We start from the raw sequence: 72,089 nt of genomic DNA on the forward strand, positions 1-72,089 counted from the left end.
ATAATAAAATAGGAGTTTGCTTTTAAGTTTTAAGAACCCTTTGAATAATGTATTAGTTTGGTTTTGGATTTAGTAGCGAACCGGATTGGTCAGGTGTTTCCGCCACCTTGACCCTTTTATCAGTATCGTACTCTGATATTTACTTTATATAAGGTTTTTCCTTTATTTTATAATCCGGGTTGTTACAGTTGGTATCAAAGCGAACACGCTCCCAACTCTCGCTTAGTTGATGACTAAAATAAATGACCTAGTTAATGAGTGAGAGTAAATGGGGTAAAAACCAATAGGATTCGTTGGTTTTATTATGTTTGAAAAGTGTATGAGTAGTTGTTTGGAGTGGTACTTAGGTTCTACCACTTATAACGAGATTTCGTTCTTGCAGATGGTGCGCAACGGAAATGGTGAGTCGGATGCAGATCGCATTAGGAAACTTGAGGCCGCTCTGGCATCTATGGCCGAAGATTTCACTAATCACCTCAACAACAACAACAACAACAACAACAACAACAACAACAACAACAACAACAACAACAACAACAACAACAACAACAACAACAACAACAACAACAACAACAACAACAACAACAACAACCACCATCCGCAACCGATTGTGTTTGATCGCTTAGCTCGTCACCGTCCTCCGACTTATGATGGTGCAAATGATCCTACTGCCTTGGAGGCTTGGATTCGAGAGATCGAGAAGTTGTTCCTCGCTACTGGATGTCTCGAGGATCAGATGGTGGATATCGCCACCTATTATCTAAAGGACGAGGCCAACAACTGGTGGGCTCTTGCTAGAGCTGGTCTGGAAGTTCAACCAGGATATGGTTGGGCTGTTTTCTCTGAGGCGCTGAAGAAAAGGTTTTATCCTGAAGAGATGCGCTGGCAGAAGGAGCAGGAGTTCCTTCGTCTACAGCAAGGTTCCATGACCATCGAGGAGTACACCAACAAGTTCGTGAAGCTTTCACGTTTCGTTACTTCTGTAGCTATGGACGAGGTTTCGAGGACTCGTCGCTATGAGAAGAATCTAACTCCTAAATTCCGGACTGCCATGTCTGGTATTCCTTCAACTTTTTTTCAGCAGGCTTATGATCGTGCTCTTAGCATTTATGATTCAGTTCTTCCTACCGAGGCTGAGGAGAATGCGAAGAGTAAGTTCGTGAAGAGGCCTTACATTGCTCCCAGTGCTTCCCAGAAGAAGCAGAAGTTCGAGGCTCGTCCTTATGCTCCCCGTGATCAGGATCAGTCCCGAAAGAACATCTGGTGTTTTCGTTGCGGGAAGGCATACCACCCGGGTACGTCTTGTGTTACTGGTGCTCCGCTTACATGTTATACCTGTAAGGCTCCGGGACACAAGTCTTTTGATTGTCCCCAGAAACCAAAGACGGAAGAGCCGAAGGTTGATGCTCTGAAGACTGGTCGAGTGTTCGTTATGAGTCGTGTTGAGGCTGATGCTAATCCAGATGTGGTTACGGGTACCTTTCTCGTTTATTCTTTATCTGCTTTTGTTCTTTTTGATACGGGTGCATCGATGTCTTTCGTATCCGAATCCTTTTCCGTCCGTGCTGGACTCTCTTCTTCTTCTTCATCCGTTCGTACCTCCATATCCCTTCCTACGGGTGAGATTGTTCCTTGCTCCGTTCTTTTCAAAGACGTACCTGTCAGTATTGCAGGGGCGATCCTTCCTGCCGATCTCGTCCAATTCAAACTCGGAGAGTTTGATGTGATTTTGGGTATGGATTGGTTATCTCGCTATGACGCTAGGTTCCTATGTCGTGATCAGAAGATCGTTCTTAAGAGTCCTACAGGTTCGAGGGTTTCTTATCAGGGTGTTAAGGTTACACCTACGGCAAGTGGGTTTCTGCTATGAAGATGGTTAACTTGGGTAGAAAGGGTCATCAGATCTATCTGTGCTGTGTTCAGGGTGTTTCTGCTGAGCCTAAGTTAGAGGATATCCCTATGGTTTAGGAGTTTCCCGATGTCTTTCCTGAGGATCTACCTGGTATTCCTCCTGAGCGAGATGTAGAGTTCTCGATTGAGTTGCTACCTGGAACTGGTCCCATTTCGAAAGCTCCATATCGTATGGCACCAGCTGAGTTGCAAGAACTCAAGAAGCAACTTGAGGAGATGATCGATAAGGGCTTTATCCGACCGAGTGCTTCGCTGTGGGGTGCTCTTGTTTTGTTCGTCAAGAAGAAGGATGGTAGTATGCATTTGTGCATTGAATACCGTGAGCTGAACAAGGTTACTATCAAGAATAAGTATCCTTTGCCGAGGATCGAGGATCTGTTTGATCAGCTCCGTGGTGCGAGTGTGTTCTCGAAGATCGATCTGAGATATGGTTACCATCAGATTCCAGTTAGGAATGAGGATATTCCTAAGACTGCTTTTCGTTCGAGGTATGGCCACTATGAGTTCGTGGTGATGACGTTTGGTTTGACGAATGCACCTGCCGTTTTCATGGATCAGATGAATCGCACTTTCAGCGAGTATTTGGACAAGTGTGTCGTGGTGTTCATAGACGATATACTAATTTACTCGAGAGATGAGGCTGAACACGAGGGTCATCTTCGTGTTATCATGGAGATTCTGCGTAAGCAGAAGTGGTATGCTAAGTTCTCGAAGTGCGAGTTTTGGTTAAAGGAAGTTACCTTCTTGGGCCATGTGATATCTGGCGATGGAGTTATGGTTGATCCGTCGAAGATTCGAGCCGTGGTCGATTGGGAGAGCCCAAAGAATGTGAACGAAGTTCAGAGTTTCCTTGGACTAGCTAGGTATTATCGTCGGTTTGTACATGATTTCTCTAAGATCGCGAGACCGATGACTCAGTTAATGAAGAAGGAATCCAAGTTCATTTGGACTGAGGCTTGTGAAGCCGCCTTTCAGGAGTTGAAGAAAAGGTTAACTACCGCTCCTGTGTTGACTCTACCAGAAGAGGGTGTTGAGTTCGATGTTTTCTGCGATGCGTCAAAGTTTGGGTTGGATTGTGTCTTGATGCAGAAGGGTAAAGTTGTGGCTTATGCTTCCCGTTAGTTGAAAGTTCACGAGATGAACTACCCGACTCACGATCTTGAGTTAGCAGCAGTGGTGTTTGAACTTAAGCTGTGGCGACACTACTTGTATGGAGTCTCTTGCAACTTTTATACGGATCATAAGAGCTTGAAGTATATCTTCACTCAGAGAGATCTTAACATGAGGCAGAGACGTTGGTTGGAGCTGCTTAACGACTACAAGATTGAACTGCAGTATCATGAGGGTAAGGCAAACGTGGTTGCCGATGCTTTAAGTCGCAAGGTGTGTCATGCTATGAGATCTGTGTTGGTGTTACCTGATGACTTGAGTCAAGAGTTCCAAAAGATGAGCCTTGAGGTAGTTCTTCCTGGTACTTTAGATTTGAGTGCGATGGTTGCTGAACCTGAGATCCTTCATGAGATCCGAGTTAAGCAAAGAGAGGATGAATACTTAGAAGGAGTTCGAGTCGCCATAAGCGAAGGACGTTCCAAAGACTTCGACGTTGGACCTGATGATGGTCTACGATTCCAAGGTCGTTGGTGTGTGCCTAGCTGTAAGGTCTTAAAATTTAAGATTCTCAAAGAGGCTCATAGTACTCCCTATTCGGTTCATCCTGGTGGTGATAAGATGTACAAGGATCTGAAGCTAAAGTTTTGGTGGCCGGGTATGAAGAAAGAGATCGCCGAGTTTGTGAGTCGTTGCTTGGTTTGTCAGAAGGTCAAGTTCGAACATCAGAGACCTGGTGGTCTACTGCAACCTTTGGAGATTCCCACATGGAAATGGGATTCGATTTCGATGGACTTCGTCATGGGTCTGCCGAGGTCGCCGAGAGGGATGAATGCGATTTGGGTCGTGGTTGATCGTTTGACTTAGGTCGCGCATTTCATTCCAATGAAGGAGACTTGGAGTCTCGAGGAACTAGGGAACGCTTATCAGCGTGAGATCATTCGTCTTCATGGGGTTCCTAAGGATATCATCTCCGACCGTGATCCGAGGTTTTGTTCTCAATTTTGGAAGAAGCTTCAGTTGGCTTTGGGTAGTGAGCTTAAGATGAGTACAGCTTTTCACGCTGCAACTGATGGTCAGACTGAGCGTACGATTCAGACGGTTGAGGATATGTTGCGAGCTTGTGCTTTGGAGTTCCAAGTTAGTTGGGAGAAGAGTTTACCGCTTGTGGAGTTCTCCTACAACAACAATTACCAAGCTAGTATTCAGATGGCTCCGTTTGAGGCACTTTATGGAAGGAAGTGTCGTAGTCCTTTGTGTTGGGACGATTCTAGTGAGGCTGTTGTTCTTGGCCCAGAGTTGGTCCAAGAATCGATTGAGCAAGTAGGTTGATCCGTGAGAAGCTTAAGGCAGCCCAGGATCGACAGAAGACGTATGCAGACTTGCGGCGTAGGCCGATTGAGTTTGAGGTTGGCGATAAGGTTTTTCTTAAGGTTTCGCCGATGAAAGGTGTTAAGAGGTTTGGGCTTAAGGGAAAGCTTAGTCCTAAGTACATTGGACCGTATGAGGTGCTCGAGAGAGTTGGCGAGGTAGCCTATAGGTTGGCGTTACCCCCGAATCTGTCGAAGGTTCACGATGTGTTCCATGTATCGCAGTTGCGTCGTTATCGCAGTGATCCTTCTCATGTTCTACAGGCTGATGTTATCGAGGTTGAGCGTAACCTGACTTATGAGGAACGACCTGTTCGCATTTTAGAACGTCGGGAGAAGAGGTTAAGGAATAAGGTTGTACCTTTGGTTCGGGTTCTGTGGAGGAGTCAGAAGTTTGAGCAAGAGACTCGGGAAACCGAAGCGTCTATGCGAGAGAAGCATCCACATCTTTTCGAGTGAGGTAGTTCTCTTATCAAGTTTCGAGGACGAAACTTCTTTTTAGGCGGTTGGATTGTAACACCACTAATTTCCTTAATATAATTCTATAATTTTATTTTCCCATATTTCATATTTTATTTTCTGGGAAAATATCCGTCTCTTGTCTTTTGGGCTTGTTGGGCTCGAAAACGGTGTAGACCCGCTCCTTCCTTGGGTCTCACGTGATTTTGGTGTAGATGGGTAAGTTTTGGGCCTAAGCTTAGAATAAACCCATGAGCTTCTCTATAAATAAGAAGGGAAATCAAACCCTTGCTTCTCTTTTCTCACAAAACTCTAAACCTAAATTCTCTCCTCCTCTCTTCCTCTATTGTGCCGCGCGCCCCTCGCCTAGGGTTTCGTGCCGTTCTTCCTCTTCCTCCTTCCTTCATCATCTTTCGTGCTTAGATCGATCCTACTTCTTGGATTTATCTATCTTCTTCGTAAGTTTTATGTTTTCACATAGTTTTATAGTTTTTATAGTTTATATATATAGTTAGTATATTTATAAGATTCGCTATCTTTGGCACGTGGATGATTCAATGAAGGCGTGGAAGTTGCTCCTGGAGAGGACGTTTATATCGTTGAAGACGATCTTTAGGATTATTTGCTTAATAAGGTAACTAGGTGTTTTCTTTTAATTGTGTTTATGCCAATTGATGTAATTAATATGATTTAATGATTGTCTTGTATGATTGGTACGTGTTAGATTGTTCATTATCATGTTAATTATGTTTTCGCATGTTTGTATATGTTTTAATGTATTAATTATATGTCGTATGTTGTTTATGTGTTTATTATGGGTGCCATGAGCGTAATTAGGGTTTACGAGTGAACCCTAGTGGCGGCATGATAGGCGGCCAAGGGTGCTCTCCAAAGTTATAGCTAAAGCTAGTATAACCTTGATGATGATTCAAGTGCTATAGCTGAAGTTAGTACAACTTTGGGTTGTTACTCAAGTTATGTCTGTTTGAGGTATAACCTTGGAAATATGAATTCAAGGTTATAGCTAAACCTACTATAACATTGAGGTGCGAGTCAAGGTTATAGCTGTAACTAATGTAACCCTGAGATTATGGCTCAAGGTTATAGCTGTAACTAATGTAACCCTGAGATTATGGCTCAAGGTTATGGTTAATGCTAGTATAACTTTGAGTTTCGTGTCAAGGTTATAGTTGAGGTAAGTATAACTTCAAGTTATACATACTGAAGTTATAGTCGAGGTTACTATAACCTCGCATCTAGAGTTCATGTTATGGTTAAGGTTACTACAACATTAAATGGTTAATGTTGAAGTTATAGCTGGAGTACTATAACATTGAATGGTTGATATTTGTTTCGCATGTTATGTGGTGTTGAGTTATATTGTATGTCAATATATGTGCATGATTCGTTGATTATTTTTGTTCATATGATAAGTAGGGTAGTCAGTTATACTATCCTATGAGATGAGTCGTGACGTTGTTCATGCATGTTGGTGCAGTCAGTTATACTGTGCATTTGTTGGTTGGCTGGTGTATAGATGACGATAGTATCAGTTATATACTATCGGAATGAACCAAGGCTACCCTTCGGGGATTTGTTATGGTCTATGTTCGGGATTGGTCAGAGGCAGTTCGTTAATCGCTCTGGTCCCCGTTTGTCGTTCGGTGTACAGTTATTGCACCGAGAGGTCTGGCCAGGTCTTAGGCATATAGGCAGTGGTTATACGCTATACATAGTATGGATGCAGTTCGTTGATCGGTCCACTGTGGGTGCAGTTCATTAATCGGCCCATACCATTGAATGGAGGCAGTTCGTTAATCGCTCCATTAGTTAGAGGCAGTTCGTTAATCGCTCTAACGGCGTTCATTCTATACATTGTGCTTTGTTGTTTGGTCTGTTCTTGTATGTCGTGGTTATGATGGTTCTATGTTTCGCACAATGTCGTAATATGGTTTATGTCTTTATGCGTTATCACATGTTGTTTAACTTGGGGTATTCATTTCATATGTTTGTCCTTGTCATTGTTCAATGGTAAGTTGGTGTCGAGTTTTCATGAGTATAGATGGTCTCACATGTTTACTGGTTTTGCATTTCAATTGTTATTGATTGTTAGTTATATTCAATTGTTGTAAACATGACTGGGAGAGCATCTAGTTACTCCCGACTGAATTGTCGACCCCCTTCTCAGGTTGATCGGGTGTTACAGCTTAATGGTGTTCGTTGGGATGCAGCGAGAGGCGAGATTTAATAATAAAATAGGAGTTTGCTTTTAAGTTTTATGAACCCTTTGAATAATATATTAGTTTGGTTTTGGATTTAGTAGCGAACCGGATTGGTCAGGTGTTTCCGCCACCTTGACCCTTTTATCAGTATCGTACTCTGATATTTACTTTATATAAGGTTTTTCGTTTATTTTATAATCCGGATTGTTACACCCTGAAATCTCGAAAATCGTGTATTATACAATTCATTTTGAGCCGTTCGGGCGGTCGTACCGGACGTCGTTTCTTTTACTCCCCGTTTTTCAACCACGTGTCTGAGGTCATTGCATGAGTAAACCTATTCGATTTCCACCCCAAATAACGAGTCTTAATTAATTTTTCACGATTATCCGAGTTTCGACGAATGCTGCTTAATCGCTTACCGGTACCCCCAAATGTCCTCCGTTGCTCCTCAAATTTTGTGTGGCCACTTTATTTGACCCGAGAAACGTTTTGTGTGATTTTCAGAGAATTTTGTTCCGGGACTCTCGAATATCGAAAACCGTGTATACACTTCGTTTTGAGTCGTTCGGGAGGTCATACCGGACCACGTTTCTTTTTCTCCCCGTTTTTCAACCATTTGTCCGAGGTCATTGCTGGAGTAAAACTATTCAATTTCCGCCCCAAATAACGAGTCTTAATTCATTTTTCACGATTATCCAAGGTTCGACGAATGCTGGTTTATCTCATAACGGTACCTCTAAATATCCTTTATTGCTCCTCAAATTTTGTGTGGCCGCTTTATTTAACGCGAGAAACCTTTTGTGTGATTTTCAAAGAATTTTGTTCTAGGATCCAAAAATCTCGAAAACCGTATATTATACACTTCCTTTGAGCCGTTCTCGGGAGGTCGTACCGCACCACGTTTTTTTTCTTCCCGATTTTTCAACCACGTGTTTGAGGTTATTGCAGGAGTAAACCTATTCGATTCCAACGAGTAATAATTCATTCTTCTCGATTTCCGAGGTTCGACGAATGCTGGTTAATCGCATACTAGCACCCCCAAATGTCCTCCGTTGCTCCTCAAATTTTGTGTGGCCGCTTTATGTGACCCGAGAAAACTTTTGTTTGATTTCCAGAGAAAAAAATTCTGAGACCCTGAAATCTCGAAAACCGTGTATTATACACTTCATTTTGAGCCGTTCGGGAGGTGGTTTGACTCGGGATATGAACTTGGTGCGCGTAGCAAGGCCTGAAAGATAGATTTGCGAGAGTTTTAGAAGCGGATTACCAGCTGACTTGGTCTATAGACTGACCTACATGGTCTATAGACTGTCATATAGACTGTCAGAATGCTGAACAGTTGACTGCAGGAAGAGCAGTCAGTCTATCGACTGAGGTCCATGGTCGATATGGTCGATTGACCACATGAGCTGACGTGCAAGTTTTATTTTAAGTCAGAAGCTTCTGATATTCTCGACCTTTAGTCGATCGACTGGTTGATATGGTCGATCGACCACTTATGCAATCTGACGAGAATTAAAAGATTTTAACCTAAGCCCATTTGTACTTAGGTTGGGAGAAGGGTTTTACGTGACACTTCTATATAACGTAACTCCTTCCTACTGCTTGATAGACATGGATTTTGAGAGAGATTTAGATACACATACCTAGTTTGTTCTACAGTTTTCATTAATTTTTCAATAAAGTTCTACTTTTGCATCCGGATTCGTTTTTCTTGCCTTCTTTATTTCTGGTAATTCTTGTTCTAAATTTTAGTTTACTTCTATTCCTTCTTTATAGATTAGAATTGATTAGTTAGAATCCCTAATACCTAATTCTTTCTTTTATGCGGTTTTATTGTTCATTTAATTTAATTATGAATTCTGTTGTTTTCATCTTTATTTTCGTTTCCGTTATTAATTCCGGTATGAGTAGCTAAATCTCCCGCGCTAAGATGTGAGGGGATCCGCCCTAAATAACGAGTCTTAATTCATTTTTCACGATTATCGGAGGTTCGACGAATGCTGGTTTATCGCATAGCGGTACCCCTAAATGTCCTTCGTTGCTCCTCAAATTTTGTGTGGCCGCTTTATTTGACCCGAGAAACCTTTTGTGTGTTTTTCAGAGAATTTTGTTCCGGGGCCCTGGAATCTCGAAAACCATGTATTATACACTTCGTTTAAAGCCGTTCAGGAGGTCGTACCGGACCACGTTTCTTTTTCTCCCCGTTTATGAACCACGTATCCGAAGTCATTGCAGGAGTAAAACTATTCAATTTCCGCCTCAAATAACGAGTCTAATTCATTTTTCACGATTATCAAAGGTTCGATGAATGCTGGTTTATCGCATATCGGTATCCCTAAATATCCTTCGTTGTTTCACAAATTTTGTGTGGCCGTTTTATATGACCCGAGAAACCTTTTGTTTGATTTCCAGAGAATTTTGTTTCGGGACCCTGGAATCGCGAAAACGATGTATTATACATTTCATTTTGAGCCGTTCGCGAGGTCGTACCAGACCATGTTTCTTTTCCTCCCAGTTTTTCAACCACGTGTCCGAGGTCATTGCAGGAGTAAAACTATTCAATTTCCGCTCCCAAATAACGAGTCTTAATTCATTTTTCACGATTATCCGAGGTTTGACGAATGCAGGTTTATCGAATACCAGCACCCCAAATGTCCTCCTTTGCCCCTCAAATTTTATGTGATCGCTTTATCTGAACCGAAAAACCTTTTGTGTGATTTTCAAAGAATTTTGTTCCGGGACCCTGAAATATCGATACTCGTTAAGAGTATACGAAAGCTACATTAGACAACTATAACAGCTATAAAAGTCACTTAGAAAAATAGTCAATATATCTGCAACGACCGCATCGAGAATGACTCCAAGATACTGTTATCGTGAAACTGCGAAAGCCAACGGTACCACAACTCTGAGTGGTGTATGTGACGTGAGATTTATCTCACTGTGATTCAACCGGCTTATCTCGGTTATTTGCTGAGAAATTGGTATATCTTGTCCTGCCCTGCCCCATGAATAGGGAAACGTTCCCTACAATTTAGTACCAGCAAATTATTAGTTCCGAACATTTGTAGGTTTATTTGACCCGAGAAACCTTTTGTGTGATATCCAGAGAATTTTTTTCCATGACCCAGAGATCTCAAAAATCGTGCATTATACATTTCATTTTGAGCCATTCGGAAGGTCGTACCGGACCACGTTTCTTTTTCTCCCCGGTTTCATCCACGTGTCCGAGGTCATTGCAGGAGTAAAACTATTCAATTTCCGCCCCAAATAACGAGTCTTAATTTATTTTTCACAATTATCCGAGGTTCGACGAATGCTGGTTTATCGCATACCGGTACCCCTAAATGTCCTCCGTTGCTCCTCAAATTTTGTGGGACCGCTTTATTTGACCCAAGAAACCTTTTGTGTGATTTCCAGAAAAAAAAATTCCGAGACCCTGAGATCTCGAAAACCATGCATTATACACTTCATTTTGAGCCGTCCGGGAGGTCGTACCGGACCACGTTTCTTTTTCTTCCCGTTTTTCAACCACATGTACGAGGTCATTGCAGGAGTAAAACTATTCAATTTCCGCCCCCAAATAACGAGTCTTAATTCATTTTTCACGATTATCCGAGGTTTGACGAATGCAGGTTTATCGAATACCAGCACCCCAAATGTCCTCCTTTGCCCCTCAAATTTTATGTGATTGCTTTATCTGAACCGAAAAACCTTTTGTGTGATTTTCAAAGAATTTTGTTCCGGGACCCTGAAATCTCGATACTCGTTAACAGTATACGAAAGCTACATTAGACAACTGTAACAGCTATAAAAGTCACTTAGAAAAATAGTCAATATATCTGCAACGACCGCATCGAGTATGACTCCGAGATACCGTTATCGTGAAACTGCGAAAGCCAACGGTACCACAACTCTGAGTGGTGTATGTGACGTGAGATTTGTCTCACTGTGATTCAACCGGCTTATCTCGGTTATTTGCTGAGAAAATGGTATATCTTGTCCTGCCCTGCCCCATGAAGAGGGAAACAATCCCTACAATTTAGTACCAGCAAATTATTAGTTCCGAACATTTGTAGGTTTATTTGACCCGAGAAACCATTTGTGTGATTTCCAGAGAATTTTTTTCCGTGACCCAGAGATCTCAAAAACCGTGCATTATATAAATACAGTTCATTTTGAGCCATTCGGGAGGTCGTACCGGACCACGTTTCTTTTTCTCCCCGGTTTCAACCACGTGTCCGAGGTCATTGCAGGAGTAAAACTATTCAATTTCCGCCCCAAATAACGAGTCTTAATTTATTTTTCACAATTATCCGAGGTACGACGAATGCTGGTTTATCGCATACCGGTACCCCTAAATGTCCTCCGTTGCTCATCAAATTTTGTGTGACCGCTTTATTTGACCCAAGAAACCTTTTGTGTGATTTCCAGAGATTTTTTTCCGAGACCCTGAGATCTCGAAAACCGTGCATTATACACTTCATTTTGAGCCGTTCTGGAGGTCGTACCGGACCACGTTTCTTTTTCTTCCAGTTTTTCAACCACATGTACGCGGTCATTGCAGGAGTAAAACTATTCAATTTCCGCCCCCAAAAAATGAGTCTTAATTCATTTTTCACGATTATCCGAGGTTCGACGAATGTAGGTTTATCGCATACCGGTACCCCTAAATGTCCTTCGTTGCTCCTCAAATTTTGTGTGGCCGCTTTATTTGACCCGAGAAACCTTTTGTGTGATTTTCAAAGAATTTTTTCCGGGACCCTGGAATCTCGAAAAACGTATATTATCCACGTCGTTTTGAGCCGTTCGGAAGGTCGTACCGCACCATGTTTCTTTTCCTCCCAGTTTTTCAACCACGTGTCCGAGGTCATTGCCGGAGGAAAACTATTCAATTCCAGCCCTAAATAACGAGTCTTAATTTATTTTTCACAATTATCCGAGGTTCGACGAATGATGGTTTATCGCATACCGGTACCCCAAATGTCCTCCGTTGCTACTCAAATTTTGTGTGACCGCTTTATGTGACCCGAGAAATCTTTTTTGTGATTTCCTGAGAATTTTTTTTCGAGACCTTGAGATCTCGAAAACCCTATATTATACACTTCATTTTGAGCCGTTCGTGAGGTCGTACCGGACCACGTTTCTTTATCTCCCCGTTTTTCAACCATGTGTCCGAGGTCGTTGCAGGAGTAAAACAATTCAATTTCCGCCCCAAATAACGAGTCTTAATTTATTTTTCACAATTATCCGTGGTTCGACGAATGCTGGTTTATCGCATACCGGTACCCATAAATGTCCTCCGTTGCTCCTCAAATTTTGTGTGACCGTTTTATTTGACCCAAGAAACCTTTTGTGTGATTTCCAGAGAATTTTTTTCCGAGACCCAGAGATCTCGAAAACCGTGAATTATACACTTCATTTTGAGCCGTTCGGGAGGTTGTACCGGACCAAGTTTCTTTTCCTCCCAGTTTTTCAACCACGTGTCCGAGGTCATTGTAGGAGTAAAACTATTCAATTCCAGCCCTAAATAACGCGTCTTAATTCATTTTTCACGATTATCCAAGGATCGACGAATGCTGGTTTATCGCACACCGGTACTCCCAAATGTCCTCTGTTGCTCCTCAAATTTTGTGTAGCCGCTTTATTTGACCCGAGAAACCTTTTGTATGATTTTCAGAGAATTTTGTTCCGGGACCCTGGAATCTCGAAAACCGTGTATTATACACTTCATTTTGAGCCGTTCAGGAGGTCGTACCGCACCAAGTTTCTTTTCCTCCCGGGTTATCAACCACGTGTCCGAGGTCATTCCAGAAGTAAACCTATTCGATTCAAGCCCCAAATAACAAGTTATAATTCATTTTTCACGATTTCCTAGGTTCGACGAATGCTGGTTTATCTTACACTGGTACCCCCAAATGTCCTCCGTTGCTCCTCAAATTTTGTGTGGCCGCTTTATTTGACCTGAGAAACCTTTTGTGTGATTTTCAGCGAATTTTTTCCCGGGACCCTGGAATCTCGGAAACCGTGTATTATACACTTCATTTTGAGCCGTTCGGAAGGTCGTAACGGACCACGTTTTTTTTCTGGCCGTTTTTCAACCACATGTCCGAGGTGATTGCAGAAGTAAAACTATTTAATTCCCGCCCTAAATAATGAGTCTTAATTCATTTTTCACGATAATCTGAGATTCGACGAATGCTGGTTTATCGCATACCGGTATACCAAATGTCCTCCGTTGCTCCTCAAATTTTGTGTTGCCGCTTTATGTGACTCGAGAAAACTTTTGTGTGATTTCCAAAGAATTTTTTTCCGAGACCCTGAAATCTCGAAAACCATGTATTATAAACTTCATTTTGAGGTGTTCAGGAAGTCGTATCGGACCACGTTTCTTTTTCTCCCCGTTTTTCAACCACATATCCGAGGTCATTATAGGAGTAAAACTATTCAATTACCACCCCAAATAATGATTCTTATTTCATTTTTCACGATTATCCGAGATTCGACGAATACGGGTTTATCGCCTACCGGTACCCCCAAATGTCCTATGTTGCTTCTCAAATTTTGTGTGACCGCTTTATTTGACCAGAGAAACCTTTTGTGTGATTTCCAGAGAATGTTTTCCGAAACTCTGAGATCTCGAAAACCGTGCATTATATATACACTTCATTTTGAGCCGTTCGGGAGGTCGTACCGGACCACGTTTCTTTTTCCTCCTGTTTTTAAACCACGTGTCGGAAGTCATTGCAGGATTAAAACTATTCAATTTCCGCCCCAAATAACGAGTCTTAATTGATATTTCACGATTATCCAAGGTTTGAAAAATGCTGGTTTATCGCATACCGGTACCTCTAAATGTCCTCTGTTGCTCCTTAAATTTTGTGTGGCCGCTTTATTTGAGCCGAGAAACCTTTTGTGTGATTTTCAAAGGATTTTTCCGGGACCCTGGAATCTCGAAAATCGTGTATTATCCACGTCGTTTTGAGCCGTTCGGGAGGTTCCTGCACCATGTTTCTTTTCCTCCCAGTTTTTCAACCACGTGTCCGAGGTCCTTGCAGGAGTAAAACTATTTAATTCCAGCCCTAAATAACGAGTCTTAATTCTTTTTTCACGATTATCCGAGGTTCGACGAATGTTGGTTTATCGCATACCGGTACCCCAAATGTCTTCCGTTGCTCCTCAAATTTTGTATGGCCGCTATATGTGACTCGAGAAATCTTTTGTGTGATTTCCAGAGAATTTTTTCAAAGACCCTGAAATCTCGAAAACCGTGTATTATATATTTCATTTTGAGCTGTTCAGGAGGTCGTATCGAACCACGATTATTTTTCTCCCCGTTTTTCAACCACGTGTCTGAGGTCATTGCAGGAGTAAAACTATTTAATTTCCACCCCAAATAATGATTTTTATTTCACTTTTCACGATTATCCGAGGTTCGACGAATGCTGGTTGATCGCATACCGGTACCCCAAAATGTCCTCCGTTGGCCCTCAAATTTATTGTGACCGCTTTATGTGACTCAAGAAACCTTTTGTGTGATTTCCAGAGAATTTGTTTCCGAGACCCTGAGATCTCGAAAAACCGTGTATTATACACTTCGTTTTGAGCCGTTCAAGAGGTCGTACCGCACCATGTTTCTTTTCCTCCCAGTTTTTCAACCACGTGTCCGAGGTCATTGCAGGAGTAACGAATTCGATTCCAGTCCCAAATAACGAGTAATAATTCATTTTTCACGATTTCCGAGGTTCGACTAACGCTAGTTAATCGCATACCGGCACCCCCAAATATCCTCTGTTGCTCCTCAAATTTTGTGTGGCCGCTTTATGTTACTCGAGAAAACTTTTGTGTTATTTCCAGATAATTTTTTTCCGAGACCCTGAAATCTTGTAAACCGTGTATTATACACTTCGTTTTAAGCCGTTCGAGAGGTCGTACTGCACCACGTTCCCCCCCCCCCTCCCCCCCGGTTTTTCAACCACGTGTCCGAGGGCATTCCAGGAGTAAACCTATTCGATTCAAGCCCCAAATAACGAACTATAATTCATTTTTCACAATTTCCGAGATTCGACTAATGCTGGTTAATCGCATACTGCCACCCCCAAATGTCCTCCATTGCTCCTCAAATTTTGTGTGGCCGCTTTTTGTGACCTGAGAAAACTTTTCTGTGATTTTCAAGAATTTTTTTCCGAGACCCTGAAATCTCGAAATCCATGTATTATACACTTCATTTTGAGCAGTTCGGGAGGTCGTACCGCACCATGTTTCTTTTCCTCCCGGTTTTTCAACCACGTGTCCGAGGTCATAAACCTATTCGATTCCAGCCCTAAATAACGAGTAATAATTAATTTTTCACGATTATCCGAGGTTTGACGAATACGGGTTTATCGCCTACCGGTATCCCCAAATGTCCTCTGTTGCTTCTCAAATTTTGTGTGACCGCTTTATTTGACCCGAGAAACCTTTTGTGTGATTTCCAGAGTATTTTTTTCCGAGACCATGAGATCTTGAAAACCGTGCATTGTACACTTCATTTTGAGCCGTTCGGGAGGTCGTACCGGACCACGTTTCTTTTTCTCCCTGTTTTTAAACCACGTGTCCGAGGTCATTGCAGGAGTAAAACTATTCAATTTCCGCCCCAAATAATGAGTCTTAATTCATTTTTCACGATTATTTGAGGTTCGACGAATGCTGGTTTATCGCATACCGGTACCCCTAAATGTCCTTCGTTGCTTCTCAAATTTTGTGTGGCCGCTTTATTTGAGCCAAGAAATCTTTAGTGTGATTTTCAAAGAATTTTTTCTAGAACCCGGGAATCTCGAAAATCGTGTATTATCCACTTCGTTTTGAGCTGTTCGGGAGGTCGTATCGGACCACGTTTCTTTTTCTCCCCGTTTTTCAACCACGTGTCCGAGGTCATTAAAGGAGTGAAACTATTCAATTTCCACCCCAAATAACGAGTCTTATTTCATTTTTCACGATTATCCGAGGTACGGCGAATGCTGGTTGATCGCATACCGGTACCCCAAAATGTCCTCCGTTGGCCCTCAAATTTATTGTGACCGCTTTATTTGACCCGAGAAACCTTTTGTGTAATTTTCAGAGAATTTTGTTTCGGGACTCTGGAATCTCGAAAACCGTGGATTATACGAAAGCTATATTAGACAACTATAACAGCTATAAAAGTCACTTAGAAAAATAGTCAATATATCTGCAACGACCGCATCGAGTATGACTCCGAGATACCGTTATCGTGAAACTGCGAAAGCCAACGGTACCACAACTCTGAGTGGTGTATGTGACGTGAGATACTGAGATTTGTCTCACTGTGATTCAACCGGCTTATCTCGGTTATTTGCTGAGAAATTGGTATATCTTGTCCTGCACTGCCCCATGAAGAGGGAAACGTTCCCTACAATTTAATACCAGCAAATTATTAGTTCCGAACATTTGTAGGTTTATACAAATATTTTCATCGTGTATAGCTTGATAGAATAACCTCTGAAGCTGATTTTCACAATAATCAATTTCGGCTATCACGAGTTTTTCTTTCTGTCCGGCGATTGCTTTTACTTCTCCGTTCTGTTATCATTTAAATCCAGGATATAGCAAAACTAGACTACTTTTACGTTCAATGAGTAAGAACCGAGTACGATGAAGAAATTACCGGACCAACCACCATGGAGTGACCCCATATTGTGTATGAAGCTTCGGAATCTCTAGATGGTGAACAAAGCGCAACAAAGACCTACATGAAGAACCTAACATTGACAACAGCATTACTGGTATGGTCTGTCCTTAAAGAACGAGGTTCAATGAGTTTCAAATGTCACCTGGTTATCAACTGCCCTGAAAGGTAACAAATGTAGAATTCAATTAATTGATAAGCCAATTCGGGCACCCGCCCCAAAGTATACACAGTGGGACTTGCCTGGCTTTGGCCTCCAGTTCCCAAAGCATCCTTCCTGTGCTCACATTGAATGCACTAGGGTAGATTATCAAGTCGACGCCTGTCATTGCTGCATAAGTAACTTTATCATTGCATTCAAGAATTGCCTCACATTAAAAGAGATGTAGAAAAACCTGGATCATTTCTTTTGTATAACATGGCTAACTCGGGGAATCGTATATCATGACAAATACCCACGCCAATACGTCCCACACCTGCTAGTAGATCAGACCATACAGGTTAAACTAGGAATACTGCAAATTGCCAAATTGCCTCATCCTGAATCCTTGTGTGATGATACCTGTATCAACAACTGTAGGGCTATCACCAGCAGCGAAATAATCCGATTCCCTAAATGAAGCTTCTCCAGCATCATAGTCAAACAGATGTAACTACACAAACACACAGAAAAATAACCACCATAGGAACTCACAGTTAACTGTTACTGTGCCAAATACGAACGAGTACACAGCCAAGGAACAAATGATTGGAAGTTGTAACTGGTGAAGCTTACTTTGCGATGCTTACCTTTCAGCTGTCCATCACAACCAAAAATACAGCAGGTGTTGTATAATCGACCATTTCTCAGCTCAGGAATCGACCCTCCTACGATTGTGATCCCCTGAGTAAAAGCAACATTGGATAGCATAGAATAAGCAGGTGAATGTGACTGATTCTCTCCGTCTAGTTCCTCAGCACATTTTGTGAAGTATTCCTGTGAGTAAGGGCAAACCCACATTTCCTGTGTACAAATGAAGCTTTCTATTCAGTGGCAAATCGTGAAATAGAAAATACGGGGGCCAAGATTTCAATACTTAATCTCGTGTGTGAATACTTAACTGAAACATATACCGGGCTTAAATGATTAGCGGGTCAGACCCTCTCTCTCTCTCGACATAACTACCACTGATTCTATTATTCTAACAACAAACATCAAAATATTGTATTAATAATAATTACAGTAGATTTTCACCAAAAAAAAAAAAAAAAAAAAAAAAAAAAAAAATAATTACAGTAGATTTAAAATGCCAATTGCACATCCTTGGAACAACTTTTAATTATTTTGGTGTAAGAGAGGTACTAAAGGAAATTTGAACTGATGCTGACGGAAATTGAACCCAAATCGTGAGTATCACCATTTGAGTTTATCAGCAAAGGAAAACCAGATTTAATTAGATCTGACCATCTGACATCTGTGTTTAACTAATTTCGACTACACAAATTATAGAATTAAACAAACCATCTTTTATCAGTTAAACACTCATTTATTACGAGTACTATTAATAATTAATAAAAAAAAAAAAAAAAAAAAAAAACATTACAGGCAAAACAGCAAGCTTAGCACCCATATGAGAAGCATCCTCCAACATTTTTCGAGCTCGAACCAAGTTGTCTGCTTTGTTATTGGTTACTGTTAATTGGCAGAGAGCTAGCTTAAACTGCAGACAGAAAACAAAATCAGATCACATGTAATTTCCAAACTCAAAAACTGCAGCAAAAAAATCCAGTAACCTGAGATGTATGATCTGAATATGGTTCCATGAATGTGTTATGTTCGAGTTCTTTTTCAGCTTTCTGAGTTTACTTACTAGGTTGACTTATTATGTGAATACTGTCTTGTCATCTTTATTAATTCCTCGGATTGCTCAAGTTCTCGACTTTTAAGTACACTCTCCGTCTCATTCATTTGTTCTAATAAACAATTAGGACAAAACGAGTGCCATTGGAAAGTTCACTTATTAAAGTATCACAGTGGGCCGGGCCTGGTTGGCCGTGAATGACTCACATGACGTGATGAGGGAAAAGGAACGTGTTGGTCGGCCAGGCTGTGCTTCCTTAAGTTTGGCCCGGGTACGGCTAGTAAATTCGTAATGAGGCAGGCTAGAGTTGGCAGGACTTTTTTTTTCTTTTTTTTTGCGGGTCAAGTAAGTCGGGCCCCCAAAATGGAAGCCCGAGCCTGATACTAATGGTGTGATATGGGTCGGACTGGACTGACCAAAATTCAGCCTACACCATCGACATAAAAAATGATAAGTTTGTGCGATGGTGAACGGCAGCAGACGAGTTGTGATTTCCGACGAAAAGGGGTAATAGTACAGTGCGTGGCCGGCAGAGTGAGTAAGGTCGGACGTCAACGGAGGGTCGGTTAGTTGGAGATAAGGACTCTTGTGCTCATATGAAGGGGAGCCGCAGGGCCGTCTAGAAGGTTTTATTGGGTAAGAGTATGTAGTAAAAAGTTGAGGAGTATACTTTAATTAATGTCGTTTGGGAGGTCATATCGTGTCAAGTTTTGTTTTTTCCCGGATTTTCAGCCACATTGCTTCAGGAGTTACCCTATTCTATTTCAGCCTCAAATAACAAGCCTTAATCGATATTTATTGATTATCCGTTTTTTGTCCGAGTCTGGTTTATCGCATACTGGCATCCTAAAATGTCCTATGTTGTTTCTCAAAACTTGTATGACCGCTTTATCCGACCCGAGGAACCATCCTTGTGATTTACGGATATTTTTCTTCCAAGACCCTGAAATCGCGCAAAATGTGTATTATTCACTTCAACTTGAGCCGTTCAGAAGGTCGTACAAGTTCAGTTTTTATCTTCTCCTGTTTTTCTGCCACCTGTTCTCGGTCGCTTTAAGAATTACCCTATTCGATTTCAACCACAAATAACAAGTATTACTCCATTTTTCACGATTATATGATTTTTGTCCGAGTCTGCTTTATTGCATACCGGCATCCTTAAATGTCCTTTATTTCTCCTCAAAAAAATTCTGGACACTTTATCTGACTCGAGTAACTGTCCGTATGATTTACGGACATATTTGTTTCGGGACCCTAAAACCCCGAAAATCGTGTATTATACACTTCAATTTCAGGCGTTCGTGAGGGCCTTAGTCCTAACATAAGTTAAGATCTGCTAACATGAATCATCATCAAAATCCGTATTGTTGATTACTCCCTTATAAAAAATAATAAAAGGGAAATTCCCACTCGTACCCCTCTGGTATGGGTTAATCTCACTCATACCCCTGCTCTGCTTTTCAGGAAAGCCCAGTTGTACCCTCCAATTTCCTAATTATTCTCACTTATATCCCTGAAGTATAAGTGGGTTAACAAAGACAATCGTTCCAGAAATTTTACAAAGTGCAGCCTGAGCACCGTTGGGCCCAAAAACTAGCTTCTCTAAAAAGGGTGCAGGGTCCTTCAATCTAAAGAGACGGGAAAACAACACATTTATCAAAATTATTTAGGAAGATATTCCGAGTATGGTTCCTCTTTTGGCAAAGAAACAAAAAATACAGTACCATTTCTTCATCTTTTTGGAATGCAACTCCTCTTCATCGTTTGGAGAATGCAACTCCTCTAACTTTGTGCTTCATCATAGGACGTACAAAGATTGAAAATAAATGCACTTCATTCAGAGAAGATCCTTTTCGACCACCGAGCGGCCGAATTTCTCCTGGACATCCTTTGGAGTTTCGATCTGTCAAATGAAAATAAAAATTAGCTAGTGGCAGACCTAGGAAATTCCGTTTCACCAGTTCTTTTGAAGCTATTAAAGCTAGTAGTAAGCTACAAGTTATAAACTCCATACATTATTAATCGCAAAAAATTAGACACAATGCACGAGAAAATGTATAGTTTTCAGATGCACAAGTACCCTTTATCAACGTAAATAGACCCGCCAATGCAATTTAAACCACGACGATAAATACAGAGCAAAAACAATAAATTTGGTAACTCACCGCATTCAATGCCTGGAAGACAGCCCTGACTGTATTATGGGGATTCCTAGAACCAATAACCTGTTAAGGATCGTAAATTAGATTACTCAGGGTTATTATATTAATCATAATCCAGCAGAAATTGAACATATCAAACATATCAGTTCAATATCTATACCTTGGACTTGACATTTTTGAAGCCAGCTAATTTCAAAATTGTTTCAGCTGTTGAGCCAGCTGTGACCCCCGACGCAGTTTTTGCAGGCCATAGATAGAGCTGAATAGCACATGATGCATGATAAGACATACAAACAGTGGCAAAATTTGATGATATAGAAGTTGAGATTCTTGAGAACCACAAGAAGAAATTAATTAAATACAAATAAATGAAAATAAAATAAAAGAGTTCAAAGAGGAAGTGAGGAAACCTTGGTTTTCTTGTATTTTGTTACTATAGCATGTGCAATAGTATGGTCCTCATATCTCTCAATATAATGAAGATTCTGAAAGCACTTCTCGTGTGCCTGTCAATGAAGACATTAAACTGTAAGTTACGGCAATTAATTACTCCCTCCGTCCCGGTCAATTGTTGTCCTTTGGTTTTGGCACAAAGACCAATGAAAGAGGAGAGGGCCAATAACCAAATGACAAGTGGAACAAAGTGAATGAGAATGATCAAATTACTCATCAAGTTCATTCTTAAAATAGAAAGGACAACAAATGACTGAGACACCCCAAAATGGAAAAGGACAACAAATGACCGGGACAGAGGGAATATATACTATTTTCATCCCATCCTCTATTTACTAAAACTATGTTCATCAAAGAACATAGTGACCGATCAAGGATTAAAAAACTCAAAAAAATAATGGAACGATGGTAAAATTGACCGGTTGAGGATTTTGGTCCTCTGACAACCATGGTGAACGAGTTTGTTTCCCACCTCATGATGCCACTAGCCACCTTTCTATTGGCTGAATGATGATTTTTCTTCTTAAAAAACAAAGAACCAATTTAAATTGGACCTTAACACGTTATTTTATTATGTTACTCCAGCTTGAGCTTGTTTTCTACAGGTCCATTTATTTTATTAATGTTGGGTAGAGTGGTTATTGATAACCTTCAAATAAATGAGATAGGTTATATAAGTAGGTTATGAATATAATTGTAATATATTTATCAGTGACCTAGGTTAAGGTAGGTCATTGATGAACATAGTCTAAAAGACTAGGTGAAGTTAGGAATTTTCCCGCTCAAATCACTCTAACCAATTTAAATTGGACCTTAACACGTTTGGTTATTTTCAAAATACTTTAGACTATCATATATTTTACCCTTTTTTATATTAAACATGACACTTTCTTACACTAATTCTACATGTATTGAAAATTATGATTGACCTTGACATTAGATGAGAGAGATAAAGTAATGTGCTAAGCCACGGGAATATCCCAACTAAATAACATAGCATGACAATGAGGCGTAATGAAAGGTATTTTGGGTAATATTAGATCCTAAGGCCGTGTTTGGATAGAAAAATGGAAGGTAAGGGGCGGGGGGGAGGGCGGAACGGAGGAAGGGAGTGTTCTCCCTCCAAAACTTTCCTTTGTAGGATGGGAAACAATTTGCCTTTTGAGGAGAGAAATGGAGGAATCCACTTTCCCTCTCCTCCAAATCCCTCGGGAAATTACTTCCTTCCAAATCCCTCCCCACCATTTCCCTTCAAATTCCCATATCCAAACAAGGGTAAATTGCAGTGGCATTAGCCACAAGGCTAGTGGAAATAGGTATTCCAAATATAAATGGAATAAAGTAGCATACAGGAATAAGCACTCTAGCAGTCTTGCTTACCGAAGAGGCGAAGATGGACGAGTAAAATCCAAGTGCCCCAATCCCACTACTTGAGTGAGATCTTGAATTCATGGGGTACTTGGATTTGAAGGGAGGGAGTATGAGTCAAATACTCATTACTCCAAAGTCTAAACAAGTATAAAATCCCATATAAACAACTAAAACCAAATCCTGAGCTCACATTCGGTTTTACAAATTGGTAGCAAGTACTCTAACAGTTGTTAACCATGTCATAAATCAAGGAAAACATCAAGTCAATTCCTTTTGGTAATCATTGAGAAAAGTTATGGATAAAATACCTTCTGAAGAGCAAGAGGTACTGCTGAACCTTTCGCTTTTGCATAGCCAACAACACCATTGTAGTTTCCACACGCCACAATTGCAGAGTATTTGACTATTCGACCACCCTGTAGTTTGTAACACAGAATTGTATGATAGATAGAGAGAATCACATGGAAAAAAGAAAACACGAGACAGACGCAGGTATACCTTTGTTACTTTGACTGTCCGGTTGACATTGATCATCTTAACATCAAAACCCTGGCATCCAATTACAAAGAGTTACTTAGTAGATTGTCGCGACGCACATATGTCAACAGAAAACAAATGTATTAACTACTCTTTCCTCGTCCATCATAATTTCTTTCAAGTGAAATATAAATATATCAAAATATCACCACACCAGATAATAATAATGGCAACAAGCTATAAAACCTTAGTCCCAAAATGATTTTGGATCAGCTAACATGAGCCATCATACAGATGTGGTAAAATCAAGAACAAAGAAAAAACAAAAACAAAAAAAATAGGTGAGGAAGTGAATATGAGGGAATATGAGAGAAAATAACCCAAAGAGAATGGAGACGAAGTTAAAAAGGAAAGGTAGATTCAAAGAACTACATGAAAAAGATTACATGGAGATAATTGAAGAGAGAAAACAGAAAAGGTAAGCAAAAACCAAAGGAAAGCAAGACAAATAGACACTGCAAAGGGGAAACGTATTTTCACTGGGAAAAGATGATGATTCAACTTACTACATGCCATGTACTACATGGCATTGCAGTAAGATATGAAACTAGAAAGATGATGATTCAACTTACTTTCCTGTACATCGGTCTTTTTTTCTTTTCTGTTAACTCATTTCTCTCTTCTGCAAGTACTCTTATTTCCTCTTCCAAAAGCCTTCCTTTCCTCCCAAAGGTATAGTCTAATGTTGCGAGTTTCTCCTCTAGCTTTTTATCAATTGCATTAACCTTCTCCAGAAGTAAATCATCTCTTGACTTCATGTCATCAAATTCTTCTTCATCGTCGTCTATGGCACCTTCTATCCTATCTTCAAGTTCAAGTTCGTCTTCATCGTCCTTTCGCTGTAAGAGGCCATAATTGGTAGCCTCATCAGGATTAAAATCCTCCTTCTGCTCCACCAAAATCATAGCTCTATTCAATATCTGAGCAAGCATAAACTTCTCTTTGCCAGTAGCAACCTTAAAACGATTCAACAATTCACCAATAACCCTATACTCAGGTAGAAGACGAAAATGCCTCTCTTCAAACTTATTAAGCTTGGCCATCAACCTAAAGGCCTCATCTAACGTGCCTGTGATAGAACAGAAATATAAATTCCACAACACGAAACCTCAACTATTGATATACAAACATTTGACAAAGCAAAAATTGTAACCTACCAAATCACAAATTTAGGAGTCCCAGAAGTTAGTACCAATCCCCCCAAAATATCAAGATAACCGTCTTACCCAAGTATTAGCAACAAAATAATGAGAATAACCCAGAATTTCGTCGATAACTACGAGTCAACTGACTAATTAGCACCAGCAACAAGTCCGTGAAACCATGGAAGGCCCAAATATACGCAACCTAAATTGAACTTGCAATATAAATACTTCATTGGTCTCGTACTCTCTTTCATTTGTTTACCTTTGATTAAATTTAAACTCGCAAAGAATAAGAGGGTAAAAGGTAAACAAATGACTAGGACGTAGCGAGTAACAATCAATCAACAATCCTTGAAAAACTATCGAATTTAGAATCAAATCGAGGAAAAGAGACATACTGGAGGAAGCAAATGCTGAGTGCAGTTCTTCACTCCGCTTAGTAAGCTTCTGAAACAAGATATCCCCTTTCTTTACTTCTTCCATAAAATCACGATCCTTATCCTCCTCGTGCTCGCTATCGGAATCCGTAGGTTCGTCGAGGAAACTTATATCTTTAAACTTATCAAGCATTATTTTAGGTTTAGCTAATTCAGCGTCAATCTTCGCAATCAATGGACCCACACCCAAATAATCCTCCTCCTCTTCTTCAGCCTCATTGACAACAATGCCGGCTTTACGCTTCGCCTCACGTTCTCTGTGTAATTCTTTTTCTACATCTGCATACAGCTCTCGCAATAACTTATCTTCTTCTTGTTCAGTAAGGCCAAAATGACGCTTTTGGGTGAAATAAATTGTGGGTTTTGGTGAAATGGGGTTGAATTTTATTGGGTTTGAGAAATTATGAAGTAAGCGAGTGTGGCGAAGATTTGGGGATTTAGGGTTTATGGTTTTTGTTCGGATGATTATATTGGATAACCATGATATAGGTAGCTTTGATTTGTTCATGGTTTCTGGATTTTTTTGGGGGTTTAGGGTTTGCAGACCATTAATCAATTGTGCGAACTATTTTGATTAGGGTTTTAGGGAGAAATGAATTTAGTTGGGTTTAGACTTTAGATCAATGAGTGAGTGATGAAGATGATTACGACGATGGTAGGTTGCTCTGGGTTTGTTTCACATATGGTTTAAATTTTTGTCTTTCAATTTTGGCCCAGTCGACTGTGAACATTAAAACCTTGTTAATCGTGGATTCAGATCTCGATACTATCTCGAAAATCAGAATGTTCACTTATGCCATGTTCTTTTGAATTGAAATTGTCTAAATTGAACAGATTAGGCCCGGTTTTTTTGGACTTAATTTCAGTTCATTTCAGTTCAATTCAGTTCAGAATAGTTCAGCTTCATTCAATTCAGTTCAATTCAGTTTTTCTTTTCACAAATCCCCCCAACTACTAAGAGAATAAAAATTCTCTTAGTTTTCCCTCCAAAAAGTATCTAGCTAAATAAGGTAATAAATAAAATTTTCTTTCATTACATTATTATCTTTTCAATGAATATATTCTTATAAATAAACTCTAATTTTTTAAATAAATTCATAAATATGATTTTTTCATTAAAATAAAATAAAATTGATCTTAAATTATAAAGTATAAGTTGCTAAATTTTTCAGTAATGCAATAATTATTACTCTAGAGAATAACTTGACACATGCTTACTATTAGCTTCGTGAAAAAAAAAATTCACTAAAAAAAATTCACAACTTAAATAATTTTTTTTATTAGTTTTCCATTTCAATTTTTTTTGTTTCATATCAAAATACAATGAAGTGAACTAAAAAATATAAATCAGGTGCAAATTTTAAAAGTATAAATCCTCCCATATACTAAAAGAATACAACTTCTCTAAAGTTTTCTCTCCAAAGTACTTAAACTTATATACGGAAACAAATTAGATTTTCATTTATTAAACTAATTTTCCATTTAAAATAACTTATACATAAAAACTGTATCTCAAACTTTGTGACGAAAAAATATTTTTAAAAAATTTGATATAGTTAAAATATTTTCATAAAAAACACAATTCATGGAATTATTCAATTCTTTTGATTAATTTTAATATTAGTTATTTTTTATAAAAATTCGCGAGATATAAATCTAAAATCTATAACTAATACACTAAAAATTAGAAGGCCTATATTTACCGCGCATTTGCGCGGGATCTATACTAGTTAACTCTTACTTCAGTTCAGTTCAACTCCATTAAGTTCAGACAATTTCAGTCCAAAACAACGAGGCCTTTTAACTTAATAGAGCTGATCAAAATTGAACTTATTGAATAATAGACTTGAAATTAACTGAACTGATCTTAGCTGAACTGAACTTAATGGACCTGAACTAAACCGAACTGAACTTATAAGAACCAAAATTAAATCCAAAAGAACAAGGCGACATCCACTTGATGGTCGTTAAGTTGTTCTGGGCTTGTTTCACGTATGGTTTAAGACGGAATGCTATGATTAAAAACTTAGTTTCACGGTAGTATCCGTCTTAAGGTTAAGACAGGTCAAGTAATATCCAACTTGTCAACTTGTAAAGATAACACAAATATCTTATTATTCCATAGACAATTCACTTTTTGTCTTATTTAGCATATTTGTTTTAAGAATAAAACCGGTTAAATAACACCTCACTTGCATGGATGAGACAAACTTTTTGCTAATCTCAACGCAATCTGTTTTTATCTCATGTGTGAGTCTAATACTTGACCCGTCTTAAAGTTAAGATAGATAATATCCGTCTTAAATGAGACTAAGTTTCACTAATAAGGGTCTTTGATACTACTCTGTAAAATACGGTAACATAGAAAGAATACATGGAACTCTTGTATACAAAAATTAAACTACAAACAAAAACAAGTTCGAACCAGCTTTTAATCTCGTCGAGCAAATCTATCTCATTTAGGCATTCGATCGAATTGTCATGAAATATATCGACTTATTACATAATCTATTTGTTTTAACCGAATATTAGTTGTACGAACAACCTACATAATCTATTATATTGACATTTTATGATGAGCTCAAGATCATATAACATCTTTATCGTCGACATAAGTAGATTAACATATACAGTAGATTCATACAAAGATGTCAAAGTATGTATACGACGACCTACTTACATAAATCGATACATCCTTCTCCCCTTTAGCTTGATAAGTCTAATACATACTCTGTTTTTCATATTAAGATGTCACCAATTTTGTCGATCGATAGCTGTCAAAAAAAAAAAAAAAAAAATTCTCAACCGATAAATATCATAATTATAATAAAAACTTAATATTTCCTCTGTTTCTCTATTCACCCCCACTTTTCAACTTTCTCATCACATAATTTGAGATGCAACGAATATATCGAAATAAATGGGATATTAATAAATTGTACTGTGCTTTGCGAATAAATGTGCGATAGCAAGATTAAAACTTTACTATTTATTAAGTTGAGTCAATTACACATCATTCATAGTTAAATATTATCGCACATATGGTGAAATAAACATCAATTCAAGTGGATTTGAATATATAAATGAAGTTTACTTTTTAGATATTTTCAATCAAATGAATAAGGGTAAATGGGCAACCATCGAGCATTTTGAACTTGAGTTTGCATTCTTAATATAGAAATGGACTCAATTTCGACGCCTACTATACACGTGATGTAGACGCAACTGTAGGCGGTAGCCACCCACTAGCCAAGACAACTCCCCAGTCCCCACAACTTAACCTGATGTTTTTTTTTTTTTTTTTGACAACAATAAACCGATTATATTAACCTGCTGTTTTAGTACAACCTTGTTTACGAAAGAATATCAGGTGCAAGAATGTCACCGGTCACATGGTCAAATAAGATTATCGCAGTCCTGTGTCTAGACGTAAATTAGTTACCCTTCACATCTAGCAGTGCATGAGATGTACGGCGTCCAACCATCAGGAACGGGCAAGGGAAGATAAAGACGAATAGACGATAGAGAGAACCAAAAGCCAGAACTTGATTAAAAAAATATTGAGTGTCATAAAACGAGAAATTATAAGACCTGTACCTAAATCCAATCCCTCATTATAAGAAGTTTCGACATGGATTAACTACTCAAAAGTTGGTCGTCCAGTTAAGGTGGTTCATCTGAGGCTGCTGATAAGCCCCGACCTGTGGCACCTGAGATGGTGGGGCCACACCGACTCCAATGTTGCCTGGGCCCATATGATGATTGTTAGGAATGCCAGCAGGTTGTTGAACATACATACCCGGAAACTGCATTTGGGATGACTGTGGGGCCGCTGTGTTGAAAGATGGATGAGCGGAAAGGGATTGCATATAGGCGGGATGAGCTGCCTGCCCCTGCATATTGAAATATGGGGTAGATTGCATCCCCAGATGTTCCCTGTGGTTCTGGATCCAAATTTCGGACGTCTCAGCCTAAAAAGGAGAAAAATGCAGAAATTAAGGGGTGCAAAGCGAGTGCATGGTAAATTTTTGGAGTTTCACACAACCTTTCTCCAGAAATTTATTCAACTAATTTGTCACGGAGTTTAAATACAATAAAAATAGCGTGACATGCTTTTGATACAGTACAGAACGGACTAAAAGTATAAGACGTTATAGCATGACATGCATTTGGTGCAGTACAGAAAGGCCTAGAATTATAACCTAGTCGGATCTATGTTAGTGATCAAAGAAATTACAGTGTGCATACAATGAGCCAACAACGCCAAGAAGCTTGGCATGTTCACATGGGAGATTGAATAAATCATATGCTTATCGGTTAGCTATCACATGACCGCCCCCAGACACGTTAAAGAGTAGCTCAAAGACTTTTGGTTCATTTTACATATTCCCAACCCTACATTGCTAGCAATATTTCATTTGACTTTGTCTACCAGTATTGAACACTAGACACTTAGAAGTTAGACATAAGGTACTTCACCCAGTTATATATATTCTTCCTATAATCCTTATTAGAAAGTTCCATTTCATCTTCCATTTCCTTTTTAGGCCATGTATTTTTGGTACGAAATGACAAACCTGTCATCAATAATTGGTTTGGTTTACGAGCAATCCTCTTCTTAGTAAGCCGACTTCCACATATATACTGACTCTTTTTATGAGTCGTCTCTAATCGTTGTGTCAACTTATTATGAGTAAAACATATAGAAGCAGAGGACGTATGAGACTTCGACACATCATACTAGCCACACAGGCGTACGTGACACTTGAACATACACCCAAGTCTGAGCTATAACTAGTGAAAAGGTAAAAGTAAAATAGCAGAACTGATGCAACCAGCAAAAAATTGTAGAATAGTAAGAGAGGTTGTAGGGCATGAAATCAATTACCTGTGGATTTGGAACATAAAGATTGTTATCTTTGTACTTCAACCTCGAAGAATCATCAAGACCCGTAGGTCCCCCAACCACTCCTGGTGCATTCATGGGATAACCAGTAGGGCTAACCAAACCACCAAAACCTGTTGGGCTGCCGGCCGGGAAAGGTTTACATTGTTGAATTCCATATTTGAAGCCATTTGCAGAAACATGGGAGCCACCACCAGGCATTAGAACATAACTGCTCCCGTTAGAGAGGTGGGGATAGCCAGGGTTACCCGAATACCCAGGAACCATAGGTGGAACGTACATTGGAGGAATAAATTGACGGTATGGCATGACATTAGCGAAATGTGATAAATGAACTTGTGGGTACATCTGGGCCATAGGGGTCTGCTGCTGCATCATAGCTACGGAGGAATCAGGAACAATGTTGGCAGAATGCGAAGTTAGAGCCTGAAAAAAAAAAAAGAACCAAAAAAGGGGTGAGTAACAACATCCGACGATAAGAGATGCAAAGTCTTCATCCCAAATAATTCATGGTCATCTGACATGAATCACCATAGAAATAAATAAACAAGAATGCAACTTAAAAGAAGGATAATAAACTGAAATGCAAAGAACTTAATGTGTCAACTTGATATGAAAATGCAGTGCCACACGTCCAACACAAATTACCTCTTGATTTGGCAGCTCAGTCTGGCGCACAGCGTCATCAACAGAATGCGTATAATAAGGCATGTCATACACAGGCTGTGGACCATATGCCTGTAAGCAAGCACTTGATACTTAAGTTTTCTTATCGAGAATAATAGGTGGGATAACCGACAAAGTAGCAAGCCATTTGAAAGATCACCAAGTAGCATCTAGATCATAAAAACTACTTGTATTCTAAGAAAGCCAACAACAACACCCCCGAGTGCCTCAATGGCTCCCGCAAATTGCAGGGTATGAAAACCAACATGACGGCAAAAGGCAATACAGCACACTATCCTTAGTTTCAAAAGAAACTACGTGCAAGATGCAAAGACACTCATCTCATGGACACAAGGCACCAATCTTTGCAAACAAAAAGAAAGAATACTTGTTGAATTTTAAGGAAGGCTAACATGTAAGATAATTACCATGACGCAAAGGGAAGGAAAGAATAAACGAATTAGAAAAAAAAAAGTGAAATTTGCATAGACGCGTGAATCACTTGTTGCATCTTATGCACACAACTAAGCGCACATCACTTTAGAATTGAGCTCAAGTACATCATTTTAAAAATAGCCAAAATCTGGTTTATCTTCAACTTGAAACAGCGATGGTATGCCTAGTCACTCACTAACAGAGTGGCACCAGCTACCTTATACAACACACATTAAAAGCTACTTGGGGAGCTTAAATCTATCCGAACAGCTAATATGCCAAACAAACCCATAATCTGGGAACAATGTGCAAGAAAGCTTACAGAAAAGTTAGGCAATTCAATAGACTCTTGCGGCTGTCCTGACTTTGCAGCGGTGAAAGATGAGTTGTTGTGGACCAAGCTCATATCAGCACAATTTTCATTATTGGGAACCCCAGCAGAGTCATTTTTCTCGGGTAATGAATCTTCTGATGATTCACCAGAAGGACTGCTAGAGGCAGAATTTTGAACTTGGTCATCAAAAGCATTTATCTGATTGCTGCTGCATAACAGCAGAAAACAATTAGGGTTAGCACTGCAAACAAGAGAAATCTTTCGGCAGGAAAAAGAAGACTGAAAGTCTGGAACTAAGAAATAAAACGGAGTGCAATACAAGTCAAATAAATAAACATGTCCCTGCAACAGAACAACCCTTCCAAGGGAAAAAAAAAACAGCGCATAATATAAGGAGAAATGATCATCAAGTTATTCAGAGATTTAAAAGTTATAAGCATTTAACTCAAACATTCTACATTCAGGTTAAATTCCGGCTTCCAACTGTAAAGAAACCCAAAGCATACAACTCGAAAAAGCTATTTACACAACTAACCTTGGTGAAGCCTCCACTGGTTCCAAGCCATCACCATTTTCAACAACAGCTGCGACGTGTAATGCAGACGATGGTTTCTCATTACTATCTGATTCCATGCCAATACTCCCAAAGGTCAGCCTACAGCGTTCAAACTCAGGGACACGAATGTTTTGTGCAATGATGACCTTTTGGGTATCATGAATGTTCAGATGGGTTAGCTTATCCTGCAGCTCATCTGTTTCCCTCTCCATATTCTTAGAAGTATCAGCCTGATGGGAGGCAGATTTCACAGGTGATCCAATCACACCAGGACTTGAAACACTTGGCTTTTGGTTTGTCTTGGGCTTCCATTCTTTACTAGGCAAAGCACCTAAACAATAGCAATAACAAAAAATCTCAAACCTATCAGTCCTCCACAAGAGAAGAACAATCACTTGTTCACATGCATGCAAGAAATGTGCAAAATAACAAAAGGATTAGCAGCATAATGAAGAAACATGTTAGGCATGAGTGGCACGCCTTATCTAGACATCCAAAATCCTTGATACATTATATGTTCAGAAGGTGACAAGCAGTTGGTCTCCAAAAAAAAATATGCTACACAAATTTAAATGAAATCAGACAATTAAAAAAGATCATTGTCATTGACAAGACAAATTAAGTAGCAGATTTAGTACAATCATGAAATAATGTTCAAATCAATGTCCAGGGTGAACTGCGGCTCTGCAAGAACCTGAACAGCTTTGAATGACTCAATCATGAAATAATGTTCAAATTTTCTCCCTTTTTCTTTTAAATGTACAAAATGCGAGTATGTAGACCCCCTTATAATTTACCTCCTGCACTCCAGCAACAAATTCATTCTTTTACTTCTATATTGGCGAAGAGAAAGGGACTTTGGCTAAGGCAGGAAATCAAATGAGAGTGAAAAGAGAGTAAAATAAAAAAACATCGTTACTCAACTAATGGGTAACACATATGAAAAAATGCAGCGTAAACCTATAAATGTCGATAACAAGCTAAATCATATACAGCAGCGAACCACATAATAACAAATAAATGTTAATAGATCTTACCTTTTTGCCCAGCTGGCTGTTGATGAAACCTATTGAAGTGATTGCTAGGTCTGCTTCCAGAGTTGACGACAACTGATTCAACAGCAGTTCCAGGGCCTTGGTCATTCCGAGGAATAGAATTTATATGTTTAAATGCTTGAGTTGCAGAAGAAGCTCCCAAGACCGAATTGACATTAGAAACCTTATGTTGTTGAGGTTGCTTTGGACCACTATCAGATGATTGGCGACGACCACCGACAACACCAATTTCACGCCTTATTGCCCCAACAGCTGGAGATCTAGAAACAGGGGATGGAACATGCACAGGATCGGAAGCAGACGCATAAACCCCAACAGCATTAGAGGATGCAGAACTACCTGCTTGTGACTGCGATTCAATTTGCTTAGTCACAGAGACCTGCGGGCCAAGGCCTATTGCAGTGGAAGTTTTTTCCTCCCTCTGTTCTTTTCTAGAGTTGAGATAAACCCGAAGATCAGATCCACCATTAATATTTTGAACATATTTTCCACCTGTGTGTCTTTGATTGTTTGATGCCACAGATGCACTGGAATAGAATAGAAGAGAAATAATTCAAATACAGTCGCAAAAGCAAAAGCAATAGACAACTCACTTTATAGTTCTAAAACACCCTCATAATTTTAGTATATGCAACATATCAGACCATATAACAATGACTCCCTCTGTACCATTTATATTGACCTCGTTTGACAAGAGGTCATATATACTTAGCAATGAAATATCATTATTCGTCCTTGACATAGAATTTAAATTTAAAGATACAAGCCCTTATCATTCCCTCCCCCACAAGGAGTATCAACGGAATGAAAAGAGTATGTTATAAAGTACTTACCTACGAATTGTAAAGGAAGATGATGTTTCCGATTTATTATCAAAGGGGTTTTAGGATGGACCAAAAAAAAAGGAGACGTGGACAATGTATATGGGATGGACGGAGTAATAGCTACTTTCTGATTCTCTATAGTTACTTCTTCAATCACCTAAAAGTGATATGGCAAATAAATGGGACTAGACTATCAGTAGAGTTGAAAGGTCCAATGCCATCAAAATAAGCATTACTTGGAAAAGGAAGATAAGTTTCATATCTTTGGTATCCAAATTTTGGTAAAACTCCACTTTGAGTGCATGTTGTTTGGGTAACTAGGTTTGATCATAATTCTGATCAAATATACAAATTTATGAAAATAGCAACCAGGAAGAAATAGAAAATGACTTGTCCACTCTTTATCTATATGACAGTACCACCATGCAGAGAAAAAATAGACCATCCTACCAAAAACATGTTCCGTCAATTGACAACAACAACAACAACATTACCCCAGTGCCTCAATGGCTCCCGCAAATTGCGGGGTAAGGGGGGGTCGGATGTACGCAGCCCTACCCTTGTGTTAGCAACACAAAGAGGCTGTTTCCGAATGACCCAAGATGAAAATTGCGTTGAGAACTGCATCGAAGGACCACTACTTCACAAGAGAAAGAAGCGCAGCCACTTTAGTGAGCCATTTTGCTTTATTCCATCATAATCCAGAACCAAAGAGTAATGAATCTTTGGCTCAATTGGAAATATGGAAAATAAAGAAAAATAAACTATCAGTTGATGCACAAATCAAAACAACATTTACACCTTTCAGGAACGTTAGAGACCCGCTGAGACGTGCTTGATGATACAGCTTGAGTTGAAGACTCTGTTTCTCGAGCAACACTTTGATTAAATCTGTTGTCCCTGACTACACGAAACTCTCTGCTGGTTCCTGCACAATTAAAGTTTTTTATTAACCATAAACATACAGAAAGTACTTAAAACCTCTACTAGTGGATATCTGTCAAAAGTTTTATCAAAAAAATTGGGTGCACACATTTTAGTTAGGTGCATGGTATAATACTCTTAAACACCACAGACTTTTAATATTTTAAGTACTCGTATTTAAAGTACTCTAAAAGGCAAGTCCATAATTCTATCACACCTAATAACAAAATAGTGCCCACAAGTAATTATTATAAGAAGAATCATTTAGAAACAAAAAAAATACCTCTTCTCGCATGGCCTCCTCTTCGACTATTGACAGCAGAAAAAAATTTCGGTCCTCGGCTTATATAATCATTGTGCCTCCTTGTTTCAAATTGGGCACTGTCGTCTAAGTTCTGAGAATTAATGAAATAGGTTCAGATTATAAGATTTATAATCTAATAAAACATAAGCAATCTAATATTCAGGTGTATTTACACATCAACACACTTGTAAATGTAGCATCGGCGCAAACAAGAAGTCCAGAAAAATCCTACACCAATCAATCAAAAACATATCATGCTTCACACAATCGTATGCTTTGAAGAAATGTTAAAATTGTCATCTCCAAATTGCTGATCATAAAGAGATAGTATGCATCTTGGAGCACAAAGGCAGAAATGCAGGATAGAGGTACAGGGGAAACGAATGGGGGTGTGAGGAAACAAAATATTCTCAAAAGTAAGGATACAAGTAAAATGTACTCTATATTTTAGGAATTATGGAAATATAACAGGAGAATCATAAAAATTATCAGCTCAATATGGACTAGAGTAATCACTAGTTCACTACCATTTCTTTAACACTTACAAAGTTATAAGCTCATTACATCTAAGGGGGAGTTTGGTTGGATTTATTGGAATGGATAGGAATGGATTTGATTCATTCCAATGTTTGATTGGGGTATTTTTAGAATCTCATAGCACCTCTCCCCAAAAGTTTCAAACTTCATTCCTTCATGGTATCACACTCCACTCCATTCTATTCAATTCCGACCTTTTAAACCAAACGACCCCTAAGTCTTGTTTTTAGAGAATCACAGTTGCTAAGTGAAATGGATTGCATGTATATCATGAGTAAACATTTCAAAGATGCTCAAGGAGTCAAATGGCTTGCATAGCAACAATATAAAACTGAAATTGATCGATAACACAGTCACATATATAGAAAACAATAAATTTTACATTGTTCACACGATCCAGTAACATCTGCTAGCAATCAAATGATCTGAATGACTAATGATTCTAGAGCATCACGAGTGCATGCCTGCTAAGGCATACTAGCTCATTGTTTTCATGTTACCACTCTGAATTAAACGCAATAAATTTTTATAATAGCCAACAAGATAAGTATCCACAACAACATATACAAACACAATTGACAAAGAGAAAATAAGACATGAAGCTAAACTGTATAAACAAGCTCATAAGATAACATGTAAAGTACCTCTTTTTTCTTATCTCTTCGCTTCCTCACTTCATGAAAGGTATCTGGTATGGAAAAGTCATCAAGATCAGTATTTTCAACAGACCAAGAAATGCATGTATATTGAGAAAACCCAATACACTAAGGAATACAATTAAGCACCATGAAGTTAAGACAGTAATGCAATAAGGTAAACAAAAAAATGTCCGAAATTAGAAAAGAACAACCAGGGGATGACCGCGCAAAAAAAGGCTTCAGCATCCTCACATTCCACATCAATAACAACATTACCCTGGTGCCTCAATAGCTCCCGCAAATCAGAGGGTAAGGGGGAAGGCAAAATGTAGCTAAACACTAATTTATTTCTATGAAACAGTTTTCTCCTGTTTCATACAAAGTCCCACTTCCTAAACTCTTCGCCTTTATTTCGTGTTCCAAGATGTCAGTGGCTGAACCAAGATCTTCAGTTAGGGGTGGCAACAAAAATTAGGGGGAGGGGGAAGGGGAGTCTAGTAATAAAATAAGGTAAACACAAAAAAATGTTCGGAAATTTTCATTGTCCGCCGCCCCTGCTAGCCCCGTAGTTCCGTCACTGCACGATGTCAAGATAATGTACAAAGAAACCCAATGAAAACCAGCATTACTACACATCATACGGTCATACCCCATATAATCACACGAGAACAAGTTCATGGTTCCCGTATTATTAACACACATTCTAACATCCCTTATCAATTACTCACTCGGTCCCAATCATTTGTGTACTTTTAATTAAAATACCTCTCACAATCGCAAAATTTCAAACTACAAAATCAAACATTAGCATTCTTCCACATTCAATTCTACACAAATCAACAACAAAATCCACAAAACCAACAAAACCCTAAAAAGGGTACCAAGATTACACTTCAGAAACCCACCAAATTTACAAAAACAAAACAAAACAAAACCGAATCAAAAGAATTACAAAAATCAAAGAAACTAATACCTTGGTGTAAAAGTTTCTGAACAGCATCATCAAGGTTCATATTACATTCTTTAAGAGCATTGTAAATATCAGTATCAGAATGATTACCAACAATTTCTTTAATTGATCCAATTGTTTTTCTCAAACTTGCTGAAACTGTCACCATTATTATTTCTTTACCCTAATTTTACCGGAAACAATAAGAGAAATTAACAACTACCCAGAATAAAATATTGAAACTTATTTAATTTGCCCTAATTATTGTAATGATTGGGATTATGTTGGAGATGGATTGAATCGATTGGAGATAAAAAGAGGTGAAAATTGGGGTTTTAGGGTTTATGATTTATGGTAAACGAAAGAGCGGCAGAGTGAGGAGAAATAAAAGGGGGGGAGTATGTGAGAGAATTAGAGAGGGAAGTTTGTTTTTTGTTTGAGAGATTGAAGATTGGCTCGAGGTTTTGAAAAATATATATATGTAGGGAGTATGCCGCGCTTCGTGCGGCCTGTTTTATAATTTTATTATTATAATTGATGAAAAATAATATCATTTATATATAAGCTTTACTCCCTCCAATTTCATTTATTGTTCCCCTTTCTTTTTTGCATAAGAAATAAGGGAATCAATTTGGACCACACAATACACATGACCCCACATCAAATTGATTTCGGACCATACAAAGTTGTCCAAAAAAGGAAAGAGGGAACAATAAGGAAAATGGATAGAAAGGGAAAGAGGAACAATAAATGAAATTGGAGGGAGTATTATTTTTACTTATAAATTAAAAAAAAAATCTCAAATTATTTCTTTTAGGTTTAATTTCAATGTTTTAAAATAAAATACATACAATTTTAATTAAAACTAATATGTGATAATTAATTATGCATGATCAACGTTTTATAAGTAAATTTGTGATTGATCAAATATCATATTAATTAAAATAAAATTTAATCGAATAATGCAACAATCAACACTAAGTTCTCAAATTATATCATTTCATGATACATTATGATTAAAATCAATTAAAATTGTTCAAAATTATGTGAATAGAATTTTATGTAATTTTTAATTTTTATGTATAAAGTGTATGTGATATTTATGTATCAAATATATAGGGTCCAAACTCAACTTATTCAAATTTTTTGATTGTGTCTTGCATGTGATATGTGTCAAACATATCTGTAAGAAATTGCACCTTTTATTTTTTTAAAACAACTTATATAATGATGTTTAAGAGTTTACCTATAAATAAAATAGGTTGAAATTTCTCAAATATTATTTTTTGAGGTTTAACTTCAAAGTATTAAAAAGATAACATATAATATATTTAACTAAAAGTAATATTTTAGTTAGTCATAATCAATATTTTATACTTGACGTTTACATATTTAATTGAAAATATTAAAGAAAATTGTAAAGTATTTTCTACTTTTTCATATCGTTTATAATACTATATTACTTAATAATTATTATTTTGTTTTGATTATTCAAATGCAACCGCGATCACTGTATACATACATACATACATACTCGTACACATACTCGTTATCACACTATATAAACCTACTAAAATCTCGATCATGTGTATTCAATTGCTCGCAATATAATTCCTAGTAGTTTTCTTTAAGTTCTGTTTTTAATAAATACAATGACTCTTACAAATATATTTTTCTTAATGGATTTAATGGTCTAAGTTTTATAACTTTCACAAAATATTTTTTTACGTAAATGTAAAACATTGTGAGACACTCACGTTAATCATCTCTACATATCAAAATATTTCAATAAATGTAATGAAAATTATACTCATATGAAAGCATTTTTCGGAATGAACTTATTTATTTGCATTTTAGAATTTTTATCAAATTTTTTTTATATAAATTTAAAATCAAATCACCGTAATTGATATATCTAATTTTATAATACATTTATTAAACTCTAATTAATACTTTGCTGAGATTTATATAGCATTTATTATGTTTATATTTAATGTTGAGCTGTAATTAATACTTGTAGTTAATGCTGGGTTGACATGTGGCGCATCCACAACGCTTCAACCCAATTTTATATATCTACTAGATAGTATCACGCGTTTCGCGCGGCCTGTTTTAAAATTTAATTATTATAATTGAAGAAAAATAACATAGTTTATATATGACCTTTAATATTTCTACTTATAAATAAAAAATAAATCTCAAATTTAATTTTTTTAGGTTTATCTTCAATATTTTAAAATAAAATATATATAATTTTAATTAAAACTAATAAGTGATAATTTATTATGCTGATCAACGTTTTATAAATTATTTTGTGACTAATCAAATATCATATTAATTAAAATAAAATTTATTCGAATAATGCAACAATCAACATTAAATTCTCAAATTATATCATTTCATAATACGTTAGGTTCCAAATCAATCAATATTTGTTCAAAATGATGTGAATAAAATTTTATGTAATTTTTTATTGTTTATGTATTGCGTGTGATATTTATGTATCAAACATATAGAGTTCAAACTCAACTTATTCAAATGTTTTGATTGTGTTTTGCACATGGTATGTGTCAAACATATCTATAAAAATTGCACATTTTGTATTTTTAAACAACTATATATAAATGATATTTAAGAGTTTACCTATAAATAAAATAGGTTAAACTTTCTCGAATAATATTTTTTGAGGTTTAACTTCAAAATATTTAAAATATTTAACTAAAAGTAATATTTATCTAGTCATAATCAATATTTATACTTGACGTATACGTATTTTAATTGAAGATATTAAAAAAAATGTAACCTTTTTTTCTACTTTTTTATATCTTTTATAATACTATATTATTTAATAATCATTACTTATGTTTTGATTATTTAAATGCATTCGTGATCACTGTGTACATACATACTCGTACACATACTCGTTATCGCACTATTTAAACCTATCAAAATCTCATATATATTCAATTTCTCGCAGTATAATTTTTTTCATTCCCACATAAAAACTTGCCCCTTAGTAGTTTTCTTTAAGTTATGTTTTTAAGAAATACAATGACTCTTCCAAATATATTTTTCTTAGGATTTAATGGTCTAAGTTTTATAACTTTATCAAAATGTCTTTTTACGTAAACATAAAATATTATGAGACACTCACTTTAATCATCTTTACAGATCAAAATATTTCAATAAATATAATGAAAATTATACTCAATTTGAAGCATTTTTCGCAATAAACGTAATTATTTACATTTTAGGATTTTTATCAAAATAATTTTTTAATAAATTTAGAATCAAATCACCGTAATTATTTAATGTAATTTTATAATAAAATTTATTAAGCTATAATTAATATTTTGCTGAGATTTATACAGCATTTATTATGTTTATATTTAATATTCAGTGTAATTAATACTTGTATTTAAAACTGGGTTGACACGTGGCGCATCCACAACGCTTCAACCCAGTTTTATATATATATATATATATATATATATATAGAGTCAGGATCCGGTGAGAACCCCTAAATATTTGAGGATTGAGTAACGGATACAATATCGCGCATTAAACTAAACAATATCACGTAAAAAAAAAGGTAACAAAACAGACACGCACGCCTTTTGAAATTCATAACGCGCAATGAGTTTTTCAACTTCTCACTTTCTCTCTCTAAAAACTCAAAAAACCACTAAAATTCCCGATTATTAACGCGAATCAACAACAATTTACGGAAAAATACTAATCATTGTTCAATTCAATTGCATTTCATTTGAAAATCAGGTACAATTTCTGTCTTAATTCTCTCGAGGACTTCAATTTTAGTGAAATCATTGTTAAAATCGAGTATTTGTTAGTTTAAGTATCAAAATTATTGATAAACTTCGTTAATTTCCAATAATTTTCATATAATTGTACAACTTCGTAGTTGTTAATTGAATGTTTTTCTGTTACAGTTGAAATTGCATATTTTCCTCTTTAAATCTGCTAAATTAGCGTTGAATATTGTGCGACTGCGAAAAATTAGGGTTCGACATTGTTCGAAATGCAAAATAAGTATTTCGTACTGTTTTTATCAATTAAGAATAGGTTTTAACATATTCAATGAAGAAATTTATGTTTAAACACTGTTCCATTGTTTATTTGTGATATTCAAAGTTCGACATTGTTTAATTGTGAAAAATTAGGGTTAAAACGGGTTAAAAACTGTTTAACATAATAAACCGTTTAATTATTCGTTTGAACACTGTTCGATTGTGAAATTGAAAGTTCAAAATTGTGTATTTGTCAAAAAAACGGTTGCAAATTGTTTGAATCGCGAAAATTAGGGTTAAACGTTTGGTTAAATGTGAACGAGTACAATTTCATAACACTGAATTGAATTTGTTTGACAATGAGGTCCATGAATTGAGAGTTTCTGTTCAGTACAATGAATAACGTTGATATATGTGTTGGCAATGAGGAAGACAAACTTGTAATACTGTTACTTGTATGGTCTGATATTGAATCTGAATATTAGTGGTACTGAATCTTCATGAATTTTGTGTAGTTCTATTATTGATAGTGTTTACAAAAATACAAAACTGTATACTCCTTTTAAAATACTTATTACCAGTGACATACAATAGTTATGTTGTTTTGAATAAGGTGTGAAATTATGTCTAATGAAGTGTGATATTGATTAAATAGAATGGACTTGATGACTTCAAAAAAACACGAAAAAACATACACGAGAAAGAGGAGATCAAAAAATGATGAGGTTGAACAACCAAGCAAGAGGTCAAAAAATGGTAATGAAAATAAAAGTAAAGCTGACGAAATGGTGTTACAGGATGAAATTGAAGAGCATCCTGCCGTCAACAAAAAAAAGGGCCAACCATCAAAAAAGAAATCAAAGACTGATAGAAACAAAGATGCCGAATTGGTGGTACGGGATGCAGAGGTAGAAGCGATCTGAGGTCAAAAGAAGAAGGTGCAACCGTTTCAAACTAAATGTAGGCCACTGAAATTGGTTGAGTTGATTGCCAACTTAAATGAAGAACAAAGGAAGGTCAAGCTTCGATGTTGGCTTTGGTGGATTGTTAGAGTTGAAACTAACAAAAATTCCACATGGAATTACGAAAATCTTCTTTGAAGGCATTTGATCACACAAGCAACATGTTCAAAACAAAGAAATTTGATTTCCTGATGACGAAAGACGATGTGCATGACATATTTCAACTTCCTCGACAAGGTCGGAAAGTGGACGTCGCTGTAACACCCAGGATCTTTAGGAACGTTGTCGACCGATCTTGTTGACCAAACCGACCTTAGGGATGAGTGGTGTAGGATCAGACTTGTAATAGGAGACATATGGGTTTGTCACTCGACCTAGCGGAGACCACTCGGCCGAGTATTACCAATACTCGACCGAGTGGAGTCTACTAAAATGAACCTGGTGTATGTACGTTGGAACCTGAACTAATGAAATTAATGAACGTAGGGTGTCAATTAAAATGAACCTGGTGTATGTACGTTGGGAGCCCCAGCCGATGCTAGATTTTGGGTGAGTAGGCGCCCTCATTTCAAAATTATGGCCCCATCGGACTTAAGCCAGACACGGGAAAAGGGTAGATAGTGTGAGTCGTGGATTGCCAAGTGTGGTGTGTTGTGTGCATCTATTGCGTGTGTATCTATTACTAGAGTGGTATGTGTAGGTAGATGTGTGGAAAAGTGGAATTGAATATGGAATTGTTGCAAGGTGTGATCAGTGACCAATTAATCAATTTGTCTCATGATGAATGTGTTAGGTTGAAATTGTTGTGTTACGAATGTGAATAATGTGTACGTTTGGTGATTAGCAGAAGTAGAAATGATGTGATATAGAGCTAAACCTGGTAGGTACCGTAATTAGATTGTGACATATGCTATGTGAGTACAGTAAAATAGTTCTTGGCATAGTGAGGGATTGTTTCGATGATGGATGTTAAGACGTGTGTTAATGTGGTACAAATCAGCGTTAATAGTGACGAGCCGGAATCCCGGAACTCCGAACGATGTTATTTGATTTTGCAGGAACAGTGAAAAGTTACGACTCCTTCTCTATTTCGAAAATTAGATTGAGTAGATGCGAGTACTCGACCGAGTAGACCAAACTCGGCCGATTATCAAGTTACATAACCGAGTATCCATTTTGTCAGAATAATAATCGATTCTGGTCTTTAAAACTCGACCGGGTAAGAAAGGTACTCGACCGAGTAATGCACACTCGGCCGAGTATCCTAAATACTCGACCGAGTAGTGAACACTCGGCCGAGTATTCCCAACACTCGACCGAGTGTTCTTTGTGAGCCAATTGCGGGTTATACAAAAACCCTAATTTCGTGCCTTTCTTTCTTATTTCCGCCTCCCATCTTCATCTTTCCTTCTCTCTAAAACTCCATTTTCTTTCTTTTTCAAGCTCTTGGGTAAAATCTTGGTGTCACACTTGTCTTTAATTGCCCTACATCGATTCAAGGTAAGATCTAAACTCAAATTCCTTAATTGTTTTCAAGGATTTAGTGTATTAGCATGCTATATTTCAGTTTCTTGTTAAAAACAATCGAAATTTTGTCGTAAACTTCTTGATTTTCGAATTTAGCCACACCTAGAACTTGTGCATAATTTGGTTGATTAATTTCATGAGTTAAAATTCAATTTCTGAATTCTAGGGTTAGCAAAAACGAAATTCTTCTTATTGTTGATGAGTATTTTCTGTTTTGAAGCAATTTGGAAGCTTGGAATTTTATAAATTGTAAAATAGATGGTGGTTTCTGATAGTTTATCTTACAAAGCTTATTCCAAAATTGATATACAAGTGAAACAGTCCGTCTCTTGTGCTAAGAGTTTCAAGTGTCAATCCTTTGTTAAAAATATTTTTCTTGCAGTATGGTGAAAACTAGAGGTCTACCCAACAAGAGACCTCGCGCTGATGTCCAACTCGAGGTTGGACAAGGTAGCAGTGGACCGGTTGTACCGCCGGTGGGGGCACATCCATCGGTAATTTTTGCTAACTTTGATCATCGTAAGGCTTTCGTGGCCCTTATGCGCCGTCCTTTTCGCCCCACCCGTTGTGTCAACCCTAGTATCCTTGAGACTTTGGGGATTCAGGAGGACATAGTTCACATTTTCAAGATTTTGGGCATGGAGGGGTTGTATCACTTGAGAAAGAAATCATACCCCCACTTGACCTTAGAATTTTTGAGCTCTTTTGTTTATGATAGGAAGGGCAAGACCATCTCTTTTCGTCTCATGAATGAGGATCATGAGCTTACCCTTGATGAGTTGGCCGACCATTTGGGTTTAGAGGCTGAGGATGATGACTACCTTAGTGATGTGGCCAAGAAAACGGTGGCGCACCTCGCACCTTCCGTATTTGGTGGCAGACCCCCTACAAACCGTCGGTGCCATGTTGATTAATGACATTCAACACGTGTCCCTTCGTATATTCCTAAGGATGTTGACCTGTTTGTTGTACTCGAGAGAGGACGTGAGTAAGCTCAATTCTCACGAAGTCATGCTCCTTGTGTCTTACCTTAACCTCCACCGCCGTAAACCGTTTTATTACAGTGCTCCTGGTATAGTGTGCTCTAGTCTGGAGCGCATGGCACAGTCTGAGACCCGATTCATTGCTTGTGGGGCCATAGTGACCCGCCTAGCTCAGCGACTGACCGACTTTGAGGCTCCACCTCCTGAGGGGAACGAGTATGTTGAGGTTGTACCCACCATGGACGCCCAGTATTGGCGTCAAAACCGATGGTTGAGGAAGATGGACGATGGGTCGTTTGCTTGGAGAGTGAGAGGGACTATGTGGATGGTGCTTCCGGACCCAGCTCGTCTCCCTGTTGTTGATCATTTGGCCGAGTGGGAGCCTTGTGGCATTCCTAGACCTGAGCCCCAGTCTTACCTGATTGACCCACGGATCCTTCTGGATTTACCTGAGCCTGCTACCGTACACGAGGGACAGCAGCAGGCACCTCCCCCACCTAGGGAGCGTCGTGGAGTCAGGCAGTCTAGGGTAGACCCGGTTGTGTCCCGAGCCCTCTTACTCGCCCCGACTCCTACCCTTACCATCCTTACAAGACTCGCCATACCCTACGGTGCATGACCCTAGGATGCGGCCTCATGAGTTGGCGAGCGGATCTCTTCTACCTTGGTGCTCGCAACCTACACGAGATGACCCTTAATCGGGCATCGGACCCGATTTGGCACGGCCTGTATGGTGGAGAGGACCGGGAGTGGATACGGGAGTGTTCCACGATTATGGGGTGGACCGGGTTTCGGAGACCTCCGAGGAGAGGCGAGTTTGGGCGCCTCGCAGACCGTGGGAGCCAACTCCCGTCGATCGGGGGGGACTACTCGGCAGCCAGCAGCTTTCGGGAGAGCGGGGAGTTCGGGTGCGGTACCTGGCGCGGGCGGAGATGATGGCATGGAGGAGGGTCCTCGTCATTGATTTTATGTTGTTAGATTATTTGCTTTGATTTCGTTTATGTCGGATTTACTTAAGTTGTGATGGATTTACGTTGTTGGTTGGATTATTATTTCTCCTTTGGATATGGTCATCGGTATTGGGTATCTTATGTTGGATGATTGTATTTGGCCTTAAGGCCGTTACTTGGTTAACGTATGGAGACGTGTTTCATGTCACTTCAGGTAGAAATTTGTTATGTATTAAGCTATTGTGAAGAATTGTTGCGGGTTGCTATTGATAGCTAAGTAATATTGGCAGAACGCTCTCTGTCAGGCATCACTCGACCGAGTATAGATTACTACTCGACCGAGTAGAGCTCACTCGACCGAGCATTCGTATACTCGACCGAGTAGAGCGCACTCGACCGAGTAGTCTCTCATACTCGGCCGATTATTGCGACTTCAGAGGGACATTGGAACTTTGTGATGAAAATTTCCTAATTATGTGATAATTGTGTGACAAAGCTTATTAGATACTTGTTTTACTATGTCATACTAGATGACGTCCTACAGATGGATCGTTATGGTATCATGGATTTGTGATTGTTGGTATCGGCTATAAATTTATGAATGTTTTCTTTGTATACAACAAAGGTTAGTTATTCTAAGGGGGGAATACCTAGACATGTAATTATAAGAAGGTAATACTCTACTCATATCATGTGCTTATGGTAAGAAGTGTTATACGTGTGTATATGTTTGGATACAATGCTACTTGTGTCAATAAGGTTATGTATGAAACATTTTTTTTTTCCAATTATTCTATATGTTAATTCTTTGTAAGAGTATAAATGTGGTTCTTTGAAGTGTTTGGTTTTTATAAGTCACAGAGTGTAATGTCGTAAAACAAGTTTAGCTACATGAGTTTATAAGTAATGTCACCGTTATGTGGTACGTTTTAGCGTTGGGTTGGGAAAATGATTACTGGTGAACTTCGGGGACGAAGTTCCTTTAAGAGGGGAAGAGTAATGTCGCGGAATTAAGTATTTAATTATGTAAAACATGTGTTTAGTTATATCTATGATTTTGGAATTTCATGTATGTATGTTCATGTTTTCTTGAAGCGATAGCTATGTTGTATTCGGGTAATATAAAGGTTATACTATACACGGATGTCTCAACTCAAGTTTTATGATAAGTATTTTATTTGTGAAATATGTATTTTATTTATGAGTAAGTATTAAATTTTATGAAATATTGGGAATTATATGTATGTTAGGTGTTCACATTCGGAGTTACTAAATTACAATTATGTTTTCTTTAAGCCGCATCTATGTTGTATGTAATTAATATGAAAATTATATGGTGCACGGGTGTCAGGTAATATAAAGATTCGAGTCAATTGATGATAATTAGTATGTGTGTTCGGGATGTGGTGATTGTGTACTTATGTACTGTTTACAATTTGAGTGTTGCTTTACAATGGTGTATCGCTTTGCATTTGTAGACTTAATATAAGCGTACGTAACGTGGAAGTTTACATTTGTGTATGGTTTTCTTACATTGTGTAAAGTGTCGCAATTGCATACCTATGTAAGTATATGGGTGATTGTTTGGAAAGGTAGCTGTGATAAACGATTGTTGTTGAGTAAGATGGTTGATGGTAATGTATGAATAGTGTGAATTCGTGTACCTGTGTGAAGGCGGTTAGGGTCATGGTAAGTAATCTTGCGGGGAGTGTCGTGTGGGCTGAACTTCGGGGACGAAGTTCTTTTAAGGGGGGAAGATTGTAACACCCAGGATCTTTAGGAACGTTGTCGACCGATCTTGTTGACCAAACCGACCTTAGGGATGAGTAGTGTAGGATCAGACTTGTAATAGGAGACATATGGGTTTGTCACTCGACCTAGCGGAGACCACTCGGCCGAGTATTACCAATACTCGACCGAGTGGAGTCTACTCGGCCGAGTGTCACTATACTCGACCGAGTATGGTTGCTATCGATGCGTTATTATAAATGTGAGTTCGCGAGATTCATTTCTATTTCCTCATTTCCTCGACAGTTTCTCTTTCTCTAACCCTAAACCATCTCCCTCCTCTATCACTCCATAGTTTCATACCTTAAAGAAGTTAGCCTAAACCCCTACCATGGGAATGTCGGGATTCGCGAAGCAAGGATGACGTAGGTGGTGGTTGTCTATGTGGTCATCGATGAGTAAGGTTAGGTAATTTTCTGCCTTGTGTCCTTTCGATTGATTCTTTGAGTATAGTCGTGTAATAGGACATGGTTATTATTGTTAGGGTGCTTAATGGAGTCGTGCGTGGCTATAAATGGAGTTCTTTCATGCTTTGCTATGAAGTAGGGTTTTCCTACTCAGCCTACTGTTAATTGATTTGAGTTTATGATTGCATTGCGATTCATTGTTATCCGCTGATCATCGGAGTATAGTGGTTGTGGTAGTGATGGCGTTGTCAAGTGACAGCTGCGATGCTGTGTTTGGGATTGTGGTGGAGTCACTTGCGGGAGTGGCTTCACACCCTAGTTCGCCCTCCGTGGAACCCGCCACGGGAGGGGATGTGCACATTAAGGGACAGGGACTGTTAGTCGCTCGTTGATGAGCTGGACTAGGTGGGGATGGACTGCGGTCACCCACTGGCGGCGAGGATTACCTGTTGCGATGGGTAATCTGGCAGGGCTACACACTTCGTGTGTAGTCGGTGTTTGTACGAGGTGGTGAGTTTGGGATAGTGGATGATCAGCTGGTTACTTTATTGCCTTATCTTATAATTGATTAGTCGTCTTCGACCGTGTTGTTTTGTGGTATCTGCGGTGATCCATTCGGGGATGGTGAGCGGTTGTTTTAGCAGGTATTGTTGAGTACGGCTGCTAGGTTTGGAGGGATCGAGTCACCACGCTTCTGGTCTAGAGATGTAGAATCACAAGTTTTGTAATTGTACTTTATATTAGTGATCTTGAATAGAATGGTATTGTAATAGATAATCTAATAATATAACATTGTTCTTGTATTGTCTAATTTGATCAACTTCCTCGGGAAACCGAGATGGTGACACTGTCATACACCGGAATGGTCCTTGGTAAGGCGTTACGGTGTGTGGGGGGTGTTCTGATCGCTCACATGGGAAACACCACCTTTGTGACAGACACAAAGTGAAAAATGCATGGAGGGTAAAGTTTGGATTGGAGAGTACTTGACTCAATTATGGTCAAAGATGTGCATGAAAGACTGATGGAATGTAATGATCTTTGGGGATGAATTTAAAAGAATGTTTGTAATTTACATGTCTATTTTCCTAGCACCGTCTTCAAATAAATCTCTGGATTTGAAACTGGTAAAAATTTGTTGAGCATGTGACAAGGATAAGCCAATTTGATTGGTGTGAATACGTATTTGAGGAAATGGTTAGAAGTGTTAGGGTGTTCAAAGAAGAGGGAAAGTCAACTGTTAGTGGATGCATAATAGTTATTATGCTAGCATATATGCATAGGTTTGATTTCAAGGGTGATGTTTTGGAACACACTTTACCACTCATCCAACATTGGGACGATAAAAAATTGTCAAAGAGAGTGGATGATGAGAAAAAAACAGGATCTTTGGGGAATGCTCCAATATCAAAGATTCAGTACCCCATCTGTCAGCAACAAGAAGTCCCTAAAAAGACACCATATTCTTCAGCAGCTCCAGAGATATTACTGACTCAGACGTCTGATCATGAAGCTGAAGTGGAAACAAAAGAGGGGTATATGATGGTGAAGTTGCCTAGTGGTGTTGAAACTGATGAACAAATCAGAGCAAGGGCAATGGATGTAAGCACTAATGACTGATAATTATTTTAGCTATGATATTAAAATATTATTGTGATATTGTTTTTGAACTAGTGTGATATTGTTTTGAGTCTGCTGTGATATTATTATGATATTGATATTGAATAAAAGCATTTGCTCTGATAATTATTTTAGATATGATATTGTTTGATATATTGTATGATATTGTGATATTCTTAATTGATAATTGTGATATTGTTTAGAAAAGCAAATGATATTGAATAATAGATTGTTGTGATATTGATTTATAAATTGTTATGATATTGTTTTTGCACTAGTGTGATATTATTTGTAATAGGCTGTGATATTGTTATGAAAGTTGATATTAAATAACCTTATTATTGTGTCATTTCTTCTTATTATCAAAGAGTGTATTTTAGTGTTTAATATATTTATTTTGTAATTTGGCAGCGTGCTCATGAAATTTATCTACGTATGAAGAGGGACAATGAATTGTTCATAGGTAGGTATGTACGTAACATGAGAAAACTGATCACTATGAAAGCAAAGAGTTCAATGGGTGAAGCAACTACATCTACACAATCAAAAGTGCGAAGGTAGATGGTGCGGAAGATGTTGATCCTAAAGAACATCTTCTGCTGAAGAAGAAATTGGGAATCTGAAAAGAGTACAATAGAGACTCAAACGCTGCCTTTCATGAAAGATGTTGGGTATCATAACTTGGTGGACATGTTGATAGCGAGGTCATATGAAATGAAGAAAGCAAAAGAAGGGATGCTTGACATTTGATGTTTGGACTGAAATGTTGAAAGTGCAAAGTACAAGGAATTGAACACAAAATACGGTGGATGTACAGATAAAGATCTACAGAACAGTGATGATGACTTGGAATGTGATGACAAACAACAGGATGATGATAATAATGATGTTACTAACTTGGACAGTGGTGATGATGAAGACGAAGATGATGGACTGGATAATGACATGAATTCAAAATTGAATGATGTTATATCCAGTATTGGTGTAGGAGTAGGAAGTCCCGTTGAAGAGTTGAATCGTGATACACTAAATGAAGAAGACGGTGAAAAACAGTGTGGAAAAATAAATGAGGAGACAGATGTGTTGACACAGCTTGATGAAGGTGTAATCAATGTTGGTTTAGGAGGGACCAAGACTGTTGAGAAGGTTCAGGAAATGAATGAGGAGGCCGTTGATGAGTCCCCATTTTGTGTCTATTTCACCTTTTTTTTCTTTGCATATTTCCCGATCACATGCGGGTTTTGACCCTTTTTAGCCCCGTTTTGTAGCTTTAGCCCGTACTATGAAATTTATATGCCTCACTGCAGATTTTTGCATAAGGAAGAAGGCTAAGGGAGCTAGGTGTTGAACTTTCAAGAGAAGCTTATAAGAGAAGAGTGAAGTGAAGAGAAGAAGAGTGAATCGAAGAGAGGAAGGACTCCCGGCCGGTCGGCCGGCAGCCGGTCCACCGGCTGAGAGTCCACCGGCTGAGAGTCCTACTATGCTTACCTTGACTTCTGAAGACCTGAAGAAGGAGCCCCAGCCGGCTAGGCGGCAGCTGGTCAGCCGGCTGAAGACCCCCCTGGAGCCGGTCAACAGCCGGCGGCCGGTCCACCGGCTTGCCATACGTGATGATTTAATTGGAACTCAAAAGTTCCAGAGGGTTTTGTGCCGGTCAAATAACCGGCGGCCGGTCCACCGGCTCAGACTCCCTTCTCCGCATTTTGAACTCTTTTGTAATTTTCGACCTAAACAATTGTAAGCTATAAATACCCCCTCCTTAATTCATTTTCGACACATAACCCTAGATCTGAAAACTTTCCTTATTAATTGTAATCCTTTCTTAATCAAGCACTAATCTTCCCTTAATCTTTCCTTAATATTTAGTAAAACTAGTAATTGTTAGTTAGAATCAATAGATTACTCTTGTTCTTTGAAGATTGTATTGGGGGATTTTGAAGGTTTTCCTTCTTATTATTCAATCAAGCAATCATTTTTCCTTGTGTTGGTATACTTCTTCTCTTATTTACTTATCAATCATTTGTTTACACTTTCTCTTGTCTTTCATAATTGTTATAATCATTATCATGTCTTCTCTTTATGTTAATTGTCCTTCTTCCCTTATTAGCATGGTTATCTTTGGTATGAGTGAGTAGACTTCCTTCTAGGGTTTAGGGGGAGTCTATATGGTTTTTGTGGCATGATTGTATGATTATTTGGGTCTTTGGTGGATTGTTTATCTTTCTTGTTCATGCACACAAGGTGTTTGATTAATTGCATGAGTGAAAGTTTGTGCCTTTTTTCATTATTGCTTAATTCCCCCATTGAATGAAAATTTGTGGAGGTCTTGTTGTATGTTCAAGAGAAGTGTGATGCTTAATGAGAGTTAGATGTCACCCTTAGGACACCCTCTTATCATTGACCCCTTGATTCATCATGTTTGCCCTTAAACCATTTAGATGACCCCGAAAGCCCTAGTTTTTAATTAATCATATTCATTTTCATCAACTTGTTTGTTCAATTGCTCTAGTGTTTAAAACCAAAACCCCTACTTTTAGTATCGATTAAACTTGACTCTAAGTTGAACCTAGTAGCAACCCCCGCCGTCTTTGTGTTCGACCCCGACTTAATACTACGTTTTTTCGGGTTTTACAAATAGTTTTGATAGAGGGAAACCGCGACAATTATCTACCTATCAAATGGCGCCGTTGCCGGGGATGGCGTTAGGTTATGCTTAGTTTTATTTAGAGTCTTTGCTTTAATCTTGTCTCAATTGTTAGTTTGCTTTAGTAGTTGATTGTTGTTTGTAGAGTGTGTGTGATTTTTGCCTTTCCCTAGTGTGTAAAAACACTAGGAGACTTACGATTTGTCAAGTGTATGCCTAGAAGGAATCACCAAGCTCTTCTATTCAACTCCGACCCCGAAAGGCTTTTTAGAACCTTGAGGACTAGGACTCTTGAAAGAGTAAGGAATAATTCCATACAAGCAAACATTGATCAACCAAACTCACACATCCCACAAAATTTTGATACAACAACCACGATTCAACCAAATATCACAATTGAGACTTTAGTAGAGAACCCCTTTCATAACTTCCCTAATTATAATAGCCCACCTCAAACACCACCACATCAAGAACCAAACCCACCACCACAAATGGCTCTTAGAGATCATAACCGGCCTAACCATAATGATTCATGTAACCCCATCAATTTTGGCACCTTGGCCCCAAACAACTTTGAAATGCATCCCGCCCAAGTCGGGTTAATCGAGAAGGACTTGTTCGGGGGGCATATTGAAGAGGATGCCCATGCTCATCTCCGGAAATTTAAGAGGAAAGTTTCAATGATGAAGAAGAATGGGGTGTCCGAAGACACCTTGAGAATGATGTTGTTCCCGTTTTCATTGACGGGCAAAGCGGACCGATGGTTGAACATCCATCCACCGGATACTTTCACTACTTGGGATGCTTTGGCTAAAGCATTCATGGCCAAGTATTACCCTTCCTCCAAAACCGCGATGCTCCGCAATGAGATCCATACGTTCCAATTCAACAAGAGGATGGGGAGTCCTTGGGTGAGGCTTGGGACCGTTATCAAGATTTGATAGCAAGTTGCCCCCACCATGGAATACCGGAATGGTACATTACTCAAACATTCTTCCAAACTTTACTACCAAGAACTAAGGAGATGGTAAATGCCTCCGCGGGGGGAGGTTTTGACCACTTGAGTGATGAAGAGGGCACGACCTTGATCAAGAAAATGGTAGACTCGGAGGCAAACTATGGTTCTAGAGGGAACATGTTACGAAGGAATGGGAAATTTCCCAAGGAAAACACCTCCAACTCCGAGACAAATGCCAAGCTCGACTTGCTCACAAAACAATTTGAGAAGTTTTCAAAGAATCAAGTGAACCAAGCCGCGACCTCATATGGGCCGCCCATGGAAGAAGTGGCTCAAGCCTCAAGTTGTGAACTTTGTGGAGGAAGTGGTCATACATATGACTTGTGTGGCAACAATTACAATGGTGCCTATGAAGAGAATGCTCAAGAGGTGAACGCTTTTCAAAGCTACAACAACAATCCTAGACCACCAAGGCCTCCTTACAACAACCCAAACACCTACAATCCAAATACCAATTTCTACCACCCCGGGTTAAAGAACCACCCCAACTTTAGTTACAAAAGCACCAATGTTCAAAACCCCCAACATCTCCAATCACAAACCCAAAACAATCCACCCGGTTTTGCTCAACCAAGGGGAATTCTCCCCAACCCAAGAAATAATTTCGGAAATCAAAACCAATGGTCAAGCAACAATCAACCCCAAAACTATGGCAACCAACAACAAGGATACCAAGAGTTTGGTGGAAATCAAAGCAACCAAGGGTTTTACCAAGGGAATCAAGTAAATCAATCAAATCAAGGATTTGGGCAAGGGTATGTTCAAGGGTCTCAAGAACAAGGTCAAGGATCAAACTTCAACAACTATGGTCCTAGAGCTAACTTCCAAGGGGGGCAAAACAACAACCAAGGTCCCAATGCTAGATATGACTATGGGTTCCCTTTACCCATAGCCAACCAACCTCATCAAGAACCCCAAGGTGAGCTCTCTCAAGTTGAGCTATTGAAGATGATAAAAAACATGCAACTTCAACATAGCCAAGAGATAGCTAATTTTGCAAAAGCTACTCAACAAGAACAAGCAAACTTGAGGGCTACATTTCTTAAGGACATGAGGGAAATGAAATCTAGGATGGCTTCTCATGCTATGGCTAACCCTCAAAGGCCGCCCGGTGGTTTGTTGGCTCAAGGACAAAGCTCCAAAGATGCCTCAAATAGCCACCATGCTCATGCGGTAGTGCTAAGGAGTGGTTTAGAGCTTGAGGACCCTTACAAAGACCTTGAGTTGGAAGTTGATGAAGATCCCAAGGGGAATGGGTTAGAAATGGATGATGAAGAAGAAAGCTCACCCATTGAGGTTTCGGGTAAAGCTAATGAAGACAAGAAAGGAAAGAAAGCTTGTGAAGATTTGACTAGAAGAGGAATTCAAGTGGACAAGGATGTTGATGGATATGTGGAAGACCTCCCTTATGAGGAGGAAGCTATTGAAGAAGTACCTTTGCAACATTCTAAAAAGGTAACAAAAAGTTCGGCTCCTCCAAAGGTATCTTCCAATTTCCAACTTGTTTCTAAAATTTCTTACCCTTCAAGAGCCATAAAGAGTAGGGAAAACCTCAAGTATGCCAAATTTTGTGATATGCTTGAGAAACTTGAGGTTACCCTACCCTTTACGGAGGTGATAATGAACATGCCAACCTACTCAAAATTTTTAAAAGATATTTTGACAAGGAAAAGAGTCTTGGGTGACCAAGAAATAGTGGCTATGGAAGAAGCATGTAGTGCTCATATCCTTAACAAATTGCCCACTAAACTTGGTGACCCGGGAAGCTTTTCCATTCCTTGTGTAGTTGGCGGTGTTCCTATATCAAGAGCTCTTTGTGACTTGGGAGCAAGTGTTAGCGTTATTCCTTTGAAAGTTGCAAAAAGGATTGACATTCAAAACTTGGCTCCCACTACCATGACTCTCCAATTGGCGGATAGGTCCGTCAAACGCCCTATGGGGGTGCTTGAGGACGTGCCCGTCAAGGTTGGAAAGTTTTTGATTCCCACCGATTTTGTTGTCCTTGATATTCCGGAGGATAGCCATACTCCCATCATCCTAGGTAGGCCATTTTTGGCTACCGGAGGAGTACTCATTGATGTGAAGAATGGGCGGCTAACCTTCCAAATTGAGGGCAACAAAATCGAATTTAACTTGCCAAATTTGATGAAAGGTCCAAGTGTAGAAAGATTGAGCACAATTGAAGTAATTGATGAAGTAGTGCACGAAGTAGCCCGTGAAGAGGCGGAGATGGAAGAGGTTTTTCAAATCTCTTTGCATGATGAGGCAATGAAAGAGGATCACGAAGTTGATGAGGAACTATTGAAGAAAGTGGAGGGCTTTCTCCCTCCAAAGGTACAACTCAAACCGTTGCCTCCCTCACTCAAATATGCTTTCCTTGATGAGGGAGAGGCCTATCCGGTGATCGTTAATGCTAACCTAAGTGAGTCCCAAGAAAATAAGCTTTTGGAAATCTTGAAAACTCATAGAGGAGCACTTGGTATAGCATTGATGACATCAAGGGCTTAAGTCCGAGTTTGTGCATGCATAGAATAGTTTTGGAAGAGGGGAGTCAACCCAAGGTTGACGGTCTTAGGCGGATTAACCCAAAGATGGCCGAGGTGGTGAAAAATGAAGTGTTGAAACTCCTAGAGGCCGGTATTATATACCAAATTACCGATAGCAAATGGGTTAGTCTGGTCCACGTGGTACCCAAAAAGGGGGGGATACAAATGGTTGAACAAGAGGATGACACCACCCTACCCACTAGACCCGTGACCGGGTGGCGAATGTGTATTGACTACCGCAAGCTCAATGCCGCCACCCTCAAAGACCACTTCCCAATTCCCTTCATTGACCAAATGCTAGAAAGGCTCGCGGGCCATGCATATTATTGCTTCTTAGACGGTTATTCCGGGTTTTTCCAAATTCCCATCCACCCGGATGACCAAGAGAAGACGACCTTCACTTGTCCAATAGGGGTCTATGCCTACCGTAGGATGCCATTCGGGCTTTGTAATGCGCCCGACACCTTTCAAAGGTGCGTGATGGCAATATTTTCCGATTTCCTTGAAAAAAGCATGGAAGTCTTCATGGACGACTTTAGTGTCCATGGAGACTCGTTTGAGCTTGGTCTTGAGAACTTGGCTTGTGTGTTGAAACGGTGTGAGGAGCATAACCTCGTCCTTAATTGGGAAAAGTGCCATTTCATGGTTGAGGAAGGGGTTGTCCTCGGTCACATCGTTTCAAGGAGGGGTATTGAGGTCGATGGGGCCAAAGTTGCGGTCATAGAGAACTTATCACCCCCTTCTAATGTTAAGGGAGTGAGAAGTTTTCTAGGCCATGCCGGGTTTTATCGGCGTTTTATCAAGGATTTTTCAAAAATAGCAAAGCCCCTAACCTCATTACTCCTTAAGGATTCCCCCTTTGTGTTTGATGATTCTTGTCTTGAAGCTTTTAATAGGTTGAAGAGAGCATTGGTCACGGCACCGATAATCCGGTCTCCGGATTGGAATCTTCCCTTTGAGATAATGTGTGATGCTTCGGACTTCGCGGTTGGTGCGGTACTTGGGCAAGTTGTGGATAAGAAGCATCATGTGATATATTACACAAGCAAGACTCTTGATCAAACACAATGTGGATATGCTACAACCGAAAAGGAAATGTTGGCAATTGTTCATGCCGTGGAGAAATTTCGACAATACCTTGTTGGGTCTAAGGTGGTGGTTTACTCCGATCACACCGCCTTGAGACAATTGATGGTGAAGAAAGATGCAAAGCCCCGACTCTTGAGATGGGTCCTTCTCCTTCAAGAATTTGATTTAGAGATTAAAGATAAGGCCGGGTCGGAAAATGTTGTAGCCGACCACTTATCTAGATTGGCCGTTGCAGACCATGGGATACAAGACAAGAGTGGACCCATCAATGAGTGGTTGCGGGATGATGGACTCATGGAAGTTACCGTCAAAACCCCTTGGTTTGCGGATCTTGCCAACTACATTGTGAGTGGTTTCTTACCGGATGAAATGGAACCAAGAGAAAAGCGGAAGTTGAGAAATGATGCTAGAAGATACTTTTGGAATGACCCACATTTGTTTCGCAAGTGTGGGGATGGAATGTTCCGGAGATGTGTTTCAAGAGAGGAGGGCTTAGAGATTGTTGACCGGGTTCACAATTCCGCCTATGGGGGACACTTGGCCACCTCTAGAACAATTGCCAAGATCCTCCAAGGTGGGTTTTATTGGCCCTCCATGTTCAAAGACATTCACTACTTGGTTAAATCTTGTGATGCTTGCCAAAGGGTTGGGAACATTGGGAAGAGAAGTGAGATGCCCTTGACTAACATATTGGAGATTGAGCTCTTTGATTGTTGGGGCATAGACTTCATGGGACCCTTTCCCAACTCTTGTGGAAATGAATACATCTTGGTTGCGGTGGACTATGTATCCAAATGGATTGAAGCGGTTGCCTCCCCCACCAATGATAGCAAGGTTGTGATGAAGCTTTTCAAAGGCACGATTTTCCCAAGGTTCGGAACACCAAGAGTAGTCATAAGTGATGGCGGATCTCATTTCCGCAAGAGCACCTTCAAAGCTCTACTTGAATCACATGGTGTGCGGCACAAAACCGCACTTGCCTACCACCCTCAAACTAGTGGGCAAGTGGAGGTTTCTAACCGCCAAATTAAAGCCATTTTGGAGAAAGTCACCAACAAAAGCCGGAAATATTGGTCCCAAAAGCTCCCGGATGTCTTATGGGCATTGAGAACCGCCTTCAAGACACCCCTTGGCACCACCCCGTATAAGCTTGTGTACGGGAAAGCTTGCCATTTGCCGGTGGAGTTGGAGCACAAAGCTTGGTGGGCCCTTAAAGAGATGAATTTTGACTTTGATGCCGCCGGAGAAGTGCGCTTTCTCCAAATGAATGAGCTTGAGGAATTGAGATTGGAGGCTTATGAGAGCTCCAAAATCTACAAGGATCAAACGAAGAAATGGCATGATGCCAAGATCATGAAGAAAGAGGTAAGTGTTGGAGACCTTGTTCTCCTTTTTAACTCCAAAATCAAGGTGTTTCCGGGCAAGCTCAAATCAAGATGGTCCGGACCCTTTAAAGTGATGAAAGTATTTCCTTATGGTGCTTTCGAGCTTTGGAGTGAAGAAGGGGGAACTTTTAGGGTCAATGGTCAAAGAATCAAGCGATACTATGACGGTGATAACAAAGGTCCTATTGAAGTGCTCTATCTCGGGGAACCCCTCCCCGAGGAGAGGGAAAGTTGAAATTCTTGTAAGTGATTTGGTTTGGTGGAGTTCCTCAAGAACCACCACTTGTACATAGCATGCATTTTTAGTTAGCTTATGAGAAAATTGGAAGGGATCGTACTTGGAAAGATGGAGTTGGTGAGGTTTGGGGAGAGCCTACCCGACTTTTGGGAAAGGCTCAAGCTTGGAAAGTGAGGAACGAGAGAAAAAGGGTTCCCAGCCGGTCGACCGGCCGCCGGTCATCTGACCGGCGCAGAACCAACTGTAACTTTTGGGTCGCAATTTGAATAAGGGACTCCCAGCCGGTCGGCCGGCAGCCGGCTCACCGGCTGAGAGTCACTCATATACTTAGAAAATTTTCGAAAAAAATGGAAAGGACTCTTGGCCGGTCGACCGGCCGCCGGTCATTTGACCGGCGCAAAACCAACTGGAAGCTTTTGGAACCCCAGCCGGTCCACCGGCCGCCGGTCCACAGACCGGCCCAGAACCCACCCGTGTCCCTTTATACCTTCTCAACCACTCATTTCTTCCTCACTTTACCAAAATCACTCTCTCTCTCTCTTCAACCTAAAACACACCATCTTCATCTCCCCTTCACCTACCCAACCTCAAATCATCAAAATCATCATCCAATCCTCCATTTTATGAGGTAAAACTTCCTTTTAACCCTATATTATCACTCCAAACTCCATTTTTCACCTTCAAAACACCAAAAAACTCAGAAAATCGTCACTTCCAAGGCTAGGTTTTGAAAAATCCGAAAATTCAACATCATTTTTTTTGGGTAAGTTCTTCACTCTAGCTTCATTTATTTAAGGTTTAATTAGCCTTTTAAGCCTTTTTGGTGGAGAAATAGAAGTTTTTGTTGTGGGTTAGTAAGGGTAATTGCATTTTGGGAATTGATGGCTCCAAGCAAGAGAGCTAGGGCGGCGGTTAGTGGAGCGGAGATAGCCCGCGACCCAACTTTCCCGGAGGTCCAATTCATTTCCGAGGAACACAAGGTGAGATTTTCTCATTTAAAATCTAGTGAAATTATCCCTACTAGATTTATTTGCCGGAATACCTTGAGAAAGCTAGGTTGGGACACCGATTGCGAAAAGTTGTTTAATGGGGTCGGGATGGGAGCTATGTTCAACCTCCATCGCCAAACCTTTGCTAGGATCACACTTGAGTTTTTATCCTCCCTCGAGGTAGAAAAGAATAAGAATACAAGCAAGATAACCGATATCTCCTTCCGGTTAATGAACAAAACCATTCAAGTGACCCTTGAGAGAATTGGAAGAATTTTTGGGTTGCCTTGTACGGGGAGCCACCTTCCCCCGTCTAGGTATGATCAACAAGAATTGTGGAAAGCGATTTCCGATGAGAATATTAAGGATGAGCCTAAGATGAAGGAACACCATATTCATAGCCCTATTATCCGGACTTGGCACCGTTCCATGGGTTGGACTATATTTGGGAGGCATGAGCCTAACAATATGCGTTCGGACGAGCTCTTTATACTCGGGAGCTACCTTAGGCAACGCCCAACGGCGTATCAAATTAATATTGCTCATCACTTGATACTTCATTTGCAAAAGATTGGCAACAACATCCGTACCAATTCACCAATTGTGGTAGGGGGTTTGATAACCCAAATTGCTAAAGAGACCGTGGGGTTTGTAGAATCGCGGCATCAACCGATAAATGGGGTCACCATCATGGATAGTAATCACTTGAGCTCCCTTTACTTTACTAAGTATGACTTCAATGACAAGAAGACTTACCTATTGATTAGGCAAAGCTTGACCTATATCCCTCTCCCAAATGCCGACTTGGTTGCTCTTGAACCGGACATGGAGCGGTATCTCCTTCCTATTGCAAGCACCACCGACCCTTCCACGCGGGATTGGGCCCGTACCACCCTCTCTTACGGAAGAAATGCACAAGGGCCTACTCAATCTTCTTACAATTATGATGCCCCTCCCGAAACCGGCGCATCTTCGTCCGCGCCTTCCTCCCAATACCAACCCATTGATCCTAAGATTTGGGAGCTCATGGAGGGCATGAACCTTGAGATTGGAAAGGTGCAATCCTCCTTGGAAGACTTCCGCACCCACGTCAACAAGCGCTTTGAACAAGTCGACGACTCCTTAGGCCGAGCCCATCAAAAAATTGATCGGATCTACGTGGATCAAGCTCTCGGCAACTACCCTCTCTATGAAGACTACGCTTCCCGGCGTATGGTCCCTCCGGACGGTCCTTTTCCCTCCTACTTCAACCAACCTAATGGAGGGTACACTCAACCGGGGATTCATGGAGGCCTCAACTTAAACCCCGACTACTATAGCGCTCCTTCCTTCCAAACTAGTGGAGGATATGACTTCAACCAAGGGAGTGGCTACGGTGGTTTTGGGGGAGGCTATGATAGCCAAGGGGGATCGGGAGGCTACCACACCAACATCTCTATGGATGCTCCTTTCAACCCTCACGTCAACCTAGGAGGGTTTGTTGGTAGTGGTAGTGGCCAAGGAGGTAGTGGAAGTGGGCAAGGGATGGATACTAGTGTTTATGATGATATTAGTTTTGATGTGGGAAATGTTGAGTATGTCGGGAGCGGATTTAATGCTCCTAGAAGTGATTTTGATGCTAGTGGAAGCGGTTTTGGAGCCTATGGTTATCAAGGCGGCTTTGTTGATCAAAGCCGTGATAAAGGAAAGTGTGTGGTTACCATTGATGACGATGATGATGATGTCAATGACAATGATTATGATGATGGAGACGATGATGTTGATGATGAGACCCCTCGTGCCGAGCTAGTGGACTATGGCTCGGATCTTGAATGAGCCCCTATCTTTGCTCCCACCTTGAAAAATCCAAAGCCAAGTATGATTTTCCCCCTAAATCCAAATTTTCTCATTCATATTTCAATTTTGTATGCATTTAGTTAGAAATTCACTTAGTTGCATTCATATAGGATTGCATTAGATTTCAAATTTGTAATATATTGTTGCATTTAGTTATTGCATTCATCTAGTATAGCTTGCATTGTATTTCAATTTTGCATATAGATTAGAGCATGCATTGCATACTTATTTGAAAACCACTAAAAATTTGAAAAATCAAAATCAACAAAAACATGTAATTTCTTTTAATTCTCCCACTTGCCCTCCCATGTAAATGAATAAGTGTGGGGAGGGCCTAAAAAAAAAAACCAAAAACATGCATTTTAATTTCCAAAAATCAAAAATACCAAAAATATGTTATTTTTATTTCCAAAAAATTCAAAAACCACCAAAAATATGTTGTTTATTTTTCCTATTCTCTCCCTATACTTTGTTCCATTGAGGACAATGTAAATTTCAAGTGTGGGGAGGGAAATATCCACTTTGTGAATATTTGTTTGCACCTTTAAATTTGATAAAAATGCCTAAAAATTGAAAATTTTCAAAAATTCCAAAAATATTGCATTGTATATATATGTTTGTCTAACAAGTGGCGCAGGCACATACGGGACATTTGAGGCATTAGGAGACTAGAAGACCGCTCAGTTTAATCTTTCCTATCTCTTTCTCCTTTACTATTCTTTTCCTTTATATTGTTGGATATATGGAGGAGGATGGGCTATGTTGATGAGGATGTTCCATCTTAGAACTTGGTGTGTGTTGCTTACGTGCTGCTAGGTTTAGATAATTGTTGCATGTTTATTTATGTTGCTAGTACTTAGAAATGCATTTCGTATCTTGTGAATATGTGTTTGTTGCTTTATTTACATTTTGCATCGAGTTTGTATATAAATTTTTTGAACAAAATTTGGTCTAGGAAGGGAGTATGATACCCTCTATGATGATACTGTCTAAGCTGTGTCTTTCCCCTCTTAGTGGCTTGCACCTAGTGACCTCCTTGTTAGGGTGTTTGCTTGCAAATACTCGGGAAATGAGGCTAGACCGGAAAGTTTTGACCACCATGTGAGACCAAGACCGTAGACTAGGCCTAGATTTCGACATAGCTACTTACATGTGATATTTAGAGCCTCCTTGGGACCGGTACATCCATACCCGGTCCCCCTTTAGGTGTGAGTAGGCTCCTCGCGTGGCATGTCACATCACGACGCACAAGCATGGCGTCCTTTCCTTTTAGACCATGAGATGTTCATTTATATGCATATTTTGAAACAAGAAGTTGCATTTCAAATTTTTGAGCCTCACATTGCCAAGTAAGCCTAATTTTTCGACCCTTTAGACTAGGACCGATTTTGTTTACCCCTTTTGAGCCTTGACCTTTCATTTGATACCTACGATACTAACTACAACCCAAAAACAACCGACCTTGATCAAGAAAGTTGTCTATGAGTTTTGGTAGTATGAAGCAAGGGGATTTGAATCTTGGTTTAGTGGATGTGCACAATCTACTTGAGTCGGAATGATGGTTTAGTTTGGTTTGCTTTGAATAAAGAGGTTTTGAAAAAGAAAAGAAAAGAAAATAGAAAAGGAGAAAAATGTAATGAAAAAAAAAAAAAAAGGTTTGCACTAATGCTTTGTTTGATGAGAAAAAGCCAAGCAACACTCCTTCATCAATGGAGTAGAAAAAGGCGTTGCAAGAATAAAAGGGGACTTGATGTTTTTCCTAAGTGAGTCGGGTTTACACATTTTTTGCTCGATTTTGGCAAGCCAATTTCTTGTTAGGGTGTAGACGTTGCTCATTGGTTGCAATAAGGTGACGATTTTTGTATTTTTCCAAAGCGAGTCGGGTTTGCACAATGTTTGCATTAATTCGGGAAACCGATTCTTGTTAGGGTGTAGACGTTACTCTTTTGTTGTAATAAAAGTGGAAGAAGCGGAATTTTGACAACAACTTGATTTTAAACTCCAAATGATCCATAACGGTGCTTGCACCAATCCCGTTTCGACCCATCACCTAGCCCCGTTACAACCCTTGTTTCTTTTATGCATATTTTCCCTTTTTGCATCTCATTAATGGTCTTGTAGGAGAAGATTCCATGTTAGATTGCGGGCATGTCTCACGAGTCGAGTAGATGAGTGATTTTGGTTACTTTTTGCACAAAAATCACCCGTTCCAAAAACAAAATGAGAGATTAGTGAAAACCGTGAGGAAGTCGGTAGTCTTGGTCCCCTTAGTCATGGGTCAATTAGGTTGAATCTTGAGTGTGTCATGTGATTCTCAAAGGTTAGGCTTTGTTTCCCCCTTTCCCGCCTTTGAATTTGTTTCCTAGGCATTTGGTTGTCAAATTTCGGTTGCTTGAGCCACCATTAGGGCATTGACACCCCGCCGAGACTATGAGGCGGTATCTCCCGACCAAAACCTTTAATCGTTCAATGTAAAACGGCCGCTTAGATGAGGAAAGCGGTTTGATTTTTGTGATGCATCATATATGTTGACTTGTGCTTAATTGAATGATTGCATCAAAAATTTTGTAGCAAGACCCAACTTGCCTTGCAATAGGGCACTCTTCCCTCATGAGTGTCAAATTGCGAGTTGAAGGGGCGTTGAGTGCGCTAATACTCAATCGGCTTAGGTAGTATTCTAGTTGAGTGATGCTTATATTGTGCACCCACTCTCCTTATCTATTATAGTAGTGACTTTTGCATTGATTTAGGACTTACTCGAGGACGAGTAAGAGTTAAGTGTGGGGAGGTTGATGAGTCCCCATTTTGTGTCTATTTCACCTTTCTTTTCTTTGCATATTTCCCGATCACATGCGGGTTTTGACCCTTTTTAGCCCCGTTTTGTAGCTTTAGCCCGTACTATGAAATTTATATGCCTCACTGCAGATTTTTGCATAAGGAAGAAGGCTAAGGGAGCTAGGTGTTGAACTTTCAAGAGAAGCTTAGAAGAGAAGAGTGAAGTGAAGAGAAGAAGAGTGAATCGAAGAGAGGAAGGACTCCCGGCCGGTCGGCCGGCAGCCGGTCCACCGGCTGAGAGTCCTACTATGCTTACCTTGACTTCGAAGACCGAAGAAGGAGCCCCAGCCGGCTAGGGCGGATCTGGTCACCCGGTCAAGACCCCCGGAGCCGGTCAACAGCCGGCGGCCGGTCCACCGGCTTGCCATACGTGATGATTTAATTGGAACTCAAAAGTTCCAGAGGGTTTTGTGCCGGTCAAATGACCGGCGGCCGGTCCACCGGCTCAGACTCCCTTCTCCGCATTTTGAACTCTTTTGTAATTTTCGACCTAAACAATTGTAAGCTATAAATACCCCCTCCTTAATTCATTTTCGACACATAACCCTAGATCTGAAAACTTTCCTTATTAATTGTAATCCTTTCTTAATCAAGCACTAATCTTCCCTTAATCTTTCCTTAATATTTAGTAAAACTAGTAATTGTTAGTTAGAATCAATAGATTACTCTTGTTCTTTGAAGATTGTATTGGGGGATTTTGAAGGTTTTCCTTCTTATTATTCAATCAAGCAATCATTTTTCCTTGTGTTGGTATACTTCTTCTCTTATTTACTTATCAATCATTTGTTTACACTTTCTCTTGTCTTTCATAATTGTTATAATCATTATCATGTCTTCTCTTTATGTTAATTGTCCTTCTTCCCTTATTAGCATGGTTATCTTTGGTATGAGTGAGTAGACTTCCTTCTAGGTTTAGGGAGTCTATATGGTTTTTGTGGCATGATTGTATGATTATTTGGGTCTTTGGTGGATTGTTTATCTTTCTTGTTCATGCACACAAGGTGTTTGATTAATTGCATGAGTGAAAGTTTGTGCCTTTTTTCATTATTGCTTAATTCCCCCATTGAATGAAAATTTGTGGAGGTCTTGTTGTATGTTCAAGAGAAGTGTGATGCTTAATGAGAGTTAGATGTCACCCTTAGGACACCCTCTTATCATTGACCCCTTGATTCATCATGTTTGCCCTTAAACCATTTAGATGACCCCGAAAGCCCTAGTTTTTAATTAATCATATTCATTTTCATCAACTTGTTTGTTCAATTGCTCTAGTGTTTAAAACCAAAACCCCTACTTTTAGTATCGATTAAACTTGACTCTAAGTTGAACCTAGTAGCAACCCTCGCCGTCTTTGTGTTCGACCCCGACTTAATACTACGTTTTTTCGGGTTTTACAAATAGTTTTGATAGAGGGAAACCGCGACAATTATCTACCTATCAGCCGTAAAAAGGGATGGGAAGACAGCAAATGTTGAGGACGTAACAAATGTTAAGGAGGGATTTGGAAAAGATGTTGAGGACCTGAATAATAAGAACGTGGAGTCTGGAAAAGAGGCTGGGGAGAAAAATGATGATAAAAGTGTGGGGTCTCATAAGAAGGAGGTTCTTCCAAATGTTCAGTTGGAAACAGAGAGAACGGGGAGCATCAATGACTATTTGTTGCACGCAGACAAAGATGAACAAAATACCCGAATCGGCAGATATGGTACCTCATAATTTGGGGTGTACTATGGATCGTGGTTTACCAGGACAGGATGATTGCACTTGTCTCGTAGATTTCATGTTTCGGGACAGGACCAATTATTTGAGACTGTCTTGAAGCGTCGGAAGGAAGTAATGGATTATTGCTTCCTTTACGGATCATGCGATTAAGAAGACGTAAGTTTATTTTTTGAATATAAGAAATTAATTAATCTATTACATAAAAATAATTTAAAAACTAATATGCTAATTTTTTTGGAAAATGGTACAGGGAGATTGTCTGTGACTTTGGTATTTACCATAACATACCAAAGAGCGATATTGAGTCTTTGTTGCCTGACACTAAAATAGAAGCAGTGGTTATTGAGGCATGGGCAATATTGCTCAATGAGTTTGAAATGGCGCCAAAAGACAGCAACAGACCCACAAGGATTTTCTATGGTCTTGCCCACTCGGTATGGAAAACATAAACCTCATGTGTTCCTTGTGTTTTAAATTACGTGGAAAAATCTGTCAACACGACTAATCAATTCTGTTATAAACAAACAGGGTGGTATGGAGAAAATCTTATTGGTAGATGAAGAAAATGTTGATGAACCGACAAGATCGAAGGAAGACGTATGGAGGACATGGGATACGTGGTCAAATCAATATAAACAGCCACTGAATTTAAATTCAGATATGGTAAGAATTTAAAAGTACTTTTAGTTCTGATACTGTTAAGTTAATTATCTAATACTGTTAAGTTAATTATCTGATATTGTCAGAAGTAAGTATTGAAATTGTTTCTTAAATCAGGTAGCTATTTTAGTTGTGATATTGTATTATATATTCTGTGATATTGTTACTCAAGTACTTGTGATATTGTATGCTATGGTCTGTGAATGACAGTGTTATTTTCTATAAAATATTTCTATAGGTGTTCATACCTTTGCTATATCAAGACCACTACATTTGCGTCTCAGTATTGACAAAGAACAGGGAAAAAATGTTCTACTTGGACAACCGAGATTATGATCATTTTGAGGACGAGGAGCATGTACACCTTGCTCATTTAATCGTAAGTACTATATTTAAAAATAAGAACTAAGGATATAATGCTTTTGTTAGCTAAAGAATGAAATTTGATAGGTATTTTTTATAAACATAAACAGGAGTCTGTTTACGGGCACTACCTCAACAAGAAAGGTTATGCAAGTGAGGCGAAAGTACAGGACTATGTGCTGACAAATGTCGCTTTTGATTGTCAAACAAAAGAGTTGAACCTGGATTGTGGATTATTCATGATGTTCCACATGATGTTTTTTGTGGGTGAAGATTTTAAATGTGAACTGAACGATGAAAAGAAGAGGCGGTTGTACGGGGTGAGATTGCAAAAGAACGCTTGTGTTGAGCGATTTAAATAAATGTAGGAGTCAGTCTGCGGAAGGTTACAAACCTTAATGCAATCAAATGGACACTGTTGCCTAAATTAGTAGCAAAGAGGAAAGCAGCAAGCAAAAGAAAGAGAGGGAAAGGTGGGAAAAAGAATGTTCAAACTCCCGTACAAAAAAAAAAAAGTTATTTTCTTCAACACCGACTTATTTTAATTATATATAAGCATTATATATTCAAATAACAAAAATAAATATTTTTGTAGGTGTGGTAGAAGATGGTTCTGCCAGTGTGGTGGGAAGCATTAGGAGGGGGAAATCAGATGGCCTTGGGAGCACATACAACTGTGGTGTGGCAGATTCTAACGTGGAGGTCGTCTCAAGGTTTATGAAGGCTAACAAATCACTTTGTGCAAAGATGTTGACCATGAGGAAACAAGTGCTTGACTACTGCCTATTGGACGACCACAGTTTCCCATTAGAGTATGTTTCTGTGATATTGTTTCTTGAAGAGTGTGATATTGTTTTCAGAGTCGTGTGATATTGTTTGCACTATTTAAATTTGATGGTACTTTTATTTTATCATAACTGCTATTTTTGTGATACTGTTTCTTAAGGGATGTGATATTGTTTTTAGAGAAGTGTGATATTGTGTGCACTATTTTAATTTGGTTTGTGTTAATGTTTGGAGCAGTGAGGTGGTTGCCAAATTCAGTAATGATCAATATCTTGTCAGAAACGATATATTGTCGTTGCTTCCAAATGAGCATGTCAGTAGCAATGTGATTGAATGTTGGTCCCTCATTCTGAACCATATTGAGCACACAGAAAAATGTGAAACAAGTGTGATGTTTTTTGGGATTCGACACATGGTAAGCTGTCCATTTAGTTTGTTTAAATATAATCACTCTTTAAAACAAAAATAGGACTTGTAACATATATATTCAAAACAGGAAATTAAAACCGAAGGAGCTGGAGACAGGGAATTGATTAAAGAAAAGATGTTTGAAGAATGGGACGAATTCATTAGAAGAAACACAGTTCCCTGTAACCTGCAAGCAGATCTGGTTTTTATTCCAATGGTATGGAAAGAGCATTATTTCTGTGTTTGTATAAATTTCAAAACCGAGACAGTGGAAGTGCTGGACAACACAGAGTACCCCGACTGGGAGCAAACACAAATACACAAAGTTGCAGATTTGGTGGTATGATTAATTGATAGTTCTTTAAAGTATTGCTGTATAGTAACATTGAAATAATGGATTTTCTGTGTTTGTGAAATTATTACTAATGGTGAACCGTAGTATTGTAAGCGGAGCACATGAGTGACTACTTAGCAAAGAAGAAAGTGGAAAGAGCAGATGATATAATAACGTTTGATGTTGTCAACATCAACTTCCCTTGGCAAAAGACAAAGATGAACAATACTGAGTCTGGGAACTTCTTAGTGATGCACATGATTCAATATGAGGGTGTAATGTTTGAAGCCGACCTGAACCAAAAAGTGTATAGGCGATACTACTGGCTAGAAATGGCAGCAACATTGCTTTTAGCTGACATAAATGAGAACATAACACCTTTGATCGAAAAAGTAAAAGAATTTTCAGATGGGAAGGATGAAATATGGAAGACATTGAAGCAACAGAGGAAGAACAACGAAAAGGCGAAAGGGAAGCAGAAAGAGGAAGTACCAATGGCAGAAGTTCAAACAAAAGAGAATGCTGATGTTGTTGTGGAGGAGGCAAATAAAGAAGATGTTCCGGAAACAGCAAAGGAGGATTGTACTAAGAAACCGATTATTAACACAGAATTGCCAATTCTTCGGCAATCTCCTAGGAAAAGGTAAAAACAATTTACAGTTGTATATACAAAAAGATAGATAGTAATTATGACAAAGGTGTCCAGAAATAATAAATGACTGTTGGTATGGATATGCTTTACAGAGGAGCTGATTCCGGAAAAGATGCTGAAGATCGTAGGAACGAGCCCGCAGTAACATACAAACGTGGTAGGATTAAGACCGTTGCAAATCCGAAGAACCGCGGGAGAGGAAGAGGAAGGAATTAGGACTACTATATTTGTTAGAACGAAGTTGTAATTAAAGTAAAGGCTATGTAATGGTAGTACAAAACTGATGCTAATTAAACTAAAAACGAATTTAATGGTAACTTTTTATAATGGTAAAGTATTGATGCTTATTTTGGATGTCATCTAACTGATGCTAAAGTGTGATATTATTTCACGTTTGGTGTGATATTGTGTAATAGTTCTTTGTGATATTGCTTCTCAATATCACAGGGCTAAAACAATACCACACTGTTTACTTTTAAATATCACTATGGATATGGATTGTTAAATCTCACGTTGATATTGTTTTTAGAATGTTGTGATATTGTTGTGTACACAGGTTGATATTGCTTCTCAGTATCGCACAGTATGTTAAACAATATCACTTGAATGTATAAACAATATCACAATATGAATATGTTAGTTTAAGTCTTACGTTGATATTGTTTTCACTATGTTGTGATATTGTTGTGTACACAAGTTGATATTGTGTTAGAAAACTGCCATATTATGAACTGCCATATTTTGACAACACACAAAACACAAGATGTGAAAATCTTAAAGCAAAAGGCATATATAGTACTCCTGATGTAGTGATACTGTTTAGAGTAAGATGTGAAATACATAAATGTAAGGTGTGATATTGTTTCTCAGTATCACAAAATACAAAAACAAGACAACTGAGACAAATAAAATAATCAAATACTATCCGAGTACGAGTACTTTCTATTAAAAATAAAGTATAATCTATACTTTAATGAAAGTTGTAGGCTATATTAATATACTAGTCATATAGAATGTCGTCTATTTTTTGCCGCTATAATTAATGAGCGCCATCAACAAAAACTCCTTCGACCGATCAACCATCACCAAAGATCATCCTCATCCGAACTACCCCGAAAACACAAAAAGGTGAAACAGTTGATATTATTTTATATAAGGAGTGATATTATTTCAAATGAAGTGTGATATTGTTTCTATCTCGGAACAATTACAAACAATATCACATTCTCGTTACCCTCTCAGCGGTGATACTTGTGTACTACAAAAGTGTGATATTATTTCTAACAAAGATGTGGTATTGTTTCTTAAATTACCAGGAAAATATAAAAGAAAGTTAAGACAGATGTGTTGACACATTCTGTTATCCTCAAATAATATCACATTCTGGTATCGTCAAATAGTGATACTGTTTAGCATAAGATGTGATATTATTTTAAATAACATATGGTATTGTTTCTGACTCGTGACCATACAAAGATAGATAAAAAGTTTCATACATAGACTGTTCATGGTGAACATACCTTATTGTCGGCATCAGGTACAAAAGCATTAGGACAGTTACGTTTATCATGGTGAGCCATTTGTTTGCAATTACGACAAAGCCTTTTAGGCTTCTCCGCTTTAGCTATGCATTGTTGCTTTTTGGAGATCATTCTCTTCCCGCTACCCTTGTTCTTTGCCTGACGAGGTGGTAAAATCCTCACCTCAGTTGAGGAACTGCACCCGAGAAGCATCTCCAACTCCCGCTCTTTGGTCATTGACTCGATCGATTGCGGATTGAGTTTCACCTGAATTGTTTAATGGTGTCAACAAGATCGGTGATCTCCTTCGTAGGCACATTCTTGAGCACACCGATGGTCGCGTAGAACTCGACCATAACTTGCACATTTCCATCTTTCGTAAATCGGTGGCATCAAAATCCTCGATTAACTCACCATGTGGACCATAAAGAGGGATCTTATGTGCATTCTTGGTCCACCGCATAAGAATGTATTTATCGGGCAAAGTGTGGACTTGTTTTCCGAGTAAACCCGGATAATGTGTCTACAAATAATACCCTTCTGTTGAACAACTTGCAAGAACATTCAGCGTCATTCGTTAGAGAATTGTAGACGACTTGGTAGGTCTTCTGTGTTTTGGCATCAGCAATACCAATTAATTCTACACCGTTTGCAGGTGGTGTGAAGCCACCAACACTAAGGGAACAAATAGAAGCATAAGCTTCTACTTGAAAATCCGAGAAAGCAAAGATTTGTATAAACCTTGAAGCATTAGCTTCCAACTTAAGAGAAGTCGCTAATTGTGGAAGAGTACAATCATCGTCTCTATCAAGTTGTTTTTTGAGTATGACGCGTACATCAATGGCACTTTGAAACCGCATCAAGAATTCAACAAGTGTACCATGTGCATTTTCAAAACGCTTGAAAAAATTATTCTGACTCTCAGAACGTTGAGTTGTTCGTAATAGAGAACCCATAGGAACATCACGAAAATAAGCTGGGATCCATTTCCTCCTTTTTCTAAACATGGTTGACAACCAGGAATTATCATCAAGATTATGCTCATTGACCAACTGACACCACTTTTCTTCAAATTCAAGAGGTTCTAACTCAAAGATCCCAAACAATAGCATTCAAACGCCGACAAAATCGGTCTCTCTCGAAATTGCAGCCCAACCTTATCGTAAGCTTTTGCATGATATGCCACATGCAATATCTGCGCTTAGCATGTTTGAAGACAAAGACGCAAACCAGCTTTATTCCAAAGACACCGATCGGTTATTATACGGTGTGGCTCTCATTGTCCCATAGCATCAAGGAACTTTTGAAAGACCCATGTGAAAGAATCTTCATCCTCATGAAATAGCAACGCTTGAAGCAAAAGTAATCGACCTTTTGTGGTGGTCTACTTGATAAAAGGAGTGAAAAGCATACAATACTTATTAAATCGTAAGTTGGATCGTAAGTGATGTAATCACCAAACAAAGCATAGTTTCTACGAGACTCTGCATCACACCAAAACGCACGAACCAAGCATTTACCAGAATCCACCTCATAAGCAAAGTAAAAACCTTCAGTGGTATCACGTTTATCCTCAAAATAGTTAACAAACAGTTGAGCATCCCGGTCTCCTATGAAACATTTGATATCCCTTCCAAAATTCTTAAAATCAACAAGTTGAGCTCCAACATTCTCATAGCCATCTACATATTCCTTGACATTTCTAAATGCCCTTGTTGGCCCTTGATTAACCCTTGAATGATCAATAATTGTCTTTTTATGGTAAAGATGGAGGTGCCTGTGTTTTTTTTGAAACTGCTGATTTCTAAGTGAACAAAGACGGTGATTATGCCACTCACGAAACTGAAAAACAACATAACCATCCCCATTATAGCGAAACTCAATCATAGCAGTACAACCAATCCTAGTTAATTTAGTGTTCCTGATATCAAAAGGCCTAGGAGTTGCCTGCTCCTTTCCACTATCTAA

General features: G+C 39.0%; 4 protein-coding genes across 5 annotated transcripts; all 4 read right to left on the minus strand.

Moving 5' to 3' along the window:
* Window positions 1-16,202: 16,202 nt before the first annotated feature.
* Window positions 16,203-19,243, minus strand: LOC141622757 (omega-amidase, chloroplastic-like). The gene is made up of 11 exons (XM_074438755.1): window positions 19,009-19,243; window positions 18,534-18,784; window positions 18,344-18,460; window positions 17,536-17,763; window positions 17,323-17,413; window positions 17,156-17,239; window positions 17,004-17,091; window positions 16,906-16,921; window positions 16,740-16,820; window positions 16,572-16,654; window positions 16,203-16,484 (listed from the first exon to the last, which is right to left on the minus strand). The coding sequence occupies exons 2-11, from the start codon at window positions 18,561-18,563 to the stop codon at window positions 16,424-16,426; spliced, it is 879 nt and encodes a 292-aa protein (XP_074294856.1). The 5' UTR covers window positions 18,564-18,784; window positions 19,009-19,243; the 3' UTR covers window positions 16,203-16,423.
* A 706-nt stretch (window positions 19,244-19,949) lies between these two features.
* On the minus strand, window positions 19,950-25,410 carry LOC141622756 (uncharacterized). The gene is made up of 8 exons (XM_074438754.1): window positions 24,668-25,410; window positions 23,697-24,193; window positions 23,086-23,136; window positions 22,896-23,003; window positions 21,174-21,269; window positions 20,924-21,022; window positions 20,767-20,826; window positions 19,950-20,504 (listed from the first exon to the last, which is right to left on the minus strand). The coding sequence occupies exons 1-8, from the start codon at window positions 25,212-25,214 to the stop codon at window positions 20,439-20,441; spliced, it is 1,524 nt and encodes a 507-aa protein (XP_074294855.1). The 5' UTR covers window positions 25,215-25,410; the 3' UTR covers window positions 19,950-20,438.
* A 2,824-nt stretch (window positions 25,411-28,234) lies between these two features.
* LOC141622755 (uncharacterized) lies at window positions 28,235-37,282 on the minus strand. 2 transcript variants are annotated; one of them, XM_074438753.1, is made up of 10 exons: window positions 36,859-37,282; window positions 35,892-35,935; window positions 34,690-34,801; window positions 34,284-34,410; window positions 32,641-33,185; window positions 31,583-31,934; window positions 31,036-31,252; window positions 30,261-30,350; window positions 29,595-30,038; window positions 28,235-28,677 (listed from the first exon to the last, which is right to left on the minus strand). In XM_074438753.1, exons 1-10 carry the CDS (start codon window positions 37,001-37,003, stop codon window positions 28,351-28,353), a joined length of 2,403 nt encoding a protein of 800 aa, XP_074294854.1. In that variant the 5' UTR covers window positions 37,004-37,282; the 3' UTR covers window positions 28,235-28,350. The 2 variants fall into 2 exon arrangements, with proteins under 2 accessions (XP_074294854.1, XP_074294853.1); XM_074438752.1 differs by having other exon boundaries at window positions 31,036-31,255.
* Window positions 37,283-69,967: 32,685 nt separating this feature from the next.
* Window positions 69,968-71,233, minus strand: LOC141623656 (protein FAR1-RELATED SEQUENCE 5-like). The gene is made up of 3 exons (XM_074439778.1): window positions 70,658-71,233; window positions 70,122-70,388; window positions 69,968-70,006 (listed from the first exon to the last, which is right to left on the minus strand). The coding sequence occupies exons 1-3, from the start codon at window positions 71,231-71,233 to the stop codon at window positions 69,968-69,970; spliced, it is 882 nt and encodes a 293-aa protein (XP_074295879.1).
* Window positions 71,234-72,089: the final 856 nt, after the last annotated feature.

Source organism: Silene latifolia, chromosome X (genome assembly GCF_048544455.1).
Source record: "Silene latifolia isolate original U9 population chromosome X, ASM4854445v1, whole genome shotgun sequence".
Lineage (NCBI taxonomy): Eukaryota > Viridiplantae > Streptophyta > Magnoliopsida > Caryophyllales > Caryophyllaceae > Silene > Silene latifolia.

Coding starts and splice junctions, on each gene's coding strand:
- LOC141622757 (XM_074438755.1), bottom strand. CDS start 18,563: ATGGAACCATATTCAGATCATACATCTCAG. Junction 18,461..18,533: donor ATTCAGATCATACATCTCAG/GTTACTGGATTT, acceptor TTCTGTCTGCAG/TTTAAGCTAGCTCTCTGCCA. Junction 16,485..16,571: donor TGTGAAAATCAGCTTCAGAG/GTTATTCTATCA, acceptor ATTAAATTGTAG/GGAACGTTTCCCTCTTCATG.
- LOC141622756 (XM_074438754.1), bottom strand. CDS start 25,214: ATGAACAAATCAAAGCTACCTATATCATGGTTATCCAATATAATCATC. Junction 23,004..23,085: donor GGACAGTCAAAGTAACAAAG/GTATACCTGCGT, acceptor TACAAACTACAG/GGTGGTCGAATAGTCAAATA. Junction 20,827..20,923: donor TCAAAAATGTCAAGTCCAAG/GTATAGATATTG, acceptor GATCCTTAACAG/GTTATTGGTTCTAGGAATCC.
- LOC141622755 (XM_074438752.1), bottom strand. CDS start 37,003: ATGGTGACAGTTTCAGCAAGTTTGAGAAAAACAATTGGATCAATTAAA. Junction 35,936..36,858: donor TCAGAAACTTTTACACCAAG/GTATTAGTTTCT, acceptor TTTCCATACCAG/ATACCTTTCATGAAGTGAGG. Junction 31,256..31,582: donor CCAGTGGAGGCTTCACCAAG/GTTAGTTGTGTA, acceptor GCTGTTATGCAG/CAGCAATCAGATAAATGCTT.
- LOC141623656 (XM_074439778.1), bottom strand. CDS start 71,233: ATGCTATTGTTTGGGATCTTTGAGTTAGAACCTCTTGAATTTGAAGAA. Junction 70,389..70,657: donor GCAAGTTGTTCAACAGAAGG/GTATTATTTGTA, acceptor TAAACAATTCAG/GTGAAACTCAATCCGCAATC. Junction 70,007..70,121: donor TACCTGATGCCGACAATAAG/GTATGTTCACCA, acceptor TATGCTAAACAG/TATCACTATTTGACGATACC.